The 72,089-nt window shown below is 37.3% G+C and overlaps 2 protein-coding genes, 1 long non-coding RNA gene and 1 other non-coding gene across 11 annotated transcripts; 2 read left to right on the top strand and 2 right to left on the bottom strand.

The window, feature by feature from the left end:
• The first annotated feature begins 44,336 nt into the window (after nt 1-44,336).
• Nucleotides 44,337-45,880, top strand: LOC104227282 (LOB domain-containing protein 16-like). Its single transcript, XM_009779504.2, has 2 exons — nt 44,337-44,704; nt 45,531-45,880. The coding sequence occupies exons 1-2, from the start codon at nt 44,423-44,425 to the stop codon at nt 45,816-45,818; spliced, it is 570 nt and encodes a 189-aa protein (XP_009777806.1). The 5' UTR covers nt 44,337-44,422; the 3' UTR covers nt 45,819-45,880.
• Nucleotides 45,881-46,157: 277 nt separating this feature from the next.
• On the bottom strand, nt 46,158-46,228 carry TRNAG-GCC (transfer RNA glycine (anticodon GCC)). The gene has a single exon. It is a non-coding gene; the product is annotated as a tRNA-Gly (tRNA).
• Nucleotides 46,229-46,627: 399 nt separating this feature from the next.
• Nucleotides 46,628-49,473, top strand: LOC104227283 (uncharacterized). The gene is made up of 2 exons (XR_011400335.1): nt 46,628-47,082; nt 49,073-49,473. It is a non-coding gene; the product is annotated as an uncharacterized lncRNA (long non-coding RNA).
• Nucleotides 49,474-50,902: 1,429 nt separating this feature from the next.
• Nucleotides 50,903-69,616, bottom strand: LOC104227284 (myosin-9-like). Of its 8 annotated transcripts, none has more exons than XM_070147689.1 (33): nt 69,297-69,616; nt 67,978-68,106; nt 67,229-67,372; nt 66,957-67,102; nt 66,715-66,871; nt 65,869-65,927; nt 65,597-65,756; nt 65,350-65,499; nt 65,138-65,274; nt 64,908-65,054; nt 64,722-64,823; nt 64,588-64,645; nt 64,402-64,503; nt 64,223-64,260; nt 63,958-64,084; nt 63,668-63,850; nt 62,566-62,697; nt 62,377-62,486; nt 62,139-62,199; nt 61,267-61,444; nt 59,466-59,671; nt 59,261-59,380; nt 58,086-58,184; nt 57,642-57,863; nt 57,338-57,477; nt 53,759-54,012; nt 53,269-53,477; nt 52,467-52,574; nt 52,017-52,385; nt 51,789-51,933; nt 51,524-51,715; nt 51,289-51,418; nt 50,903-51,176 (listed from the first exon to the last, which is right to left on the bottom strand). In XM_070147689.1, the coding sequence occupies exons 1-27, from the start codon at nt 69,297-69,299 to the stop codon at nt 53,425-53,427; spliced, it is 3,417 nt and encodes a 1,138-aa protein (XP_070003790.1). In that variant the 5' UTR covers nt 69,300-69,616; the 3' UTR covers nt 50,903-51,176; nt 51,289-51,418; nt 51,524-51,715; nt 51,789-51,933; nt 52,017-52,385; nt 52,467-52,574; nt 53,269-53,424. The 8 variants fall into 8 exon arrangements, with proteins under 8 accessions (XP_070003790.1, XP_070003793.1, XP_070003789.1 ...); XM_070147692.1 differs by having other exon boundaries at nt 69,541-69,595; XM_070147688.1 differs by lacking the exon at nt 69,297-69,616 and having other exon boundaries at nt 51,500-51,715; nt 67,978-68,112.
• Between the last annotated feature and the right edge of the window lie 2,473 nt (nt 69,617-72,089).

Below are 72,089 nucleotides of genomic sequence, written 5' to 3'. Positions count from 1 at the left end.
TAATGATATAGCTCTCTCATGGATTAGGAGATGTGTGTCGCAGGAACAGTTTCCAAGCATCGTCTATGTGCCAAATGCAGCAAAGGTCTGGTGTGAGTTCAAGGAGAGGTTTGGAAAATCTAATTTGACTAGATTCTATCATCTTTGAACTCAAATTGGAACCCTAACTCAAGGTACTAATTTTGCTACCACGTACTTTACTAAAATAAAAGTCTTATGGGATGAACAAGACATCTTAATACCAGGTAAAGGATGTAATTATAAGGAATCAGAACCATTTTTGAAATGTTCTATCAGCAACGTCTAGTGCAATTTCTAGTAGGATTAAATGATACATATGATCACGTTCGCAGCCAAATTTTGTTGAAAGTACTTGTGTTATCAGTAAATCAAGCATATACCTTAGTGATACCAGAAGAAAGCCAAAGGGCACTTGGTGTAATGGACATGAATAAAGAGTCATTGACCATGTTAGCTAGCAAGGGACAAATGATGAAAGGCAAAATTTTAGGTGTAATCTGTAAACATTGTGGGTATAAGAGGCATCAAAAGGAGAATGGCTACAAAATTATGGGATATCCACCTGATTTCAAGAGCAAAAGAAAGCTAATGCAGGGTGCTGGTGGCTTCAAGACTTATGGTAATAATGCAACAGTTGAAGGAAATAATGTTGCCGAAGGGAACAGTTCTACTGGGAGCCAGTCTCAAGGCCACTACTTCACAAAGGAGGAGTATAAGCAGTATGTGGACTTGTTGAACAAATATTCAGCTGGTGATTACAAAGTCAACATGGTAGGTATTGTTTCCATGTTGTCAAATGATTATCTCTTTGAATAGATCATTGACTTAGGGGCCTCTCATTATATCACTTCCTGCAAGGAGAAACTAGCCGACATCAACAAACTAGGAAGTTCGGAAAGTAAAAAAGTGCAGGTACCAACTGGAAACGGATCATAAATAACAGATGTAGGAAGTGCAATAATCCTAGAGGTACAGAGGATAAAAAATGTTCTACATGTGCCAGACTTCAAGTTCAACCTACTTTCAGTATCAAAACTGATCAAGGATCTTGTTTGCACTATTAAATTTTTTCCTGACTTGTGTCTTTTATGAGGTCTTTACAGTGGCAAGGAGATGGGGATTGGTAGAAAAATAGATGGTCTTTAAATCCTTATAGGAGTAATAAAACCAGTAGCAGCAGCAACAATGATAAAAGGAAACTATAACACAAAATTATAGTTTTGTGTTATAACACAAAATTCAAGATTAGGACATCTCTCCATGAAAGCAATGCAGCACATTCCTATCTTAAAAGGTTTAGCATATGGGCATAATCAACAGGGGTGTCAAATATGCCCAATGGCAAAGCAACACATGTCAACAGTCCTAGATAGCACAAGTAAAATAGACTGTAGTTTCCAGCTTATACACCTAGATGTTTGGGGTCTTTATAAGCAGTCTACATATGATAAAAAATTATTACTTTGTCACAATTGTTGACGACTATAGTAGATATACTTGATTATGTTTGATACAGTCCAAATGTCAAGTGATAATTGTATTGACAAATTTCTTTTCAATGATAAAAATCAGTTTGGCATGAATATTAAAGTACTGAGATATGACAGTGGTACAGAATTCTTCAATTCTAAATGTAGTGCTTTATTTTCTGCTTTTGGAATAGTTCATCAAAGTAGTTGCCTATACACTCCACAACAAAATGGTACTGTGAAAAGGAAACATAGACATATTTTGGAGGTTGCAAGAGATTTAAAAATTTAGAGTTTAGTCCCAATTAGATTTTGAGGAGAGTGCATTAGGACTACAGTTTACCTAATTAATAATCTCCCAACTGCAATCCTCAAAGGCAAGTCACCTTATGAAATACTTCATAGCAAAACACCAAAATTAAAACATTTGAGGGTGTTTGGATGTTTGTGTTATGCCAGTATCTTACCAAGAGAAGATAAATTTGCTATAAGAGCAAAAAGAACGGTATTTATGGGCTATTCAAAAACACAAAGGGGTATAGGTTGTATGACTTGGAGTCTAAGTCTTTTTTGGTAAGCAAAGATGTTTCCTTCACGGAAAGGAACTGTGGAGACAATGGAGATGTTGTCGTGTACCTGTTGGATCCATTTCCAACTGAGAGCATGGATCTTATGACACCAGAAGCAGGATCTCAAATTAACAACTCAGCTGATGAACATGACATAATGTCTGACACTTTTTCAGAAGGAACACATTTGGAAAACACAACAGATCTAGAGGAAAACCTTGACAATTCAGAGACAAATATCAATCACAATTGTAAGGATAGCATCTCAAATTCCAGTATACCAGCTGAGATGAACCAATAACAGGCTGTGACAAATGAACAAAATGCAGGTGAACAGTTTGTTGAACAAACTGCAGGTGAGCAACTTGAAGTGTTAGCTGTAGGGGATCAATTTGATAACCAAGAATCAAACAGAACTAGACTTAATAGAGTCTCTAAGCCTCCTATATGGATGAAAGACTATGTTACTGGGAAGAAGACTTCAGCCTTATGTCAGTATCCTATTACTGCTCATATATCTTACAATTATCTACCTGAATCCTATCTATCCTATGTTGGTCTTGTCTCAACTGTTGCAGAACCAAGAAGTTTTAAGGAAGCAGCTCAAGATAAGAAGTGGATAAAAGCCATGAGGCAGGAAATAACTGCCTTGGAGGACAACCACACTTGAAAAATTGTTGATCTCCCAGTAGGTAAACAAACTGTGGGATCTAAATGGATATATAGAATTAAGTACAAAGCCAATGGAAAAATAGACAAACACAAGGCCAGACTAGTGGTGTGATGGCCCGAAAGGTCATCTCTTATTTTAGAAGTCAAAACTATATTTCTAGGTCTTAAAACCTCTTTTTGCCTTACCTCGATTTCGGTGCGCAGTCCGGACGCATTTCCGGAAAAATTTTATGTGAAATTTAAGAAAAATAATGAATTTAGCCTTTAAAAATTGATTAAAGTTGACTTTGGTCAACATTCTTAGTAAACGGACACAGACCCATAATTAGACAGTCCCATAGGGTCCGTAGTAAAATATAGGACTTGGGCGTATGCTCGGAATTGAATTTTGAGGTCCCTAGCCCGAGAAAAGTATTTTTAAAGAAAATTATTTGCTGAAAAATGTTAAGTCTTTTAGAAGTGAAATGATGCGTGTTATTGATGGTATCAGGCCCGTATCTTGGTTCCGAAACTCGGTACATGTTTAAAATAATAATTAAATCGAATCAGTAAAATTTGGTAAGAATCGGAGTTCATTTAGTATAAATCGGACCTTTAGTTGAGAAAATGGAAATTTTAATGTTCTTAAAGAATTTCATAAATTTGAGGTTAAATTCGTAGTTGTTGATGTTATTTTGATGATTTGATCGCACGAGCAAGTTCGTATGATATTTTCAGACTTGCGTGCATGTTTGGTTTGGATCCCCGAGGGATCGGATCAGTTTTGGATAAAACACGGGGTGATTTGGACTTAGGAAAATTGCAGTTGTGCATCTGGTATTTTTACCTAGGCCTCGATCAGGCTTCGCAATTGCGAGATCAGGTTTTGCAATTGCGAGATGGTCAGGCTTAGCAAATGCGACCAAAGTGTCGCAATTGCGAACCAAGCCTGGGCAGGCCCTCATCGGAAATGCGACCTTTGGGCTGGGAATTGCGAAGCCCCTTCATCGCAAATGCGACATCCCCTTCGCAAATGCGAAGTCAGCATGTTTTTAAAGGGTTCGCAATTGCGACATCTGCGACCTGTTAAGAGGGATTTTAACAGGATTCTTCTTCATTTTATAACTTTTTCAAACCCTAAACTCCCATAGGCAATTTTCTTGAAGAGAGTTTTTCTCCAAATCATAGGTAAACGATTTCTAACTTATTTTCTTCAATCTATAACATCTTTTTACATGATTTCACTTCAAAATCTAGGGTTTTCATGGGAAAATTGGGTGTTTGGGGTAGAAATTAGGATTTTCAAAATTTGGGGATTTGGACCTAGATTTGAGGTCTGATTTCAAAACTAATTGCATATTTGAGTTCATGAGTGAATGGGTGATCGGGTTTTGACCAAGCGGGTCCGGATTAACTTTTTGGAGAAAACAATGAGAAATATATTTCCATGCATTAGAATTGGTTTATTTAGTATTTTTTATTGTTATTAAATAAATTATGACTAGATACAAGCGAATTGGAAGTGGAACCGAGAGGTAAAACGGTAGTCGAGGCTTAATCTTGTATGTGGATTTGAGGTAAGTGTTTGGTCAAACCTTAGCTTGAGGGAATAGGCGTTGTGGTCTTATTTGCTATGTGTTAGTATGAGTACGACGTATAGGTGTGGTGACGAGTATCTATACGTTGGTGTCAAGCATGCCCGTGGGTCTTATACCATGATTGTTATGACTCTATTATGCACTATCCATGCTTAAATTGATAATTATCGATAGTGAACAAAGCTTATGAAGCTTTCTTGGTAATTGACTATTGTTGAGTATTGACTCAAGTTGAATTTCATTTTGTGAAGTAATTATTGAAAACGAGATTGGTTATAGCTAAATCCCTTGCTGGGATATTATTGTTGATATTGTTGATTCCCTTGCCAGGACATATTGTTTCTATCGTTTGGGTTAGGAAGAGTGTAAAGCACGAAGGATAATGTCGTGCATGATATTGTGAGTGAGTGTAATGCACGAAGGGTGATGTCATGTCGATATTATGAGTGTTAATGCACAAAGGGTGATGTTGCATCATAATTTGAGAGTTAATGCACGAAGGGTGATGTCGTGCCGATATTGTGAGGAATAATTCACGAAGGGTTATCCCTTGCCATGATTATGAGAGGTAATGCACGAAGGGTGATGCCATGTCGTTTCTGTTATTTCATATGGTGAGGATGAGAGTAAAAGCACGTAGGGTGATGTCGTGCACGTGTTACTGTTTCATTGTTCGTGTTGATATAAATATGATGTTCATTATGCTTCTTTATTGATGCATCTTTATTGGTTAATTGTTAGAATCTGATATTCCCCACAGCATGTCCATTTCCTACCTTATTCTATTGATTCATATTACTATGTTTCTGTTTGTACATGATTTAGTTGCACATGTATATGTAATTGTTGCGTCCTAGCCTCGTCACTACTTCGCCAAGGTTAGGCTCGACACTTACTCAATACATGGGGTCGATTGTACTGATACTACACTCTGCACTCTTTTGTGCAGATTTTGGTACCAGACCCGGTGAGTAGCTGAGGTAACTACCTTCAGTCTAGGGAGACCAAGGTAGATCTGCTGGCGTTCCTAGAGCCTAAAGTCCCCCTTCCATGTTTTAGCTTTCTGATGTCTCTTTCATTCTGAGAACAGTTGTACTTTTTTTTTCAGACTTGTGTTTGTAGTAAAAATCTTAGTCGTTCATGAAATTATGACACCAGATTCATGGGTAGACATGTATTGGATTATTTGGATTTGTTATAACTCTTTCGTGCCTTTCATTTGTTTAGCTATAGTTGTTGTTTATATCTGTTTGGGTTGATTGCTAATGGGTTAAAACCTTAATAGTTGGCTTGCCTAGCTTTCACGAGTAGGCGACATTACGACTCCCGAGGGTGGGAAATCTGGGTCATGACAAGTTGGTATCAGAGATCTAGGTTGCTTTGGTCTCACAATTCACGAACAAGCTAGGTAGAGTCTAAGGGATCGGCACAGAGACGTCTGTGCTTATCCCCCAGAAGCTACAGAGCTTAGGAATAACTTCACATCTATTCTTCTTTGTCGTGCGATTTGACTTCTCAATACTAATTGAACTTCTACGATGTCCTTTCGCAGATGGCGAGAACACGTGTTTCTTCATCCGCTTATCAGCAACCCGAGCCCCCAGTAGCAGCTCCTACGAGGCACAGAGGACGAGGCCGAGGCCGTGCTAGAGGCCGAGGAAGGGGCAGGGCTCAGCCTAGAGCAGCAGCACCAGCGGCGGAGCCTCAAGTAGAGTTTGAGGAGGAGGCTCCAGCCCAAACCGTTCCAGCAGGGCCAGCTCAGGTCCCAGAGGGGTTCATCGCTACCCTGGTACTCCAGGATGCTCTGGTCCGTCTAGTGGGCCTTATGGAGAGTATCGCCCAGGAAGGCTTACTTCTTGTTGCACCAGCCATCTCTAAAGCTGTGGGAGGAGCACAGACTCCTGCTAGTCGCACTCCGGAGCAGATGGCTCCCCCGTTTCAGACTCCAGCAGCTTAGGCAGTTGGGGTAGTTCAGCTGGGTGTTGTGGCTCAGACCGAGGATAGAGCAGCTATGTCTGCTGATGCTTTGTGGAGGTTGGACAGGTTCACCAAGCTCTTCACTATTATTTATGGCGGTACATCTTCAGAGGATCCCAGGACTATTGGACAGCTATCATGAGGTTCTGCGGAACATGGGGATAGTGGAGGATTAGGGTCAACTTTGTTGCTTTTCGTCTATCAGGTTCTGCCAAGACTTGGTGGAGGGATTATTATTTGGCTAGACCAGCTGGGTTACCAGCTTTGACTTGGGTTCAGTTCTCTCAGCTATTTCTGGAGAAGTTTCTACCTATCGCTCAGAGGGAGGACAATTGGAGGCAGTTTGAGCATCTTTAGTAGGGTTCTATGACCTTCACTCAGTACGAGACCAGATCCATTGCCTTGGCTAGTCATGCTCTTATCATACTTCCCACCGAGAAAGAGAAGGTGAGGAGGTTCATTGAGGGACTCACTCAGCTGATTCGATTGCGGATCGCTAAGGAGATAGGGAGCGAGATTTCTTTTAAGGATGCGACCAATGTGGCTAGGAGAGTTGAGATGGTTCTATTATAGAGGAGTGGTCAGGGGTCTGAAAAGAGGCCCCGCCATTCTGGCAGGTTCAGTGGTGCCTCATTTGGAGGAAGGGATCATTTTGGTAGAGGCCATTCTTCCAGGCCGTTTCATTTAGCACTTCAGGCTTCTCATGGTGCTCCAGGTGGCTATGGTTCTCATATGCAGTATTCTGATCAGTTTCCCTACAGTACACTACCAGCTCCTTTCAGTGCACCGCCACTCCAGAGTTTTCAGGGTGGTTACTCAAGTTGTCAGGGTCAGTAGTCCCAGCAGCCGAGGGCAGGTTACATTTGTGGCAATACGAGGCATATTGCTAGATTTTGCCCTCGAGCACTGAGCAGCTCAGAATCAAGGTTCCCATACCGTGGTTCAGGCACTAAGTGTTCCACTGTCCGCACAGATAGCTAGATGTTGGGGTCGAGGTGTTAGAGGTGGAGGTCAGGCCGTTAGAGGTGGAGGTCAGGCAGCTAGAGGTGGAGGCCAGCTAAGAGGAGGCCATCCTTGGGATGTAGTTCAGAGTGGTGGGGCCTAGCCCTGATGTTATGCTATTCCAGCCAGACCTGAGGCTGAGGCATCCGATGCAGTTATCACAGGTACGGTTTTAGTTTGCAATAGAGATTCTTCAGTTCTGTTTGATCCGGGGTCTACATATTCCTATGTGTCATCTTATTTTGCCCCTTATCTGGTTATGCCTCATGATTCTTTGAGTGCACCTATATATGTGTCTACACCGGTAGGTGATTCTATTATTGTATATCGAGTCTATCGCTCGTGTGTGGCTATTATTGGGGGTCTTGAGACCCGCATAGATCTCTTACTTCTAGATATGGTTGATTTTGATATCATATTGGGGATGGATTGGTTATCCCCTTATCATGCTATACTAGACTGTCATGCCAAGATTGTGACCTTAGCCTTGCCGGGTTTGCCTCAATTGGAGTGGAGAGGGACTCCCAGTCATTTTGTCAGTAGGGTTGTTTCTTATATAAAGGCTCGACGTATGGTTGAAAAGGGTGTTTGGCTTATTTGGCGTATGTTCATGATTCTAGTGCTGAGGTTCCTTCTATGGATTCTGTGCCCGTTGTTCGTGAGTTTCCAGAAGTATTTCCTTCAGACCCGCGGGGATGCCACCAGATAGGGATATTGAATTTTGCATTGATTTGTCTCAGGGCACTCAGCCCATTTCTATCCCACCATATCGTATGGCCCCGCCAGAATTGAAAGAACAGTTGCAAGACTTGCTCGATAAAAGGCTTTATTAGGCCTAGCGTCTCGCATTGGGGTGCGTCTGTGTTGTTTGTTAAAAGAAGGATGGATCAATTGTCGCGCCCACTTTTTCCTCGCAGAATCCGGGTTTCGACATTCCTTTGGGACAACTCATTTCCTTTTGGGAATTGGGTTTGGAATTTGAAGAGTCGCCACCTAATGGATTTAAGGTGCGTTAGGACACCTAAAGCAAATAACTCATAAACCAGATGTGTTAAGGGGTCCTAGGTTTTTTAGCCTATACGATCACTTCTGTGCAATATTTAGTAATCGACCACAAGTTGGGGTGATACACATAGCACTAGCACACATGTCATCATATCTTTTACTATCCAATTACCCTCTCCTTAGTGGTTATATAAGCGATTCTAACTAAACGTACCTTATGTGTGCATTACCCGTCCCTTACTTATGGTCCTCGAGGTGTTTAGGACTTCTAGTTAAGGTGAATCTAGACCCTCCTATAGTGTTTAAATGCAAAAAATCTAAGCGACAAGCAAAACGAATAGGACTGTTAGATAAATGAACAATTAAAGGCTCACATTTTACCTCCACAAATAAGCAGGCAATTGCACGTCTCAAACAACAGTATTTCAGACACTTTTGAAGTCTTATAGTAGGATATCTAGGTGAGCACAAAGCAGAACATATGCAGTGTTTTATTAAAGCGAGGAAGAAGATACTTAATTAGTTGCCTACTGATTTAAGGACTAGCTGAATCTGGGCAATTCACGAACAGTTAAACAAAGCATAGTTTTATAATTTCAAGACTTTAATCGCCCTACAGGCTTGCCTAGGCATGGATCAAAGATGTCCTATGAACATGATATCTAATCGTTAATCAGAACTGTAATAGACCAGTAAACGTTTTAAGCAGGCGGTTTGGTTCATTAAGTGCTATAGGCATGTTGTCTAGGTGCTGAAAATAATCACAAATGTTACAAAACTAATTTTACATATATAAGCCTGATATCTAGGTGCTAGGATTGCTTTTATACTTATTTCCTATAGGCATAATTGCTACTAAGGAAACTGATTTTTATACGATTTGATTGTAGGCGTGATATCAAGGTGAGTGCAATAAAAAGTCCTAGAACATGGTTTCTAATGCACGTAGGAGAATGTATGAACATTATTGTTAAGGCTGAATTAACAACAACCTAGAGATAGGATTTCTAGCACGGATATGAATACGCATAAATAGAAAGTTTGAGCAAATACATGATGAACCTATAGGCATATTTTCTAATGCAAGTAGATAATCATAACAGTCCTAAGAGCATGATTTCTACCCGATTTCCCCACAAGACATATATAAAAGTCCCTCCCATTTTACTAATATCCCTAATATCTATTTTATAAGAATTATTATTACAGACCCAAAATGAATGAATGAATTACAGAAATGAAACTACTAAACTATAGGGAGCCTGAATAGGCCTAGATAGTAAACCTGAAAAGCCAGGCCTTCATCCAAGTATGAACATGCCAATATTCTCATAGTGCACCCAATGGTATCCTGGTGTGTCAAAGTTCCCAAGGGCCTCAGGGACCCCGAGAAATGCTCACACCAGAAAAACCTTTTAAAGAAACCTCTTATGAGCAAGTTTTGGAGAGCCAGCCCCAGTGTGTCAAAGTTTAGAGGAGTCTCATGGACTCCTAGGCAATGCTCACACTGGAGGGGCAGGACCCTAGATGTTCTAAGAGTAGGAGTTGAAAACATGAGATAGTTTTGAGAAAATAGTTTTGGATTTTCAGGAGGAAGGAGCAAACAGAGTCATTCAACACTTAGAAAATTCTAGCAATCCAACAATTAGGGATGGGCATTGGTCGGTTCGGTTCGGTTATGAATATTATCGGTTTTGCCTATCGTTTATTAGTTTACAAATATCATAACCCGATAACCAAACCGATAAGATATTGGTTATCGGTTATCGATTAATCGGTTATCGATCATTATTGATTCGGCTATCGGTTTACCCGATAAGATAAAACAACTAAAACAGTTTCACAATGTATAAAACTGTTTCGCAATGTATAAAACAGTTTCGGTATAAAATTGTTTTGCTAAAATAGTTTTATAAGATTTACAATGTATAGAACAGTTTCGGTAAAATCAGTGTTCTTAAGATATTCTTTGTTCAAACGACTAGCAATAACTCTTTGTACATTGATATCTACTTTTTTACTCTAGTACAAAATTATGTATATAGATTAAAAAATTTATTAGTTATGAAATACAAATTTTATAACAACTGACACAAGATAACTTTGTAACAGCTCAACAATTAAAGCACAAAACAAATCTCACTTCAACTTTCAAACAAAGTAAGTAAAATCCAGAGCCAGAATGCTTTCAAACAAACTAAGAAAAAGATGAAGACGAAGCAACTAAAAACTTACAAGAAGAATGAAGATAAAGCTGAACGATGCAACTGAGAAATACGATTGAAGAGTGAAGTGAAGATGTGACTGAAGAATCTGATGGATCTGAGCAATGAAGTGAAGATGCGACTAAAGAGTGAAAGAAAGAAGCTGAGAAATGCGACAGACATCGGCCTGAGTCTTGACGAGTTGACTAGTGAGGGCGTGAGGCGGAGAAACTGAGAAAGGTAGGGAAATCAAAGAGTGAACTATGAATTATGAAACCCTAGTATGTATATAATTAAGGGTAGACTATTAAATTAGTTAATCCTTATTGGGTTATCGGTAAACATGCTTATTAGGAACAATAAACATAAAGTACATGGATCTAATGAAATAAAAGTAGACATGTTGCTAACAAGAAACACATATTTTAATTGAATAACAGTAAACATGTTGATAATAGGGAACACATAGTTTAATTGAATAGCAGTAAACATGCTGATTAGGGAAATATCACTTAAATTAGGGAGAATCTCATACAAAATCAGTCAACATGCGGGATTGAAGTTAAATAAGGTAAGCAATAAGTCTAAAGACCATAGATTAGACTAATTAATCTAAATAAGGCAAGTAGTGCCAATTAAAAGTCATAAATGAGAAAAATAGGTAAACTTACGGGGAAGTACTAATTTTAACAGGAAAAATATAATTTTAACCCCAAGTAAAATCGGTCAATCTATTTTGATTGACAGAGATAAACAATAACGGGAAAAAAATTGAAGCGAATAGTGAGACAATTGAACAAACAAAGGACTAGAACATAGGCATGAAAAAGTCAGTAGAACTAGTAAAGATAATCAGATTCAAACACTTAGAAACTTTAGAAAAGTTTTGCAAAAACAAGAAGAAATGAAACCTTAGTTTTAGAGAACATTAGGATCGATTAACAATAGGGGAAAATAGAAAATCTTTAAAAAAAATGTTGTAGGAATTCGAAATCTTTTCTGATTCAAAGAGATTTGAACAACAAATAACAAGGAAGCAAAACCCTAATATAGAGGGATACTGAAATTGATTAACAACAAAGAGAACAAGACTTTTTTTAAAAGAAGAACACTGGATAAACTAAAAATCACTCCAGATCTACAAAGATCTGAAAAGATCCATGTTGAAAAGATGAGGGTTTTGAGAAAAGGGGCGGGGTAAAGAAAAAATCTAACCACAACCACAGAACCAACGATACTCACAAATGTTTGATGAACACAAGGCGGTGTTCATAAAGAAACAAAAAACCTGGGTCGACTCTAAGTCGAACCTCTTCGAAGTTCCTTCAGAAAACAATGAGAATCCAGCAACCAGCAGAAGTAATAGGTTAGAAAGGGTAGCAAAACACCAAAACTTCATATCTAGTCGGGGATCGAAGGGGTTTGGGAGATTTAAGGGGTGAAGACGCTAGTGTTAGGAATGGTTTCAGAGAGAACGGAGAAGAAGCGGGATTCAAGGGCGGCGTGTTATAACAAATGATTAGGGTTAGGGGGTTGTTTGGGTTAAAAAGGGAAAGGGGAATTGTGGACCGTTGATCTCAAAGATCAACGGCCATGACTAGGGGAAATTTGGGTTAGGTAGGGGCTATTTTAAGTTGGGCTGGGGCGTATTGGGTTTAATTGGGCTAAGGGGTCTGAATTCAAACTTAATAAAATGGCTATTTGTTAAATACCCAATTAATTAATAAAATAATTTATAAAAATATCTAATTAAATGATAAAAATATTTTTTATGCATGAAGGTCATTTAAAATAATTACTTAACATTATAAAAATATAAAAAATCATTTTTTGTGTAGATAAAGTAGTTATATGTATGTGCCATTATTGCAAAATATGCACTTATAGTCTTAAAAAATACAAATGTAATTTTAAAAATTTGAACACTCATATGAGTATAAATGATGAATTTAGATGAATAAATCATTGTAAAGTAATATGAGAGATAATTATTGAATATTTATATAATTAAAAATACATAAACAAATTGATTTAGGGCCTTTAAAAATTATAGAAAAATTGTAAAAACATTTGTGCATGTTTGTAAATGCATGTACAATATTTTAAAAGTATGCATGCATATTTTAAAATATATGAGGGAACAATTGGGTATCAACAGCTGTCCATCTTTACCCAGGAAGGATGAATGAGTTTCCGAGTAAAGAAATGATGACCGATTTTGACCGAATGGGTGTTTTGAAAAAATAAAGGCCGAAACCTGGTCTCTAAGTTGCCTACATATCCCTATTTTTACATGAATCAGACCACATGTAGTTTTGGACCCAACGCTGAATGAAACCGATGGAAAAGGTTCTTTTGTGAAGAGTAATGTCGGATAGAGTTATGATTGTGAGTCTGGGGTGTAACCGATGTATTATAGGGCAGATACCTGAATGGTCACAGAGTAAGGTGGGTAATTGATGGGAATCGGTTATAATGGCAAAGTGAAAATGGTATGAGCAGAAGCCGGAGCGGAGGTTGCTCCTGTTTGAAGAATGGTTACCTCCTGGATTACCTGCAAAACTCAAAATATGATGAATGCAAGTATATAAGTTACTGTGAGAATTTAAACGTGATGTAAATTCCCTTTGGACCATGAAAGATTGTCTTTGGACAATGCAGATGATGTCCTCAGACTATGATGTCCTGGGCTATGAATTATGAGATAGGAGATTCCCAGGCCATGAAATGATGTTCTCGGGCTATGAGAATGGTGCCTCTGAACCATGAGGCCTTTGAATAATGATGTGCAAGTATTGAGAGATCCTCAGGCCATGACATGATGTCTTCAGGCTATGAGGATGATGCCTTTGGACTATGACGCCTTTGGATAGGTTGGCTATATGTCAGCCCATGAAGTGTAGAGATATGATACCGAAAGTGATAGCAGGACAAAGGTTAGTCTTGTGCGGATTTGGCGGCAGAGCTTAGACCGAGGGAAGAAGATAGTGCCAAGTTTAGAATAGAGCAACATTATTGGAGGGGGGACAATGCTTAGTCCCGTGAGAAGATAGTGCTTAGCCTTATGCAAAAGGCGACAGGGCGTAGCCTCATGCAAGATTTGAGACAGGGCTTAGTCTCATACAAGGAGAAGGCAATACTTAGCCTTATGCAAAAGGAGGCGGGGCTTAGCCTCATGCAAGATTTGAGATAGGGCTTGGTCTCATGCAAGGAGAAGGTAATGCTTAACCTTATGCAAATGTGGAGGCAGGGCTTAGCCTCATGCAAGATTTGAGATAAAGCTTGGTCTCATGAGAGGAGAAGGCAATTCTTAGCCTTATGTAAATGTGGAGGTAGGCTTAGCCTCATGAAAGATTTGAGACAGGGCTTAATCTCATGCAAGGAGAAGGCAATGCTTAGCCTTATGAAAATATAGAGGCAGGGCTTAGCCTCATGCAAGATTTGAGACAAGGATTGGTCTTATGCAAGGTGAAGGAAATGTTTAGGCTTATGCAGTAAACAAGTAGCAAATAGGAGTAGAATGTGTCTTAGTTGGAGATATATTTGTGTCTGGTGGCCCGATTGATAGTGATTTTGCTGCGTGTATATTTGCGAAGGCTCCTGTTATGTCCAATGTGCCTGCACCCAAAGGAAAGTCAAAAGTTTTGTAAAGGGATGTTGGTTCGTGCCTTTGTCTGCTAGCTGTGAGTTCGGCTTCTTGTATGATCCTCAAAGAAATAATTTCTACCTCAACTGGAATGATAACTTCGATACCATAAACCAATAAATAGGGAGTTGCCCCAGTTGATGTGCAGACCGTAGTGCAGTACCCCAATAGGGCAAAGGGTAACTTCTTGTGCCATTGTTTGTGATTTTCTACCATCTTCCTTAGTATCTTTTTGATATTCTTGTTGGCAGCTTCCACGGCTCTATTCATTTGAGGCTTGTATGATGTAGAGTTTTTGTGCTTGATTTTGAAGGTTTCACACATGGCTTTCATCAGGTCACTATTGAGATTGGTGGTATTATCAGTAATAATGGACTCGGGAACTCCGAACCGGCAAATAATACGATCCTTGACAAAATCTGTGATGACTTTCTTGGTTACAGCTTTGTAGGATGCAGCCTCTACCCATTTTGTGAAGTAGTCAATGTCCACTAAAATGAACCTATGCTCGTTTGAAGTAGTGGGCTCGATTGGACCGATGGCATCCATTACCCAAGCAGCAAAAGGCCAAGGTGCACTTGTTGCATTGAGCTCGCTTGGTAGTACCTTTATCATGTTTGCATGTACCTGGAAATGGTGGCATTTCTGTATGTACCGGATGCAATCCGTTTCCATGGTCATCTAAAAATATCCAGCACAGAGTATCTTCTTGGCTAGAACAAAACCATTCATATGTGGTCTACAAGTTCCGGCATGTATCTCCTCGAGGAATCTGGAAGCTTCCTTTGCGTCAACACACCTTAACAGCCCCAGATCAAGAGTTCTTCTATACAGGGACTGTCCGCTTTGGAAGAAGTGATTGGATAGCCTCCGCAGAGTGCATTTCTGAATATGGTTTGCCTACTCTGGATATTCTCCTCTCGCCAAATATTCTTTGATGTCGTGGAACCAAGGTTTTCCATCTGTTTCTTCTTCAACATGAGCACAGTAAGTCAACTGGTTATGGATTTTCACCGTGATGGGATCGATGAAACTCTAGTATGGATATTGTATCATTGATTATAAGGTGTCCAGTGCGTCTGCGAACTTATATTGAATTCTGGGCACATGTTTGAATTCTATCTTTGTGAATCTCTTCGTCAACTCCTGCACATGATACATGTATGGCAGTATCTTGGTGTTCTTCGTAGCCGATTCTCCTTGAACCTGGTGTACCAGAAAATCGGAGTCACCAATTACCAGCAGCTCTTACATATTCATATCGATGGCTAGATTGAGCCCCATGATACAAGCTTCTTATTCTGCCATGTAGTTGGTGCATGGAAACCTAAGCTTCGCAGATATAGGGTAATGTTGACCTATTTTTTGATACCAAAGCTGCTTCGATGCCCACTCATTTAAAGTTTGCAGCTCCATCGAAGAACATTCTCCAACCGCCGTAAGCTTCAGCAATGTCCTCTCCTACGAATGATACTTCTTCATTAGGAAAATACGTTTTCATGGGTTCGTATTCTCCTCTCATGGGATTTTCAGCAAGATGGTCTGCCAATACTTGTCCTTTGACCGCCTTCTGAGTTACATAGACGATATCAAACTCAATTACCAGTATCTGCCACTTGGCTAACTTCCCGGTTGGCATGGGCTTCTGAAAGATGTAGTTCAGAGGGTCCATCCTGGATATGAGGTAGGTGGTGTAGGCACAAAAGTAACGCCTCAATTTCTGGGTTGTCCAGGTTAAAGCACAGCAAGTGCGTTCTAGCAGAGAATATCATGCTTCATAAGGTATGAACTTCTTACTCAAGTAGTATATGGCTTGCTCCTTTCTTCATGTCTCATCATGTTGTCCCAAAACACATCCGAAAGCTCCATCTAATACGGACAGATAAAGTAGCAAAGATCTCCCAGGTTCCGGCGGGACTAAGACTGGTGGAATGGACAGGTATTCCCTGATTTTTTCAAAGGCCTTCTGACAATCTTCAGTCCAACTCGTTTCAGCATCTTTCCTCAACATTTTGAAGATGGTCTCACATATAACTGTGGATTGTGCTGTGAAGCGGCTGATGTAGTTAAGGTGCCCTAGGAAGCTCATCACGTCCTTTTTGCTCTTTGGTGGTGGTAACTCTTGGATAGCCTTAACTTTGGATGGGTCCAACTCGATTCCCCAGCGGATGACAATGAATCCCAGCAGCTTTCCTGCGGGAACCCCGAATGCACATTTTGCGGGCTTCAATTTTAGATTGTAACTCTTTAGCCTATCAAAGAACTTTCTCAAATCCGTTATGTGATTTGCGTCCCTCTTGGACTTGATGATGATGTCGTCAATATACACCTCTATTTCCTTGTGTATCATATCATGGAAGATGGTTGTCATTGCTCACATATAAGTAGCCCCAGCATTCTTTAGACTGAATGGCATCATCTTGTAGCAGTATACTCCCCACGGTGTAATAAAAGCTATTTTCTCTGCGTCTTCTTCGTCCATCCAGATCTGGTGATAACCCGCGAAGCAATCTACAAAGGAATAGAGTTCATGCTTTGCGCAATTGTCGATTAGGATTTGTATATTCGGTAGTGGAAAGTCACCCTTGGGACTTGCTCTGTTTAAATCTCGATAGTCAACACACACCCTGACTTTCCCATCTTTATTCGGAACTGGTACAATGTTGGTTAGATAGGTTGGGTACTCAACTACCCTAAGAACCTTAGCTTTGATTTGCTCAGTGACTTCCTCCTTGATTTTCAGGCTCATGTCTGGCTTGAATTTTTTGAGTTTCTGCTTTACTGGCAGACACATTGGATTGGTAGGCAACTTGTGAGCCACTAAGGATGTGCTCAGACCGGTCATGTCATCATATGACCATGCAAAGATATCATCATATTCCTTCAAGAAGCGAATGTAATATTCCTTCTCTGACGGTGATAAATGAATGCTTACGCGAGTTTCTTTGATGGTTTTAGTGTCTCCCAAATTTATTGCTTCGGTCTCGTCCAGTTGGACTTAGGTTTATTCTCAAAGTTCTCAACCTCCCTGACAATTTTCTCAGGTATTTCAACCTCTTCTTTTGAGTCGCTATCCTTATGTGGCGTTGTCTCATTACATGTCACAATCATCGGTTCATTAGGAAAAGTAATAATAACGCTGTAGAAAGAAAATGTGAAAGATAATAATGAATAATAAATAGCAATCCATTGATTAAATTTTGAAAATATCCAAAACAAGTATGACACGATGAATCGAGCAATTATTTTGAAACAAAATGCGTCTTTAAAACAAAATTACTGAAAACATCTGAAATGCCTAGCATGGCTATAGAAATAAATTAGGCTAAATGCCAAGCTATCCAGGGACTCAGTGGGCTCGAGATGGTGTGGCAGTCCAATTCCTAAGAACAACTCCATTCTTCACAGTCTAAATGGTAAGGCCTTCCTTCTTTTCCTCCTCAATTATCGCACTGCAATCCATATTCTAGCCGTCTAGGAACAAATTCCTCAGCCCAGCTAAAACTTCTTTCTCTACAGTTCCCCATATTGTATCTTCCTGATAAAAAGTCTGACCCAGATGTAGCACGGGTTGCTTGAGAGGGTAATAGGGGCCATGCCATAGCGACGACCAATCATTGTACTTTTGCCAGGTGTATGGGTATCCCAGCCCGAACGTTGTGCCATGACGTTTCAACTGTATCGGCTTGGTAATGCCCTGGATCTTCTTCCCAAGCCTTTTGACGGTTCATACCCAGACCAAGCTAGTATACTTTTTATTTTGTTACTCCACCATTTGTCTTTCTCAACTGCATTGACATGTTCAATGTGGTGATAAATTTTCCCTCCTAGCCTTCTTCTATTCTCGATAACCAGGACAGATTGACTGGTGTAAATGGGGTTACTTCCATCTCCGTGAATGATCACCTCCTGATGGTTCCATTCGAACTTCACGGCCTGGTGTAGTGTGGAAACCCCAGCCCAACAACATGTATCCAAGGTCAACCCAACAGAAGATTATTTGTAGCTAATATGTCAAGCACTTGGAATTCAACATCGAACCAAGTTGGCCCCATCTGCAGACAAAGGTTAGTTTCCCCGATTATGGCACTTTGAGATCCATTAAAGTCTTTCACGTTCATACTTCCCGCCCGTATTTCGTGGAAATCTTTGCCCAATATTTTCAGAGTAGTCAATGGACAAATATTGAGGCTTGAACCCAAATCTATTAAGACCCTGGCAATGATTTTTTCTTCAAATTGTACCATGATATGCAGTGACCGGTTGTGACTTAACCCTTCAAGCGGTAATTCAACCTCATGGAAGGTGATCTTGTGACTTTCCAGCACTTGCCCTACCATGTTGGCCATTTTGCCACAGGTGATATTGTTAGGCACATAAGCTTCATTTAACACCTTCATTAAAGCATTCTTATGCGCCTCCGAATTTTGCAATAGTGACAGGATGGAGATCTAGGTGGGGGTCTTGTTCAAATGATCGACGACGGAGTATTCCCTCGCCTGTACTTTCCTCCAAAGATCATCCAGTCCTGTTTCAATGGCAGGTTGCTTGGTAGTAGCCTCCTTGCTCGATCCTCCCAAATGTTCGGGTGTATAGATCCTTCTTGTTCTGGTCATTCCTTGTGTAGCACTAGATTATTCCATTTTTGCTTTTCCCTTTCGCCTAGCTTTGGATCCCAAGGTATGGCGTTGGAGTTGAAAGGAGGTGTGGTTGCTACCGTCACTGTGAAAGGTGTGGCCACTTCTACCTCAAATTAATAGGTGTGGCTATAGGTGGAGCTACCTCTACCTCTAATGGAATCGATGTGGTTACCTCAACTTCGACTGACGACTATATCTATACCACAATAGGAGTGAGTGTGACTGTGGGTCTAAAGTCATCGCCTTCCCGAATAAGCCTGATTGACCCCTCAGGATCCCATTTTTCATCTGTCTCTATCACATGTATCCCATCACCCCTATGATCTAGAAGAGGATTGTTGTGAACGTTGGGCATAGCTTCTTTGGACTGTATGACCTTGTTATCGATCAATGTCTAGATCTTATCTTTCAATGTTCGGCACTCGTCAATGGTGTGCCCCTTCATACCATAATGATATACACAGGTTTTGTTTGGGTTGACCCATTGAGATGAATTCTCTATTTCCACCGCGGGAATAGGGGTGACATAACCAGCAGGCTTAAATCTTTCGTACAGCTGGTCGATGGGTTCAGCAATGGCAGTGTATTATCTAGGTGATTTGCGATCAAAGTTAGGTCAGGGTTTCTGGGAATTTGGATGAGTTAGGGGTGAATGATAGTAGGCTGGCTGGGTGTTATAAGTGTGATAGGCGGTGGCGGTTGAGAATATCTGGGAGATGAGGGTTGGTATGTGGGTGGAGGTGTTTGGTATGTGGATGGAGGTTTTTGGTATGTAAGCAGAGATTTTGGGCCTTGAGCCACCATTACTTCCCCCACTTCTTTCTTCTTTGATATGCCACCTGATTGCAATGCTTTGTTCGTGGCCCGTAGTGCCTCGAAATTTGTCACCATCCCACTTTTGATACCCTCTTTAATCCTTTCTCCGAGTTTGATAATATCGGAGAACTTGTGATTCTCAATGACCATTAGCCTTTCATAATACTGTGGGTCTTGTGCCCTGAAAAGGAACTTGTTCATTTATTCTTCTTCTAGTATTAGTCTGACCTTGGCTGCTTCCAACCTCCACCGAGTAGCATACTTGCGGAAAGTCTCGGTTGGTTTCTTCTTTAAGTTCTGGATATAGAAGACAAATGGTGTATTTTCCGTATTGAACCTAAACCGGTCCATAAATTTTGATGTCATGCTCACCCAATTGGACCACTTCTTAGGGTTCTAGCTTATGTACCAAGATAGGGCACCTCCGATAAGACTTCTCATGAAAAGCTTCATTTGAATACTTTCATCTTTTCTGACTCCATGAGCTTGTCACAGTAAGTTCTCAGATGAATCTTGGGATCACCCATTCCGTCAAATATTTCGAACTTGGGAGGTTTGTAAACTTCAGGCAGTTCCACGTCTGGTTGTATGCACAGATCCTCATAATTCATACCTTTTATCCCTTTACCTCCTTCAACACCCTGAACTCAACTTGTTAATTTCTTGAGTTCCTCGGTTATGTTCTTGATGAGCAGGTCCTTCTCAGCGAATTCTGATGTATAAGAGATTAGTTGAGTGGAGTGAGGTAAGATTTCCACATATATGGGGTTGTTTTGGTAAGTGTCAGGGACTTGGGTGTAGTGATGGTCGTTGGTTGAGTTTTGAGGATCGAGAATAGGTTGTGGTGTGTTCTGAGGAGTATGATAGGTAGTGGTTTGTGGGTACTGGGTTGGTTGATGATGGTGTTGTGGAGGAGTTGGTATCGATAAAGGATTGGGGTTTTGAGGTGGAGCTGCATATTGATGGGGTGCGGGGGATTTTGTGGATGGTGGTTTGGCGTATTTTGAGGAGGTGCTGGGTTTGAGCATTTTCTGGTTAACGTCTGGGACGTTCAGAGTAAGGGAGAGGTTTGCTAAGTTGCGGACCTGCTCAAGTTCTCCTTGTAATTCCAATATCTTTTGTTCCAATCGCAAAACCAAGTCATTTTGTGTCGGAGTACTCCGACCGTTTGAAGTTTCTACATTCTCAACATTTTCTTTTCGAATACCACTCAAGTCATCCATCTTAGCTTTTCCTCTGCTTTTCATATTACTTGGAGGAGGAGGAGGAGGAGGAGGTGGAGGGCCTCTAGATCTGGTGTGATATGCTGATGATGCCAATATGTGTGAACCAACCCTGGGGGATAGGAATAATAATGAAAAATAAAGAAAAACAAAAGGTAAACAAGTTAGTAAGGATTCTGAAAGGTTTGCAGTATTTAAACATATATTGCGGGAATGTAAATTCGTGTCCTAATTTGGGAGCCTCGTTGTGCCCGAGGTAGGCCTAGCGACAAATAGATTTGGAGAAATTCAGTGCCAATAATTGACTCATTTCATTAATATAAGATAGACGACCCAAAATGACACTAAATAAGATAAGTCACTAATGGCACTTCGCCTTATTACATGTAAAAAGCAAGTAAACCTAATCTACTTGGTTCTAGAAGGACCTTCTTCAGGCTGGATGCTCTAGTCGATCAGATCCCCCAATCCGCGCAGGTTCAACAGTAAGAATGCCCTTGGCAAATGTCCTCCTTCATTTCCCTCAGTGTTCTCGTAATCGGTGACTCTCTTCCTCATTTTCCCTTCCAATTCCATCAAACTGTACTCTAGATATTCCATCCTTTTGCTGGATTTAACAGCCCTCTCTTTCCACTCATTAATCATCTCCATATCGGCCTTATATTGCTCCATATGCTCGGCTTCAGACTCGCAAATTCTTTTGCGCAATTTGTTATACTTCACCTATGCTTCGACAACTTTACCTATGACCTTGTTTCCTGGACCAACCCTTAGCTCGAATATTCCTGCTATTTTATCCTCTAACCATGATGGGTAAAAGTACACATGACCAGCATGATATCGATCTGGCTCGATGGTATCCTTTTCCCCGATAATTTTCAAATGCCACATGTGCTGAGCTTCACATTTGTATGGGACGTTGTCATCCTGAAAATATGCCACGTAGTGACTCATTTTAGCAACTCACGGTATGACCTGCCTCCTGTCTGCCTGTCTCATAACCCTGAGGGGAACATAGGGGTATATGCCCTTTAACCCAATCAATATCAAGTGTGGAACATCCCTAGATCTGATGATGAACTCGTCGGTAGGGAACCACTCGAACATCCATTGAACCTGGTCCTCAGTCAAATTGTTGAAAAACTACACCCATCCTATAACATCCTCTGGTTGAGCAAACCTGTCTGGGATATAGGTCATTTTATTGGGATGATGGAAGGCTATATGATCATTTCACAGCCTTCACGAAAACTCCTGACGGTACTGACCCTTTTGGAGATGTTCTAACAGCCAAACTTGCAGTAGCAAATTGCAACCCTCGAAGTATCTTAACCCCTTCTGACAGCGCTTCAAGGCCTGGTACATATCTATAATGATCATATGGACAATGGTATATGTCTGCCCCTCGATCTCGTCCATCAAAGTTTTGGCCACCATGGCCAGCCTGGTGTGGATTATATCCCCTTGGATCGGGAACACTAGAATACCCAAGAAACACACGATGAACACAAAGACCCTGCGGTGAATCCAACCCAATGAGGTGATGGAAAACTCATCATCAAAAATACGGTAAGACCTATTGTGACCGTATTGTTCATAGAGGAAGTCGAAGGGTATGTAGGAGTTTTTCAGGCACTCCAAGTCATCGTTCTTCTTTAACCCCATCATCTTAAGAAATTCCCTAGTGGTGCAATTTTCAGTTACCAATAAACCAGTGCTATCCCAAGGCAACCTAGCGAATCCTACTATTTCTTCCAAGAGATGGGTCATTTCTATGTTTCCGAAGTGGAACACAACCCTTTCTTTGTCCCAGAACATAGTGGCAACCTCGATCAACATTTTGTTTGGTTGCAGGTCCAACAAAGAAGGAAAACTTCCTAAGACCCTTTTCACACGATTTTGGTCACTTGATAGAAGATCCCTCCACCAATCTAGCAATAGTGATAGTATGTTACTGACTATGCCTAAACTTGGGACTTCGTGCCTCATTTTCTGCAAAACAAAATATGGTTAGGCCCTTTTCCCCCTCCAGGTTTGTCTATTTATCCAATAATAATTAGCATATTGGCACTTATTTCTCCAAAATTAATGTACACAATCGTGGTTGCGCCCGTTGGGATTATGGAAAACCCGATGGACTTTTGGACGAGGCTTGTCTTAAAGGGTTATTATGTGGACAACATAGTAAACTGGATAAGTTTGAGCATGATGCATGTACAATTATTCAGAGTAAGGTTTCTATAGAGGTCTAGACTGGTACCCTCAAGCGGACAACTTGAAGGGAAAAGGCACAGAACTGTCGATTGCACCGCTGATCGACTAGTTTTATCGTAAATACGCCTTTCTAAATTTAAAGGTTTATATATAGGAAGATCGCAAACACTCATCAAGTGTTGCTATACGATTGATTGCGCATGAGTGAAATATAATGTTGAGCATGGTTTATGCAGAAATAAATAGCATGTTATCACGTATTTGCACGTTAAAAATGATAAATGTGGTATAAAAATAATTGAAAGATAGTTAAGAAAGAAAACAAGGAGACAAGTCAGTTTTCAGGAAATGAAAGAAATCATGAATGCTTAAGAAATAGGAAATTAAATCCAAATAAGGGGGAAGGGGAAAGGGTGCACATGTATTAACAGAATAAAGCATGCTTAGGACTAATTCACAAAAACAAGTTCATTGTGGTAAGAGCCTAAAATATCTCCAGCAGAGTCGCCATGCTGCCGCGCCCCCTTTTTCCTCGCGAAATCCGGGTTTCGACATTCCTTTGGGACAACTCATTTCCTTTTGGAATTGGGTATGGAATTTGAAGAGTCGCCACCTAACGGATTTAATGTGCGTTAGGCACCTAAAGCAAATAACTCATAAATCGGTTTGTGTTACCATAGATTGGATAAGTGCTCAAAATATGTGTTAGACACCCCTCGAGGTCCACAACGGTGGGTCCCGACCAAACTCAAATTAGGTGAATTAGTCTTATAAGCAAACAAAGCAATTTAGATAAATAGATATTTTGTTTAAAACAAGGAGTAAAGGGGGTCCTAGGTTTTTTAGCCTGTAGGATCACTTCTGTGCAATACCTGGTAATCATCCCCAAGTTGGGGTGCTACACATAGCATTAGCGCACAGGTCATCATATCCTTTACTACCCAATTACCCTCCCCTTAGTGGTTATATAAGCGATTCTAACTAAACATACTTTATGTGTGCATTACTCGTCCCTTACTTATGGTCCTGGAGGTGTTTAGGACTTCTAGTTAAGGTGGATCTAAGGGGAAAATCTAAGCAACAAGCAAAATGAATAGGACTGTCAGATAAAGGAACAATTAAAAGGTCACATTTTACCTCCACAAATAAGCAGGCAATTGCACGTCTCAAACAACAGTATTTTAGACACTTTTGAAGTCCTATAGCAGGATATCTAGGTGAGAACAAAGCAGAACATATGCAGTGTTTTATTAAAGCGAGGCAGAAGGTACTTAATCAGTTGCGTACTGATTTTAGGACTAGTGGAATCTGGGCAATTCAGGAACAGTTAAACAAAGCATAGTTTTATAATTTCAAGACTTTAATCGCCCTACAGGCTTGCCTAGGCATGGATCAAAGATGTCCTATGAACATGATATCTAATCGTTAATCAGAACCGCAATAGACCGGTAAACAATTTTAAGCAGGCAGTTTGGTTTATTATGTCCTATAGGCATGTTGTCTAGGTGTTGAAAATAATCACAAATGTTACAGAACTAATTTTTTATATATAGCCTGATATCTAGGTGTTAGGATTGCTTTTATACTTATTTCCCACAGGCATGATTGCTACTGAGGAAACTGATTTTTATATGATTTGACTGCAGGCATGATATCAAGGTGAGTGCAATAAAAAGTCCTAGAACATGGTTTCTAATGCACATAGGAGAATGTATGAACATAATTGTTAAGGCTGAATTAACATCAACCTAGAGACATGATTTCCAGTGCGGATATGAATACACATAAATAGAAATTTAGAGCAAATACATGATAAACCTATAGGCATGTTTTCTAATGCAAGTAGATAACCATAACAGTCCTAAGAGCATGATTTCTACCCGATTTTCCCACAAGACATATATAAAGTCCCTCCCATTTTACTAATATCCCCAATATATGTTTTATATGAATTATTATAACAAACCCAAAATGAATGAATGAATTACAGAAATGAGACTGCTAAACTATTGGGAGCCTGAATAGGCCTAGACAGTAAACCTGAAAAGTCAGGTCTTCAACCAAGTATGAACATGCCAATATTCTCATAGTGCACCCAATGGCATCCTGGTGTGTCAAAGTTCCCAAGGGCCTCAGGGACCCCAGGAAATGCTCACACCCGAAAACATTTTAAAGAAACCTCTTATGAGCAAGTTTTGGAGATCCAACCCCAATGTGTCAAAGTTCAGAGGAGTCTCATGGACTCCAAGGCAATGCTCACACTAGAGGGGCAGGACCCTAGATGTTCTAAGAGTAGGAGTTGAAAATAGTAGATAGTTTTGAGAAAATAGTTTTGGATTTTCAGGAGGAAGGAGCAAACAGAGTCATTCAACACTTAGAAAATTCCAGCAATCCAACAGTAGACAGAAATAGGATCACTTCAAGCAAAGTTTCAACTTAGTTCACTAGTTGTTACTAGGTGAGTATATGGACAGACACTAAATAAAGACATGGCATGTTGGGATCAATGAGATAGTCATATACAAAGGGGTAGCAGGGATTGGGAGCAATGTTAGTCAGATGTCTGTGAGAGATGAACACTTAAAACAAGATAGAAAGAACATGCTAGTAGAGAAGTAAACAGACATAGGTCTAATTTAGATATGAGCAAGCATGCAGACATGCTAAAAGCAGAAGCACATAGGTCTAGTTAAAACAGAAGTAAACAGGCTGAAAGCAGGACACACATAGGTTTAATTAAACAGAAGTAGACACGCTGATTGCAGGAAACACATAGGTTAAACAGAAGTAGACATGTTGACTACAAGGAAACACATAGGTTTAATTGAATAGCAGTAAACATGTTGATTAGGAACAATAAATATAAAGCACATGGATCTAATGAAATAATAGTAGACATGCTGCTAATAGGAAACACATAGTTTAATTGAATAGCAGTAAACATACTGATAACAGGAAACACATAGTTTAATTGAATAGTAGTAAACATGCTAATTAGGGAAACACATAGTTTAATTGAATAGCAGTAAACATGCTGATTAGGGAAACACATAGTTTTAATTGAATAGCAGTAGTGGAGGCATACCAGTTAAGAGATAGCAATAGAAGAGTGAAGCAAATAGGGTCCAAAGGTCTAGCCTTGGCTTTCAGCCTGCTAGACAGTGCAACAAACAAAGAGTAGAAGATTGTGATGGAGGAAGAGAGCAAGAACTTTGTATGTATTTCTATGTCTGTGTGTGAGTAAGTGTGTAAGTGATTTTGTGTAGATGTTTTTTCTGTGTCTTAAAATCAGAATGGTGGAAGGTTTATATAGCATTCAAAAGAGTAAACAAATAAGGCAAGAAAAATTAATGGCACATAAATAAAGTATGCAAATCAATTAACTAGTCAGTTAGGGCTAAACCTAATCAATTAATAAGACAGAATCGGGGAAATATCACTTAAATTAGGGAGAATCTCATACGAAATCAGTCAGCATGTGGGATCGAAGTGAAATAAGGTAAGCAATAGGTCTAAAGACCATATATTAGATTAATTAATCTAAATAAGGCAAGTAGTGCCAATTAAAAGTCATCAATGAGGAAAATAGGTAAAATCACGGGGAAGTTCTAATTTTAACAGAAAAAATATAATTCGAACCCTAAGTAAAATCCTTCAATCTATTTTGATTGACATAGATAAACAATAACGGGAAAAAGATTAAAGTGAACAGTGAGACAATTGAACAAACAAATGACTAGAACATAGGCATGAAAGAGTTAGTAGAACTAGTAAAGATAATCAGATCCAAACACTTAGAAACTTTAGAAAAGTTTTGCAGAAACAAGAAGAAGTGAAACCCTAGTTTTAGAGAATATTAGGATCGATTAACAATAGGGGAACATAGAAAATCTTTAAGGAAAAATGTTGTAGGAATTCGAAATCTTTTCTGATTCAAAGAGATTTGAACATCAAATAACAGGGAAGCAAAACCCTAATATAGAGGGATACTGAAATCGATTAACAATAAAGAGAACAAGAGTTTTTTTAAAAGAAGACCACTGGATAAACTCAAATCACTCTAGATCTACAAAGATTTGAAAAGATCCATGTTGAAAAGATGAGGGTTTTGAGAAAAGGGGCGGGGTAAAGAAAAAATCTAACCATAGCCATACAACCAACGATACTCACAAACGTTCGATGAACACAAGGCGGTGTTCATAAAGAAACAAAAAGCCTCGATCGACTCTTAGTCGAACCTCTTCGAAGTTCCGTCAAACAACAACGAGAATCGAGTAACCAGCAGAAGTAATAGGTTAGATAGGGTAGCAAAACACCAAATAACTCCATATCTAGTCGGGGATCGAAGGGGTTTGGGAGATTTAGGGGGTGACGGTGCTAGGGTTAGGGATGGTTTCAGAGAGAATGAAGAAAAATAGGGATTCAAGGGTGGCGTGTTGTAACAAATGACCAGGGTTAGGGGTCGTTTGGGTTAAAAATGGAAAGGAAAATTGTGGACCGTTGATCTCAAAGATCAACGGCCACGATTAGGGGAAATTTAGGTTGGGTAGAGGTTATTTTAAGTTGGGCTAGGGCGTATTGGGTTTAATTGGGCTAAGGGGGTCCGAATTCAAACCTAATAAAAGGGCTATTTGTTAAATACCCAATTAATTAATAAAATAATTTATAAAAATAGCTAATTAAATGATAAAAATACTTTTTATGCATTAAGGTGATTTAAAATAATTACTTAACATTATAAAAATATAAAAAAATCATTTTTTATGCAGATAAAGTAGTTTTGCATATGTGTGGGCCATTATTGCAAAATATGCACTTATAGTCTAAAAAATGCAAATGTAATTATAAAAATGCAATTAAAATATTTGAACACTCATATAAGCATAAATGATGAATTTAGATGAATAAATAATTGTAAAGTAATATGAGGGATAATTATTGAATATTTATATAATTAAAAATACATAAACAAATTGATTTAGGGCCTTTAAAATTATAGAAAAATTGTAAAAATACTTGTGCATATTTGTAAATGCATGTACAATATTTTGAAAGTATGCATTTAAAATATATGAGGGAAAAATTGTATATCAACACCGATGAGGATGTGCATAGACTATCGGCAGTTGAACAAGGTCACAATCAAGAATAAGTATCCATTGCCGAGGATTAATGATTTGTTTGATCAGCTTCAGGGTACCAAATTATTTTCGAAGATTGATTTGAGATCTGGCTACCATCAATTAAGGATTAGGGCGTCTGATGTCCCTAAGATAGCCTTTCGCACCCGGTGCGGGCATTATGAGTTCTTAGTGATGTCATTTGGGTTGACAAATGCCCTAGCAGCTTTCATGGATTTGATGAACCGAGTGTTCAAGCCTCATTTGGATTCCTTCGTGATTGTCTTCATTGATGATATTTTGATCTATTCCCGCAGCTGGGAGGAGCATGAGCAGCATCTTCGAGTCGTTCTCCAGACTCTGAGGGACAGTCAGTTATATGCTAAGTTTTCAAAATGTGAGTTTTGGTTGAGTTCAATTGCATTCTTGGGTCATGTTGTATCAGTAGGGGGTATTCAGGTAGATCCTAAGAAGATTGCGGCAGTCAGGGAGTGGCCTAGACCCACATCAGCTATAGAGATCCGGAGTTTCTTGGGTTTGGCAAGCTATTACCGTCGGTTTGTGGAGGGGTTTTCATCTATTGCAGCCCTGATGACCAGGTTGACCCAGAAGGGTGCCCAGTTCAGGTGGTCGGACGAGTGTGAGGCGAGCTTTCAGAAGCTCAAGACAGTTTTGACTACGGCGCCGGTGTTGGTATTGCCTACAGGTTCAGGGCCATATATAGTGTATTGTGATGCATATCGTATTGGACTTGGTGTGGTGTTGATGCAGAATGTCAAGGTTATTGCATATGTTTTGCGACATTTGAAGATCCACGAGAAGAATTATCCAGTTCATGATTTGGAGCTAGCCCCCATTGTTCACGCGCTGAAGATTTGGAGGCATTATTTATATGGCGTGTCATGTGAGGTGTTCACGGATCACAAGAGTTTGCAATATTTGTTCAAGCAGAAGGAGCTGAATTTGAGGCAGATGAGGTGGTTGGAGCTATTGAAAGACTACGATATCACCATCTTATATCACCCTGGGAAAGCCAATGTAGTGGCCGATGCTTTGAGTAGGAAGTCAGCCAGTATAGGCAGCCTTGCATATATTCTAGTAGGTGAGAGATCGCTTGCTTTGGATGTTCAGGCTTTAGCCAATCAGTTCATGAGGTTGGATGTTTCTGAGCCCAGCCGTGTGCTACCTTGCATAGTCGCTCGTTCTTCATTATTTGAGCGTATCTGAGATTGGCAGTATGATGATCCTCATTTGCTTGTCCTTAGGGACACGGTGCGGCACGGGGGTGCCAAGCAGGTTACAGTTGGAGATGATAGAGTTTTGAGGATGCAGGGTCGTATTTGTATGCCTAATGTGGATGGACTTCGTGAGTTGACTCTAGAGGAGGCCCATAGTTCCCGGTATTTCATTCATCTGGGCGTCGCTAAGATGTATCAGGACTTGCGGCAGCATTATTGGTGGAGGAGGATAAAGAAGGACATTGTTGCGTATGTAGCTCGGTGTTTGAATTTTTAGTAGGTAAAGTATGAGCATCATAGACCTGGTGGTTTGTTCCAAAAAATTGAGATTCCTGAGTGGAAGTGGGAGTGTATGAATATGGACTTCATTGTTGAACTCCCACGGACTCAAAGGAAGTTCGACTCAGTGTGGGTTATTGTGGATACACTGACAAAGTTAGCGCATTTCATTCCCGTGGCAGTTTCCTATTCTTCTGAGCAGTTGGCAGAGATTTATATCTGGGAGATCGTTAGACTTCATGGTGTGCCCGTGTCTATCATTTCTGATTGAGGTACGCAGTTCACCTCGCATTTCTAGAGGGTAGTCAGCGTGAGTTGGGTACTCGGGTCAATTTGAGCATAGCATTTCATCCTCAAACGGACGGACAGTCCGAGCGTACTATTCAGATTTTGGAGGATATGATCTGAGTATGTGTTATTGACTTTGGAGGTTCGTGGGATCAGTTCTTGCCATTAGCAGAGTTTGCCTACAAGAATAGCTACTAGTCGAGCATCTAGATGGCTCCCTATAAGGCTTTATATGGTAGGCAGTGTCGGCCGCCGGTTGGATGGTTTGAGTCGGGAGAGGCTCGGTTGTTGGGTACAGATCTAGTGCAGGATGCCTTGGATAAGGTTAAGATCATTCAGGATAGGCTTCGTACAGCTCAGTCCAGGCAAAAGGTTTATGCTGACCGCAAGGTTTGCGATGTGGCATTCATGGTCGTGGAGCGAGTATTGCTTCGGGTGTCGCCCATGAAGGGAGTGATGAGATTTGGGAAGAAGGGCAAGCTAAGCCCTAGATTTATTGGTCCTTTTGAAATTCTTGATCGAGTGGGAGAGGTGGCTTACAGACTTGCGTTGTCGCCGAGTTTATCAGCTGTGCACCCAGTATTTCATATGTCCATGCTTCGGAAGTATCACAGCGATCCATCCCACGTGTTAGACTTCAGCACTGTCCAGTTGGACAAGGACTTGACCTATGAGGAAGAGCCGGTAGCTATTCTAGAACAACAGGTTTGTCAGTTGAGATCGAAGAATTTTCCTTCAGGTTTGTCCGAGTCCGATATGCAGAGTCGTTATCCTCATCTTTTCACGGACTCACGTACTTTTTTATGTTCGTTCGATGATGAAAAATTATTTTAGAGCTGGAGAATGTGATGGCCTGAAAGGTCATCTCTTGTTTTAGAAGTCAAAACTGTATTTTGAGGCCTTAAAAACCTCTTTTGGTCTCACCTCAATTTGCGTGCGCAGTCCGGGTGCGTTTTTAGAAAGCTTTTATGTGAAATTTAAGGAAAATAATAAATTTGGCCTTTAAAAATTGATTGAAGTTGACTTTGGTCAACATTCTTAGTAAACAGACCCGGACTTGTGATTTGACGGCCCAGTAGGATCCGTAGTAAAATATGGGACTTGGGCGTATGCCCGGAATCGAATTTCGAGGTCCATAGCCCGAGAAAAGAATTTTTAAAGAAAATTATTTGCTAGAAAATGTGAAGGTATTTAGAAGTGAAATGATGCATGTTCTTGATGGTATCGGGCCCGTATCTTGGTTCCAGAACCCGGTACAGGTTTAAAATAATAATTAAGTCGAATCTGTGAAATTTGGTAAGAATTTGAGTTGATTTGGGATAAATCGGACCTTTAGTTGAGAAAATAAAAATTTCAATGTTCTTAAAGTATTTCATGAATTTGAGGTTAAATTCGTAGTTGTTGATGCTTTTTTTGATGATTTGATCACACGAGCAAGTCCGTATGATGTTTTTAGACTTGCGTGCATGTTTGGTTTGGAGCTTTGAGGGCTCGGCTGAGTTTTGGATAGGCCACGGGGTGATTTGGACTTAGGAAAATTGCAGCTGTGCATCTGGTATTTTTACCCAGGCCTCTGATCTCGCAAATTGTGAGATCAGGTTTCGCAATTGCGAAGTGGTCAGGCTTAGGAAATGCGACCAAAGTGTGGCAATTGCGAACCAAGTCTGGGTAGGCCCTCATCGCAATGCGACCTCTGGGCTGGGAATTGCGAAGCCTCTTCATTGCAAATGTGACGTCCCCTTCGCAAATGCGAAGTCAGTAGGTTTTCAAAGGGTTCGCAATTGCGACATCTGCGACCTGTTAAGTGGGATTTTGACAGGATTCTTCTTTATTTTACAACCTTTTCAAACCTTAAACTCCCATAGGTGATTTTCTTGAAGAGAGTTCTTCCCCAAATCGTAGGGAAACGATTTCTAACTTATTTTCTTCAATCTATAACATCTTTTTACATGATTTCCCTTCAAAATCTAGGGTTTTACGGGAAAATTGGGTGGTTTTGGGTAGAAATTAGGATTTTCAAATTTTGGAGATTTGGACCTCGATTTGAGGTCCGATTTCAAAACTAATTGCATATTTGAGTTCGTGAGTGAATGGGTGATCAGGTTTTGGTTCGAACTTCAGGTTTTGACCAAGCGGGCCCGGGATCGATTTTTGACTTTTTGGGGAAAATAATGGGAAATCTATTTTCATGCATTAGAATTGGTTTATTTAGCATTTATTAATATTATTAAGTAAATTATGACTAGATACAAGCGAATTGGAAGTGGAACTGAGAGGTAAAGCGGTAGTTGAGGCTTAATCTTGTCCGTGGATTCGAGGTTAGTGTTTGGCCTAACCTTAGCTTGAGGGAATATAAGTTGTAGTCTTATTTGCTATGTGTTAGTATGAGTACGACGTATAGGTGTGGTGACGAGTATATATAGGTTGGTATCAAGCATGCATGTGGGTCTTATACCATGATTGTTATGACTCTATTATGTAGTGTCCATGCTTAAATTGATAATTATCGATGTTGAACAATGTAATTGACTATTGTTGAGTATTGACTCAAGTTGAATTTCATTTTGTGAAGTAATTGTTGAAAACGAGATGATTATAGTTGAATCCCTTGTCGGGATGTTATTGTTGATATTGTTGATTCCCTTGATGGGATGTATTGTTCTATTGTTTGGGTAAGGAAGAGTGTAAAGCACGAAGGGTGATGTCGTGTATGATATTGTGAGTGAGTGTAATGTACGAAGGGTGATACAGTATCGATATTATGAGTGTTAATGCACGAAGGGTGATGTCGTATCATGATTTGAGAGTTAATGCACGAAGGGTGATTCCGTGCCAATATTGTAAGGAATAATGCACGAAGGGTAATGCCATGTCATGATTATGAGAGGTAATGCACGAAGAGTGATGTCGTGCCGTTTATGTTGTTTCATATGGTGAGGACGAGAGTAAAAGCACGAAGGGTGATGTCATGCACGTGTTATTGTTTCATTGTTCTTGTTGATATGGATATGATGTTCATTATGCTTCTTTATTGATGCCTCTTTGTTGGTTAATTATTAGAATCTGATATTCCCTGCAGCATGTCCTCTTCCCACCTTATTCTGCTGATTCATGTTACTATGTTTCTGTTTGTACATGATTTAACTGCACAGGTATATGTGATTGTTGCATCCTAGCCTCGTGACTACTTCGCCGAGGTTAGGATCGACACTTACTCAGTACATGGGGTCAGTTGTACTGATACTACACTCTGCACTCTTTTGTGTAGATTTCGGTACCGGACCTAGTGATTAGCTGAGGTAGTTGTCTTCATTCCAGGGAGACCAAGGTAGATCTGTTGGCATCCGTAGAGCCTAAAGTCCTCTTTCCCTGTTTTAGCTTTATGTTGTCTCTTTCATTCCGAGAACAGTTGTACTTTCTTTTCAGACTTGTGTTTGTAGTAAAAATCTTAGTCATTCGTGAAATTGTGACACCAGATTCATGGGTAGAAATGTATTGGATTATTTGAATTTGTTATAACTCTTCCGCGCCTTTCATTTGTTTAGCTATAGTTATTGTTTATATCTGTTTGGGTTGATTGTTAATGGGTTAAAACCTTAATAGTTGGCTTGCCTAGCTTTTACGAGTAGGCACCATCACGACTCATGAGGATGGGAAATCCGGGTCGTGACAAGTGGCAAAAGGGTACATACAGCAAGAAAGTTTAGACTACATGAAACATTCTCACCAGTTGACAAGATGGTAACTCTGAGAACAGTGATAGCTATTGCAGCCTCAAGAGATTGGGATCTTTCACAATGTTTTCCTGCAATGAGATTTGTTTGAAGAAGTATACATGAATTTGTCTCAAAGCTTTCACAAACAAGGGGAGTATAAGGTATGCAGACTACTTAAGTCATCCTATGGCTTAAAACAAGCTTCTCGACAATGGAATATCAAGCTCATTGATGCCCTGGTAGAAGCAAGCTACAAGAAAAGTTCTTATGATCATTCTCTATTCACAAAGTGGGCTGGAGATGATATTGTCATAATCTTGGTGTATGTGGATGATATTCTCATCACAGGGAGCAACAAGAAGCCGATTGAAGAAGCTAAAGGCACCCTTCATAACGGGTTAAAGTAAAGGACTTAGGAAAGTTGAGATATTTCTTGGGCAATGAAGTTTTATGATCTACGTCTGGGATTCTGCTTAATCAAAGAAAATATGCTTTAGAATTGCTTGAAGACATTGAGTGGGTCGAAACCTGTTATGAGTCAGTTCATACAGCATCCAAAATTATCACATTGGAATGCATCTTTGAGATTGGTAAGGTACATTAATAGGTCACCTAGACACGGTATGCTTTTAAAAAGAGGAGCTGATATAGAGCAGTTAGCAGCTTCTGTGATTCAAACTGGGTTGCTTACCCAAATACAAGAAGATCAGTAGTAGGCCATGCAATCAAATTAGGGGAGCCTTTGATATCTTGGAAATCCAAGAAGCAACAAACCATAAGCAGAAGCTCAGCTGAAGCTGAATGCAGAAGTATGGCAGTAGCAGTAGCTAAAGTAGTTTGGTTAGAAAGTTTGTTAAAAGAATTGAGTGTTGACATATCAACACTAGTAAAGTTGTTCAGTGACAGTAAAGCAGCAATGCAGATTGTAGTTAATCCAATATATCATGAGAGAATAAAACATATCGAGATTGACTGTCATTTCATTAGGGAGAAGATCGAGAAGGGATTGATTCGACTAGAATATTTGGGAAGCAAACATCAAATAGCTGATCTTTTCACAAAAGGGTTGGGTGCAGCTAGTACTGTATTCTAGGTCGGGCCCGGGCCTTCGTGGGCCAAACGGGTCGGGCTTCGGGGGCCTGGGTTTCGTGAGCCTGGGCTCGGCGGTCCCGGGCTTCGTGGGCTCAACGGGTGGAACCGGCCCGTGACGGGCCTAAGCCCATGTGGTCCTGGGCTAAACGGGCCGGGCTCGTGGGCCTAGCGGGGGTTTTTTTTTTTGTAAGGCAATTTCTTGTAGTATCATGGCTATATTAAAAATATATATGTAGTATATATGTAGAAATCTAATTATTAAAGTGTTTGACGAAAAAGAAAAATAACAAAACAATAGTAAAACACTAAATTGTCATGCATAATAAATTAATAACAAAGTACAACATGAAGCATATTAATATATATATATATATATATATATATATATATATATATATATATATATATATATATATAGTATACTAGTATAGAATGTTATGTATATATATTTCATTGTATATTGTCTTGTAGTATATATTGTATGTTATGTATATATATATCCCCTTATATATTTTCTTGTAGTATATATTATATGTTATGTATATATATTCTCTTATATATTTTATTGTAGTATATATATTGTATCTTATGTATATATATTATAACTTATTACTTCTATATTTTCTTGTAGTATATATTGTATGTTATGTATATATATTCTCTTGTATATTGTCTTGTAGTATATATTGTATGTTATGTATATATATATCCTCTTATATATTTTCTTGTAGTATATATTGTATGTTATGTATATATATTCTCTTATATATTTTCTTGTAGTATATATATTGTATCTTATGTATATATATTATAACTTATTACTTATATATTTTCTTGTAGTATATATTGTATGTTATGTATATATATTCTCTTGTATATTGTCTTGTAGTATATATTGTATGTTATGTATATATATATCATCTTATATATTTTCTTGTAGTATATATTGTATGTTATGTATATATATTCTCTTATATATTTTCTTGTAGTATATATATTGTATCTTATGTATATATACTATAACTTATTACTTATATATTTTCTTGTAGTATATATTGTATGTTATGTGTATATATTACCTATATATTTTCTTGTGGTATATATTGTATGTTATGTGTATATATTACTTTATATATTTTCTTGTGGTATATATTGTATGTTATGCGTATATATTACTTTATATATTTTCTTGTAGTATATATTGTATGTTATGTGTATATATTACCTTATATATTTTCTTGTAGTATATATTGTATGTTATGTGTATATATTATAGCTTATAAATAATTGCAAGTTAAAGACCCAAAAAATATTGCAAAAAGATATTCAAGGGCTTGTCTTATAATTTTTATTACCAAAAATGGCATATCTTTCTTAGTCTTCCTTCCCCCAATGGAATGAGCACAATAAGGTACTAATACCACCACTAAAAGGGAAAAAAAAACTAAAAGAAGATATGCCAAAGTACAAGGTACACCATAATCTACATTGTATCTCTAACAAATTTCATAAATCTTTCAAGGTTCGGAGGAGGTTGCGTTGGTGGTGGTGGAAAAGAAGCTTGTTCATCACCACTTCCGGGCGAAGCAACATCCTCCGCAATTTCCGCCATCATTTCTTCATAAGCTTCATCTATCGCCGGTTGTGATTCTGCAATTCCAAAGTTCCTTCTTTCCGAGCGGATCCAATCTCTAAACAGTACAGATTTTTCCAAGCTCTCCCTCATTGACGCTCTATGATCACCTATTTGCAGTCTTTCTTGAATGAAAGCGCTCTCTGATGCAACAGTTGAAGCTTGAATTGATAAAATATCCCGAGCCATCCTTGCAAGAACCGGAAAATATTTTTCCCTTGCCTTCCACCATTCCAAAAGATCAAAAGAGCCGTCTGGATTCTCCTTTTCAAGTCCCTGAGACAAATAAACTTGAAGCTCATTTAGATGTGAAGTTTCATCATAATTATCACCTTGAGAACCCCTGAACTCCGTCCAAGATTTAAGAGCTTTTAAGCCCGCAACTCTTTTAGACGATTGTGAGCTAGACGAAGTAGGGGTTGGAATAGTTGGCCTAGCATGCTCTAAGGCAAGTTGATAAGCATTATAAACTGTTTGAGCATTAATTTTAATTGAGGCTTTTGCATCTGCAAGTGTAGCAACTTCCTCATTTGAAAGATCTAAAGCCTTATAAATATTTGAATACCAAAAATGAGGACCTCCCAATTTCATTGTAGGATTTAACATTGCAGCAAGACCATAAATAGGAGGGATAGGAAAAAAATATTTTTTAAACTTTTGTTTCATTTCATTTATAGCAAGTTCATAAATGTCCCCACCCTCACCAAATTCAACAAACAAATCAGATAGTGCTGCAATATAAACTAAACAGTTTGAAATAGTAGGATAATATTGCCCAGAAAATGCATTTGTAGCAATTTGAAAATGTTCTAAAAAATCTAAAAGAATTTTAACATTCGTCCAATCTTGAGTAGTAAGCATTTCATCATCATCCTCACCACCTACCCGAGAATTAAACGTTGCATTAATTGGGTTTCTATATTCATATGCAACTACTAAACTTTCGTACATACAATTCCATCTAGTCGGGCAAGGTTTAGGAACCTTTCTTTCTCTAAGGCCATATTCATCACATTTTTTAAAATACTCTCTAAGTCTACTTCTACGGTTTGAATAAAAAAGCCAATTAAGAGCCATTCTAACCTTTTCAATTTCTATGTTTAAAATTCGCATACCATCACCGACAATTAAATGATAAATATGACAAATACATCTAACATGGAAAATATTAGTAAATGCAGGATTTAGTGTTGTTGTAAGCATGCCTATAGCACTAGTGTTACTAGAAGCATTATCCATAGAAATTGCCATTATTTTATCGCTAAAGCAAAAATATCTACAAATATCTGCAACAGTGTTAGCTATAAACTTACCTGTGTGCGTGAATTAATTATTCTATACGCAATTATGCGTTTTTGCATTGTCCATTCCTCATCTATCCAATGACTTGTAACAGTTAGATAATCACAATCATTACCACTTCTACCAATATCAGTAGTAATAGAAATCCGATTAGGTATATGAGTAAATAAATACCGCAAATATTGTTCATATTCATGTTTGAATTTATAAATATCACTCTTAACTGTTGCGCGAGGCCAACCTTTATAAGTAGGATTAAAAACTCTTCTAATATAATGAACCCAATTAGGATTAGAAGCAAAAGTATAAGGTAAGCACATAACAGTAATCATCTTTGCTAATTCTTCACGATCTCTATTTGGATCGTAATATAAAATACCTCCGGTGACAGTGTTAATTCCTGGTTGAACTAGATTTGAACCTGTACTAGGGTTAACCGCAGAATCTACACTTGTCCCCTCTAGCTGCGCTTTCATTTGAAAAAATCTAGCCTTATCTCTAGGGTGTGTTTTTATGTGCCTAGTCAAACTACCTGTGCCGCTACGGTCTCCAGTATATTTATGCGACATTAATTTCCCACAAGTTTTACACTTAGCCTGATTTTGTTCTCTTACTTGAGTAAAAAAATTCCAAACTAATGATGTTTCTAGGCGTTTAGCAGATTCTTTATTAAAAGTAGGAGTTTCTATAGGTGGGTCGGCCGGTGCATCAGTTGGGTTATTAAGAGGACTAGTAGGTGTATCATCTAAATCCGGTGCTTGAGTTTCATCATCATCCTCATTTTCCTCATTATTTTCTAAGATGGTTTCATTAGGATAAAGAGCATTCATAATTTCATCATCTAATCTATCACCTGGTGCAACATTATGATAAAATTCACTATCGGTAAATTGAAAACAAGGGTGATCACTATCAAGAATTACGGAAGGAGGAGGACGTCTAGGTTGGCGACTACTTTCAACTTGCTTATCTTTTCTAGGTCGGGGAGCCGGGGGAAGGGTAGTTGGTTGGCCACTACTTTCACCGGTTTTATCTTTTCCTTTACAAAATATTTTTTTCAAAGAAAATGCCATATTAATTATAATTATGCAATCTAAACCACACAAAAATATATTCTTAAAACGTAAGAGTTTAAACGAGTTTACCGGATTGCCGAACAACTTCTTGAAAATTGAAAATCGTTGAACACTTGAAAACTTCAATTCAACTTCACAATTTTTCACGAAATTTCAACAATAAATTAAGTAATTGTAGTAGAGAGATTGAGAGATATTGATGAATTGGTGAATAAAAATGAAAGAATGAGGGGTATTTATAGTTGAGAAATGGGGAAAAGTGTAACTATATAAAGTTTGGGGGCCAAATGACTATTTTAGAAACTACCAAACGGTCAAAAAAAGCCCCAAACGGCTACTTTTTAAATATGGCCGTTGGGCTATTTTTTTTTTTTTTTAAAAAAAAGTTTTTAAATTATAGTCGTTAGGCCCGCTGGCCCGGATCAGGCCCGTCAGCCGGTCCCGGGCTAAACGGTCCCGGGCTCGTGGGCTTAACAAAGAAGACCAGCCCGCCGCGGGCTTTAAGGGGCCGCTAGGACCGGCCCACCAAGCCCGTGAGGCCCATTAAGACCGCGGGCCCGGCCCGATCCGGTTCAGGACCGGCCCACAGTGCAGCACTAGGTGCAGCACAACACCATTATTTGTTATCCAAGCTAGGGGTGTTAGATGTATACCACCCTCCAGCTTGGGGTGGGAGAGGGGTATTGAAGTCAAGCGTCTCAGGTGACCCTTTTGTAATAGGTCAGTTAATTAGTTAGTTAGAGGCAGTGCTCGTGTGTGTTGTATATATGTGTACAGTGCTCATGCATTGAAGAAGAGATACAGAATCAGATTTTCATTTTCTCATCCTCATTTCTTCTGTTCTTCACCTTAGCTTCTAGATTCTTCTAACATTCTTCTTTTTCTTGGTCATTGTTTTACCTTTTGGTGAGAGCTTGCCTTCTTGAAATTGATTCCCATCAACAAAAACCCCCACCCATAATGCACTTATTTAATTAATGGCTTCAACAAATAATTACTTTTTTAGTTCAATTAGTGGAGTATATTATACTAAACAACTTACCAAAATCTCTTTTCATCATCTCTCAATTTTTTAATGCCGAAAGAAGTTTCAAAGTTGCTACTTGCCGCTCGACTAAATTAGCTCTTTTGCTTTCTATGCATTTTGTCATGAGCTCGAAGTATACCTGATTTAACGAAGGCGAACAGTGTCGGAGGTATGGTTTTCACCAAGAAAATTTAAAAAAGAAGAAGGTAACTACACAAAGAAGCAAAAAAAGTTCTAACTTCTAGTATATATACATAAAAAAAGATACCTTATATACACAATATAACTTTTCAGCGAAAGGGTTCGCCGATCCTTTTAGCTCCGTTATTGGGATATTAATTACTACCTCAATCACCTACAACTAAAAAAAATTATGTTCACCCTTCTTCCTAAAGTAATTAAACCTCCAAAACATGTGACATCTAAAGCTAGAAAAGTAAAGTGAGGGGGATATAATTTCTTGAGATTGGTACCAAGAATCTTTTTGGTGAAATAGAGCTTTGCTTCTTGGAACTTTTATTTCAAAATGTATTCTATTTTAATGGTTGGTCGACACTTAGTTTGAGCAGGTAATTATTGAAAAAAATTGGCCATAAGAAATAAATGATTGTATTATAAAAGAGGAAATTTGTAAATGACAATAAAGAAATAATTCTCTACTTCTTATCACCCCATAAAAATTATTGGAATATTTTGGCCACAAGAATTGATAAAAATGATTCACAATTTTTATTCAATCTACTTGCCGTTAAGTGCACAAGGGAATAGCAAGGTGATCAAGTATAATTTTATATATTTAATCATGTATAGACTAAAAGGTAGTTAACCATAATTAAATACTAATAATTGTATTTAAATATAGTGATAGATGCTATTTATTTATTTGCTTGGTGTAAATATCTGGTAAGTTTTTTCCCTTTTTGATTGTTTATTCTTCTTGGAAAGGTAGGTCACTGCCTATTCTTTAGCCTTTTTATTTTTCCCCAACCGTCTAATCTTTGATAACTAAAATTTATTTATATGAGTTTCAAAAAGTATAATTAGTCTCAAGCATAGACAAAAGGGAGAATTGTACTAGGTTAATAGATAGATAAATATACTAAAATGAATACTTTAACTGAATATAAATTATTCATCTAGCCTGACTCCAAACTATTGTATATATTATCTTGTCCACTTTCTAAGCATGTTTTAAAAAACTTAATTTGTATTAAGAAGATGTTTGGTAGGAAAAAACGAAATTTTATGTTTCAAGTGAAAAAAAAAAGAATGTATATATAATTTGCTCGAGAACGGAAGATTAGTTTGACCTACGCGAGCTAGAGGAAATAAAATTTGTTGATCATTAATTAGCATAGTTGCAGTCAATCAAGGGGACATTTTGTCTGAGAATTAGATTACAAGCAAGGGTTTATGATTACGGGGTATTAAAATTATAAATTGTGCTTAACGGTAGGTAAACCTACTTAATTAATGACAATTTTCACCCTAGATAATTAAGTAGAAACATTTGATTTAGTAGACACTTGTCACCTCCAACGTGTGCCTACTTTCAACACTAATGATATCTACTCGTTTTTTTAGCAGTTCTTTGCCCAACCATATGATTAGGGGTGTACAAAGGAAACCGAAAAATCGCACCAAACCGATAATTCGAGTCAAATCGGAAAAAAAATTCAATTATGGTTTGGTTTGATTTGGTTTGGTGTTAGAAAAGAAAACCCGACCATAATCGGTTTGGTTTGGTTTTAACTAAAAAAAGTCAAACCGAAACCAAACCAACCCTACATTACATGTATACAAATTTTAAAATATTTTATACATAAAAATAATAATTATAATGTAATTTATAAATATTTTTAACCTTTTTCATAGTTCTCTATTTTAATGTATTATTTCAAGCTTTGACTTAGAACTTTTGAATGGTCAAATATGTTTTATAGCCCATAAAAGTTAGTGATTCAAATAAATTCCAAAGCAAAATCAAATCAATTAAAATGCTAACAAAAAAAAAATCAATTCAATACTAGGAATGATAATAGTATTGGATATTTATTTTCTTAGTTTTTCATTACGTAGATAGTGAAAATACATAACATACTTTTAATATTATTTAGTCATGTAATTAATACTTCGTACTTATTAGTAGTACTTATTTAACATGATTTAGTACTTTTAGATTGTATTTATTTTTATTATGGCTTATTAATTAACAATATTTATTTATACGATTTGTTGACTGTTTTAGTATAATTATGACTCATCTCACAATATTTTGTATTATTTTATTGGGTAACATCTTATATGGTTTTATCCTACTAGGACCTAAGAAATATTAGAGCACAAATTATAAAATTTATGCTATGAAGATTTGGTCGAGAAAACCGAAAAATTCGAGAAAAACCGAGATTGAAAAACCCGACTTTTGTTGGTTTGGTTAATAGATTTAAAAATCCGAGATAATTAGTTTGGTTTGGTAATTGGAAAACTCGAACCAACCCGGTTCATGTACACCCCTACATATGATTGTGCTGAAAAGTGGCTAATCCACGTTATTGTTACTCCTTTCGGTTCATTTTAATTTTTTTTATGGTCTATAATATTTGATATTTCAGAATTTAGATATCAAGAAGAAATTAATTTCTTGTTTTCAAAGTTGTCCTTGGAGTAAAGAGCCTAGGGATATTTATTATATTTTTAATAAATAAATTAAGGTTAATATGATCATTTTATTATTAATTAATGCTAAAAGATGGATTCCTTAATATGTATAAAAATAGCTAAAAAATCATTTAAAGTGGATCGAAGGGAGTATATATTATTGCAGTTCCTATTAAATTAGTAAAGATCCAACCGAAAAACGAAGAGCTTAACTTATTCAGACAATTGTAATTTTAATTACTATTAGATGAAGATAACCTACAAAATATATAATTATTCACAATAACCTTATCAATAAATCACTTAATCTTTATCTTGTTAAAATAGATAAATAATGAAAAATTAACTTTGCTGTCAATATATACACATAACGGAGGTAGTAAAGAGTCAAACAAAGCTGTGACTAAAAAAAAAGTCAAAAAAAGCTGTCGGCAAAGCTTCATCTCCACGTGAGAAGAAAATAAAATTGGAGAAAGTAACAAAAAAGAAGCAGCAGTTCCCAGGTGCGGCGATCGGCGGGAAAATACTTAAACAAATAAACATGCACAATTATTTTCTGCTATTAAAAAATAAAACGTAACCGTTCAATTAAATAACATGACAAATGACTACGGCCCCGCCAACCGTGTCACTATATGTTATTCTTTTCCTACTATAGAAAAAATGACTTTTCTTCTTCAATTGGAACTAATAAACTAATCGAAAAATTCCATTCTAAGTCTAAGAACATATAGCTCCGGGAGTTAGAGGCGGACCCAGAATTTGAAGGTTAGGAATATAGTTTTGGATTCAATCAAAATTTACTTGCATAAATTAAGGGTATCCATTACTAATATATTACTATTTTCTAAAGATATGTACATAGAGTTTTTATCGAACTTTACGGGTACCAGTCACTCCTTTCGGTATAGCATAGGTCTGCCTTGTTGGGAATTTGTCCTGATTTTCTTACCTTATTCTTTTACTTGAAGGAAGTGTATACTATTAACCATAATTGTAACACCCAGACTTCCATAAGAGGGGTGATTGTAACAACCCAGACTTTAGAGAGTGTTCCACATCAGCAAAATACAAGAGAGTTTTAGGTATATAAGTTAACAACTCTTAGACCCTAGTAACACATTTTAAAGTCGTGCGGACCTAGGCCCAAAGCGAATAATACCACTAGTGGGTTGGGTTGTTACAAAAACTGTTTTATTTTTCCTTAAAGGAAAATATAGATCTCTCCCATAGTTGACATATTTCTTTCCCGAAGGAAAATATGTGGCCTCACTGAATATTTTTAAAATATATATTTTTATATTAGTATTATCATGTATAAATCAATTGACCAAACCCATATCATATAATAAAGTATTTTTATAGCTCTTTTATCGTCTGATTTATCGTCATTGAAGATTTGTAATTGTAAGCTTCCGCATGACGCCTTGTTATTTTCGAACCCAACATATCTCTACCTAGGGTGCAGTTTAGATCGTCAATAGAGTGAGTTGATAATCATGAGGTTTCACGTGCAAATTCGAGCGGAAGCGTAAAAAAGGTGATTTCATCCCATCTGTTTAGGCATTGGTAAATAGAATTGCTCAGTATTTATGTTAGTGGAAGGTTACAAGTACTCTAAAATTAGTTGAGATGTGCACAAACTATACATCACCGTCAAAATAAGCTTAAGAAGCAATCATATAGTATAAAAATGGAATAATAAAAACTAGCTAGGATAACAAATTCTTATTGACTATTGCATAAGCCATTAATAATTGTCCCCTTAGAACCCAACACACAGACCTTTTATGTCCCTACTTTCAGACTTATAAGACTTCTCCAAATCCACCATTTAGCCCCACTTTACATTTCACCATCTCCATCATTTCCTATTGTGCTCGTGCGCCCCATTTCTCTTTTTTCTACCTTCTTTTCTCTTTTGCTTTCTGAATAAATTTTGGGCTATATTGGCAATGGCAACTGGGACAGGATCACCTTGTGGTGCATGCAAATTTCTACGGCGAAAATGTGCTGTTGATTGTATTTTTGCACCTTATTTTTGTACAGAAGAAGGTCCTGCTAAATTTGCTGCAATTCACAAAGTGTTTGGAGCAAGTAATGTGTCTAAATTGTTGTTGCATGTTCCTGTTGCTGATCGTTGTGATGCTGTTGTCACCATTGCTTATGAAGCTCAAGCTAGGATCAAAGATCCTGTTTATGGTTGTGTTGCCAACATCTTCTCTTTACAACAGCAGGTAACTCAACATCTTGCCAGTAATTTTAGTATTATTCTTGTATTTTTATTATTACATGTTGTTTCTCCGAGGATCTATCGAAAATAACATGTTTATTTTCTCAAGGGAGTGGTAAGGTTGCATACGTACACTATTCTCTAGACTCCATTTTTAGGATTACACTGCGTTTGTTGTTGTTGATCCGCCTCTACCCTTTCTCATTTGCTTTCGATTGTAATATATATCTCATCAGATTCTTAGCTGTGTTCCTTAAATCTTTGAAGCATGAAATCAGATATTTGCAAAAGACATAAATTCCACTCAACCAACTTGTTGTTAATGGCAAAATCTCTTTTCAACTTGCTAAGTATGATTAGTAAGTGATTTCTTTCTTAAGTTAGCTAGTTTTAATGGCTAGAAATTAACTATCAGTAATACATTCTTGTGTTGCATCGAATGTCATCATGTTTGACGTCTCAAAACTACTTATTCAGATCAAAGATCAAAAAGCAGAGATATTCGATCAAGTGCTGTAAAAATAAAAAATAAAAACCAAAATATATTCCTGTCCACAAAATAAAAATTTAATTTCACGTATGAATACCACTGGACTTCATAAAGTCATAAATCTAAATTTCATCGCATTAATGTAAGTGACTTTATTCAGTATAATAATAAAGTTCAGCTATTTTAATATATTGTGACTTTACTGTTATAATTGGTAAGGTTCAATGACCGTGAAATTAACCCTTATATTAAAACAAATAGTCGTAATATTTTTGCCCTAGTAGTAATTTCTCAAAGCCTTGTTCCGGAAATTGATTTCTTCTTGTTATGTATATTTCAGGTAGCATATTTGCAGGCTCAACTAATGCAAGTGAAGGCTGAGCTAGCTCAAAGCTTTATCAATTCAAGTAATCCTCAATGGAGCAACAATAATATGGAGTCAATTAGTGGATTAATGACATCGTCCTTTCCAGCTAATTATTATAATTATTTTAAGTCCAGCTCATCACCACAAAGCTCATTGGAGTCTTCTGATAATTGCAGTGATATTGGGATGAATATGCAAGACATGCAAAGCCTAGACCAACTCTTGTATCAAACATATACTAGTAGGAATATTGGCTTTTAGGATTATGCAAAACTGAGTCCTCCTTTGTTTTAAATTTGATGGACAAAATTACTAGGTACTTATGTTATTATTAGATATTGTGTAGCTTGTATTTGGTGAAATATAGTCGAAAAAGAAATCCTTTATCCCATCTCATATTCTCATGTTATTACCAAAACCAAGGCATTTTTCCATTTTCTTAATTTTATTTGATACCTAAGTTAATTGAGCTAATGGAAAAAATATGTATGTTTCCAGTTCTTAAGACAACTGATTAACTATGCACCAGAGCTTCTAGAGTATCTAACCATTAAGGAGATCGAAAAGAAGGTCAAAATGACAAAAAAAGGTAAAATATTTTGCACCAGCCGGGAATCGAACCCGGGTCTGTACCGTGGCAGGGTACTATTCTACCACTAGACCACTGGTGCTCACTGATACTTCATAGTTCCATAAAAATATAAACCATCAAAATCATATTTATACTGCCCCGTCTCTATGGAGGTGGGTGGAGATCAAGAGAAGCCAGGCATGTCATACTCTTCAAAGGTTGTGTCACATCAATTTTTATAGTAAATTTCTTGTGTATTCACTCTGAAAGAGAGAACTTGAATCGGTGAAAAAAGAGCATCAGAATATAATTATTTAATTCGGTGCTTTGCCCCAACTAACAAGAATAGAAAGATTTACTTAGATGTATTCTTTCATGTTTAGGGTCATGTACTTTGTTACTAATGATGGTTATTGAACCAGAAACATAGAATGGACGTCGATAGCTAAACACCAAAGATAAGTTTAACATATTATCAAACAAAGGCATAGCAAGACAAGCCTGGGTCTTTTTGGTCAAGTCATGATATTATATCGGCCAAAGATATAAAAGTGCAAAGAACTTAAATCCAATTGTATAATACTTGTTAGATATATGCATACTGGTTAAACATAAGCAAGAAACAAGATCTGGCCAGTTCATTTGACATGGAGCTGGCTAAAGTGATGAATTTCACCAAATCCATTGCTGCTGTGGTTAACGGAACTTTTGGGGAAGTGACTAAAAATGTACAGCTTTAGCAAACATTAAGGGCTATTAGTGCTCTAGATGAAAGAACGTGGATCATTTTGAGTCCAAACCCAAAGATAGTGGACTATTTTGTGTCTTTTCTCTTTATTTGGCCAGAACCCTTATTTTTTCATCCTCCCCCCTTCCTCTCCAATCTCTCTTTCGGCAGCAAGCGGCGAACGGCACAGCAGCAGGCGGCGTACGGCTGATCTGCGCATCTTCTAGGTTAGTTTCTATCTCTATTTTTCTCTTTCTTATTAATCCCTCCGTTCCAATTTATGTGAACATATTTGATTGAGCAGTTTAACAAAAAATAAATTTTTTTTGAAATTTGTAGTCTTAAACAAGTCAAAAGGGTCCAGAGTATTTGTGTGGCTTGTAAAAGCTTCTATTGAAAATTTAAGTTAAATTATTTCTAAATTTAGAAAGGGGTCATTCTTTTCTTAACAGATCAAATAGGAAATAGATTCATATAATTGGAAAGGAGGGAGTAACTCTTTGTGATTTGTGAGTTTCGATGACACTTACTGACCATTAAGTATGTTTAGTATGTAAGCAAGAGGATATACTCTAATCTGCGAATCATCACTGCAAATTGCACTTCTCAGTAAAAAAAATTGTTGGCAACACAAGATATTAGGGTAAGGGCTTGACGACTAAGCTTTGCCTGGTTTTCCGATGTAGAAATATCATATCTAAACTACATTTGTGTGTGTGAAATTCATATATTTATATACAACATATTATTTGGACATAAACAAAACCTTGATTTGGGGAGAGTGGTTAGCTTCTAGGAGAGAACAATGTCCTCTGAAGAATATCTGAAGGCTTTTTGTATATTTGTCTAGCCCAAAGGAAAATGATATCTAAGTATATCAATTGTCAAAGAAACAAACATGAACTACTTATGCAGTCTCACACTTACTATAACACGAGTTGGTTAGAACCTTTTTATAGTGAAATTCTTGAACTGGGAAATTTCTAAGCAAGACTAGATAGTGGATGATTGCGGAGAAGCATGCTTTTTTGTTGTTGCGTTTGATATTCTTTCTTATACTAGTAGTGATACTGTGGAAGGATGCAAAAAGAATACATCTAATAGGATGTAGGACCCATCTCAGCCTGATTATGATGAAATGAGAAGAAGAAACCTTCCCAGGGGGTTTTCCTGAAGGCACTCATATAATATTCGTATTTGGAGAAGTGAATGGGCTTGTCAAAAGGAAAAAAAAAGGATTGAATGGTGTTTTAGTCATGCAATTTCACTACTACTTTTTTGCTTTTTAAAATTGTTGGCTTATTATTAATGATATATAAGTTGGTTGGGTGGAAAGGGGTGGTTGGGTTGAGGTTCTGAATTTCATGTTGAAGATGTTGTTTACATAGCCTAAGTTGACATAAGCTTTGTTGTCTTTCAAAAAGAAAAAAAAATTGAAATAAAGGAAAGACATCTGAGTTGAATACTATAACCGTTATGTCTCGAGTGAACTATAAAGATTGTCCTTATCATGAGAACTGCTAATTTTCTGTTTTTGTTAGTCAATATGATGGTAAAAGGATATAAGTTTCCATCTTCCTTATCTTCGTCCTTATCTTCGTAAGCAAGTATTCTGTCTTTTGTTTCTTCGTCATTACACTTGAAAAGTAAGCTTGGATCAAGGCCAGAACAAGCTATACAGGCAATCCTTATTGAACTTGAATCTAGCTCAAACTTTTTCCCTTCCAATTTGACCTGCTGAGTTTGTGCGCCTAGTGCTCATATGCCTATATATACATTAAGGAGTTCTTGCTACCGAGATTTAGTGTTGATGAACCATGGCATTTAAGTCAAAACAAGGACCAAGCAAACCAAAAGCAAAGAAAGACAAACTCATTTTGGACCAGCAAACAGTTTTGGTATAATGCTGGTTTTGTTTTGTTGTTTGGGTTATGGTATAGAAGAAAAGTTTTCAAACATGTTTTTGTGCAAGTTCGGATGTAGGCTCACAGATTTTTGGAATGAAAATCAAATGATTTGCCGAACTCTAAAATTTCTCTGTCCATCAGACTTGATTAGCTCCTTCAAACCATTGCCAACCTACTAACCTAAAAATTATGTTCCACTATCTGAAGTTTTCTTTTAGCTTGTCTTTTGATTATTGGTGGGTTTTCAACTATTTAGTTCTGCACATCTTTGGAAGACCAAATTTTCATCTGTTTTGGTTGTCTCTACCAGATAAGTAATGGGTGATAAGAAGAAGGCTGGAGCTCTATTCGTGAGGCTCGTTTCAGCTGCTGGAACTGGGTTTTTCTATGTAAAGAAGAAGACCAAAAAGCTTCAAACGAGTCAAACGAAACTTGAATTTAGAAAGTTTGATCCTCGTGTGAATTGTCATGTTTTGTTCAAGGAAGAAAAGATGAAGTGATACAAATGCCAAACTTGTACCAGACCCTTTTCACACTTGGTTTTCGTTTGTAGCAACCAGACGTGAATTTAGATAAAGAAACTTGTAGCACAACAATACGGTTGGTTTTTTTAGTTCAATCTACGTATTGTAATTCTCTGAGTTCGTTCGTGATCATGTAGCACTACAATTCGGTTGGTTTGTTTAGTTCAATGTATGGTTGGTTGGTTTGGCTGTGGACCAACGATTAATTTTGTTTACTGCAATAACATTTGCTCTCACATTACAGAATTAGCTGAAAGAACCTTCCATAGCCCTTGAACTATGATGTTTTTGAGTCTTTGAGTTCCAACTAAAAATTGGAAATGAACAAAACGGGACATGTAATACCTATGAAATTAATCAAATGACACTACCATAAACTAATAAAGAACCTTTTCTAGGCATTGCTCCATGAAGTTTTTAAGTCATTTAGTTATAATTACAATGGAATAAAGCTGCAAATATGGAACTATGTGGGAAATATCAATATCTATCAACATAACCAAATATATATTAGATTAAGCGCTAACTTTATCATGGCCAGCTTCTGCCTCTTATAATAGCTGAATCCAGTAAGGTTTCATGTAAGGTGTAAAGGAAAAAAGTTTACTATTATTAGGTGTTTGCATTAAAATGGAAGTCTAATTGTAAAGCACCATGTGCCAATGTGAGCAAATCGATTTAAATCGATCATTAGCCTCAAACATGTCTAGCTTTTATTTTACGTTTTAATTAACAATAATATTTGCTTATATATGTATTGTTATTTCATATTACACTAGGTATAGACAAATAAATAACTTTACCATATAAGTAAGGCTAATGTTATTGATTCGGAAACTGAAAATGACAACTTTCTCAGCTGTCTTTAAATCATAGGTGTGACTGGCAAGAAAATTGTCACTAACTCACAAAGTGAGATAGTACTATTTCATCTCTGAACTTAATTAGTGATTCCTTACATGCTGTAAAGGGGTACAGTTACAAAAACACCCTTGCCATTTTCATTGCCAAACATTTCCCTTTTCCTTTTTCATTTTTGGCATAAACATTTCTCTTTTCCTTGATTATAATTTATAACCATGCTATTATATAAAAGATAATTAAATACTTACATGAATTAACTGGTTGCAAGTACCTCATGACTAGTCCTGGAAGGCTATCATAAAAAGATAGATTAGCAAAAGAAGAACTTTAAGGAAAGTGAAGATGATTGTTTTGTTCTTTTGATACCCTAACCCCTTTTGTAATGAATTACTACTATGTTGCAGACTTAAAAGGGATGGACTCGTTTCACTAGAAAAGTTCCCCTATGTAATATGATGCATTAAAATATATATATATATATATATATATATACTTTGAAGAATAATTAGAGCCCATTTGGATTGTTTTAAAAAAGTGGCGTTTCAGTAGAAATAGTTTTTAAGCCAAAAAGCAATAAGTTGGGGTTGCCCAGCTTATTGCTTTTGGCTTGTTTTAAGCAGTTTTTAACTTATTTTAAGTACTTTTTAACTTTATCAAACACTGAAAAAAATTAAAAAGTGCTTAAAAGCTGATTTAACCAACTTAAAAGTCAGTCCAAACACCCTCATTACCTCATATAGTAGGTTGATAGCTAGCGTAAAAATAATTAAGTTATGAAGAATCATATACAGATGATTTATATAATTTAATTCAACTAGTTTTGGATACAAATCTAGTCGATTGATTGTTTATTGAACTCTTGATTCTGCTGCAAAATTGTGCTCAGAGTGTAACTATTACTACTGCATAATTCTGTAGCAAAATTTTGTTTGGTGTCTCTCTCTTAATCTACAGGCATTCCAGGTTTTACACATGTTTGTTGGCACACCTGCTCTCTCCCCAGTTCGCCACCAGTCAGCTATAAACCTGAAAAGAATTTGGGGCAACAAACAGGGAATTCTTATGAAGCCAGAGAAGAGAAAAGGAAAGAAAAGAAAGGAGTGTGGAAGAAGAACAAATTTATGGATGCAGCTTTTACATGATTGGATTTTTAGAAAGACAACTACTCTCGACACGTCAGCAGTGAGCACCAAAATTTTCCTGAGTAGCAGCATTGGCGAGTGTACTGCTGTCTCATTGAGTATTCCTGGTCTGGATAAGCTTGAAGCCTAAATCAGTTATAGAAATACATCACAAGGGCATCAGGTAAACACCACATATTATGTCCTCTTTTATATTTGTATAATTACACTGAGAAATGTTACATTCTGAACCTTGATGCAGAATCCAAAAGGCAGAATCATCGCAGATTAGTCCATAAATCTTCTCCACTTATGCTGTTTAGCTGCTACTTAAACAGCAAAGCAGGATATTTGCCTTCAACCTGGCTCAGGGTGTCCACTACACCAGCTGAATCATCATTAATGAGAGAAAGATGAACTCCTTGAGGGGGTTCTATGACAGCTCTAGGAAAATGTTTATCGTCAAGTGGAGTCAACTGCTAAATGATAACAACCAAACAAAATAATCAAATTTTACCTGTGTCATTCTACGGAAGAGTAGCCAATGTGACTGCTTGTGGGGTATTACCCAGCAGTATACCAACTTCTAATTGTGTTGCAGCAGCACAAACAGAGTGGATGTCTCGGCTAGCCAATAGGCTTTAATTCAGAATAACTACCTTCTACGTGGAAAAAAAGAACCTGCATTTATTTAATTGAATAGAAGCTTTGCACATAACAACATTCTAACAACATTAATTCGTACCTCAATAGCTTGCCTATCCATTGTATTATGCTGTCAAAGATACTGGTCCACTCAACATCAAATGGCCGCCACTGCTTAAGGCACTTGTAGATAATGCAAGCAGCAACAGCTCTTTCCTTGAAGAAGTCAAGGTGCAGTGCAATACATTGGATGAGCAAGTCTTGGCACTCTTGTTTTTTCTCATTAAGTTATTTTTGTGGTCTTCACTCAACCTTTGAATTAACGCTTGAATTCAATGATGTGCTATGCCAGATCCTATTTCAAATTCCAGCTCTTACTCAACCGATAGAAGAGGTAAGCAAAATACTGGAAGGACAACAAATCTGCAAGCCTTTGACTAACTATGTTTCAGTTTCTGCTTCAGGTCCTCTGTAAATATCACATAAATGCGTTAAACAGTATGAAAGATAAAAACTCTATTGTCCAAGAGGAACATTTGCCCAGGATTACCTGAATCATTGATCTGGAGTACAGCGTCACATATTTTGAGCCAGTGACAGAACCAGCTGACATAGATTTTTGTTTTCCGAATCTAAGTTGGTCAGCTTTTTGTCAAGCCTATTGAAAAAGGACAAGTACTTTAATAAAATAAATCCCGCAATGTTCAACTATTCCAAGATGGATATCAATAACAGACATGATCTTGGTCCATTGACAATTTTTTATTGGAGACCATCAGGAGGCCTAGTTAGAGAAGGGGATAAAAACAGAGTAGGAAGAAAATGATAGGAACATAGACAAGAAAGCCTACAAATGGGAGTTGGCTGAAGCACAACTATCTTAGAGAAGGTTTTAAGTGACAAAGGATGAAAACCTGAGACAAGATAATGAGACAATGCTGCTATATGCAGTGCCCGCACTGGTACTGATGGGGAGGGGTGTAGAGTCTTTATTCAGTGAAGATTCCAGAAAAAGCAGGAGCAAATGAAAAGTTGAGTGCCCGCACTGGTACTGATGGGGAGGGGTGTATAGCTTTATTCAGTGAAGATTCCAGAAAAAGCAGGAGCAAATGAAAAGTTGGAGTAATGCACACACAGGATATTCAAGAGCTTTGCATACAGATGGAGTGGATCTAACTCATGGAGAGCACTATAGATGTATTAAAAGTGGATCGACAGCTCTTGCAAGTCTACATTCAATTGACTATTGTACTTCAGTTACCTACTCATTCACACATATATTCAGGACATACAAAAGAAGTTTATAGAAAAATCTTAATACCAAAACGAAACCTTTGCTCGAGAAACTGTACCTGAACATTAACTGTCTGGGATTCTACTGTGCAAAGTAGTTGTCAAGATCTGGTTGAGATGCCTAGTATAAGCTCAAGTAGGCTATTCATCTAGTAAAGTGCTAGCATCTCTGTAGTGTGTATAGAGAGACACAACAAATTGAAGAGCAATTTCCATCAGAAGAAGTCATCGAATACCCCCTCCCGGTCATTTTCCCAGTTTCCAGAACCTGCACAACACAACCAACCAAGAGAAAAAAGGATATATAATATAGTTTCTTGTAGCAGGTTCAGTTTAACAAAAAACAAAAAGAATTATGCAGCTGTAACTAAACTATCATTGTCTAACGGATGAAAGGGAGACTTCTACTAAATGGAAAGAATATCATTCCCCCCAATGAGAATAAGTGGAATTTAGCGTCCTGATTTTGCTCGTGGAGAACAAGTGAATGGTGCCGTACTTTAGGACTAGTAAAAGTGTTCAAGCCACCCTAAGGGACACTAGACTGACCTGAGATTTCAGCTGCTGCAAGATCCTGAACTATAAGCTGGAAAGCATGAGGATCGGGGGAAGATAAATGTGGTGGAGTTGAACCCGGAGCTTGAAATGTGAAGTCAGAGTCAGCAGACGTAGCATCAGCTGAAGCAGATGTAGCATCATCTGGGTAACCTCTAGAAGTGAGTCCTGAAGCTGAACTCTGGCTGGAGGAGGGACGTAATATCTTTTTCAGCTCTGAGAATTGGTCTGATATGCTGTAAATCATCCTGAGGCACACTAGATCATAGCTAGTATTAGTCATATGGCACAAGAGATTCTAATGTTAAAAGGAAGCTATAAGATTTAACTCCTCCTACTTATAGTAAAAATCTTAGTCTTCCGAGGGATGTTGAAAGCTTAATGGACACAACCTATCTTTACTTATACTTACTCCCGTTTGTTTAGTACAATACCTTACCCTGTTTTCTTTCCAGTTTCTTTTCCAGATACATCTTAGAAGTCACTAAATAAAAGATTTAGGTGATTATATCTCATTTCACCAAAGAGTCAAAAGTGCCTTCTCCATAAAAAACATTCATGTATGGGTCCCAGAATAATTCAAGAAAAAGCAAGAAAAGGATATCACTTGGGAAAAATTGGAAACTTCATAAGAAAAGGAGCTAACAGATACCACTATGCTGGCAAAGTATTTTACGTAGAGCTTAAAGAGGAAACGTCTTTCACAAGCTAAACAGTTCTGTCCTTTCCTTAGTAGGAGAGCAAATGCTAGTTGACAATGGAGCAGAAAGCTTTTTAAACATCACCAACCAAACAAAAACACAACCTTTTATAAAAAGGATGCAAAAAAGGGAGATTTAACATGCCAAAAATATAGTTACATTATACTAATCCATTCTGCTCTGAATCAAGACCTGAAGTGAAGTCTTCCTCTTTATGACTAAGAAAGTGGATAAAAGTGAGGGTACAAAGAGTTCTTTTTATGCTTGTCTTTTGCTGGGAGGTTGCAAGACAACAGAAAAGACCAGCTTGCGCTGTTAATGATCTGAGGTAGTCTGATCCATTAAATTCTACGATAAAGATCAATAACATCAAAGGTAATTCTAACATGCAGTTCCATGGATGCCTTTGTGCCAATGAATTGCAAGAAAGCTTCATATAACTCAACAAACTAATAAACATCAACATTATCGAGTGCATGTTGAACTCTAGATTCAGTTTCACTGTAAAGAATCAGCATACATCTTCCTTATTAAGATTATTTGCCAATAAAAATATTCAAAATCATATGTTGCCAGAATAATCAACATATGGATGCCGGACTTCACTGTGATCTAAAATCTTCAAAGTTATATGATTAACACAAAAGTACTGAAATGCAAACTTTTGTTTCATTTACAGAAGGAAGATGCAACACAGAGACTTCGCAAGGGGTCACCCACCATATTCTACTCTCACTCAAGAATGCTTAGTTTTGGAGTTCTGATGGGATCAAATGTGAAACTATGATCATATCCAATGATCCAAACTTTCAGTGACAATAAACGGAACAAATCGAAGGAGATCCCAATTCAAGTATAGAAGGTTATAGAGGATTTCCAGCATGTGTGGATAATAACTAAAAGACACATTGCACCGCTTGACACATTTGTTACGTTGGCACCTTTCAGTGCCAACCTTGACTCACAACACCATAGATATGAGTGATAGCAAAGGAATCATCTATAAGGCATACTTTGCTAGATACATGATGCTTCACATATGACTTATCGGTTTTTACCACATACTAAAGCTTATGAATCTAATGCAACAGTATCAGGAAAAATGACAGGAGAAATAACTCTTCATGTGAACAAACATCCATTTCAAGCGTTTCCAAGATATCACCTGCATCTGCCACTTCGTAGAATTTCCAGCAGACCTACCAGGAGAACTTGACAAATTCTAGAAAATTTCTCCACGTATATGTCATTGTACACTCCCTTTAGATAACCCCAGCCTGACCTTACAAATCAGGAAGTTGATCATGTTTAAAGTATCATTTCCATCTAGTAGTGCACAATGATTCTACCAGTTCTATATGACCAATTCAGTTCGTCAAAAGATAATCGTCCAAGCTGAGGTGGTTCAGTAATTCTTTTTTCTCTCTTTTGTTTGATAAATCAAATAAATCATTTTATTAATATGCACCAAGGCCGAAGTTACAAGACTTTAGAAGGTTTTCCAAAATGCCATTCCATCGTCTATACATAATGGAATGCTTTCTTTACACCAAATGTATAGATACAATAAGCTTTTGATCTTCCTTGTGATATTCGACTCCTTCTAGCATCCCCGTTTCCCTTATCCTCATATTTACCAAAAGATGTACAAGGTTGCTAACCTCCGTATTTCCTCCTCTCTCTCCCCACTCTCATCCTCGAAGATGCTATTTCTGCATTAGTTCGAGGGAGTACCCAAGAGATGCTTGAACAAAGAATACACCATACTCCGAAGTTCTGTGGCATAGTTGGAGTGATGGAGCAAATGATTGGTGTCTTCTCAATTCTTCCTGCACCTACAACACCGGATATAGTGATGTATCCCTCTTCCTCAGGTTATGCGCCGTGAGTATAGCATCCCAAGCAGCACTCCTTGTAAAAGATATCTAGAAAATATGATATTAAGACTAATTTGTTTATGATTTCTTATATGTGTATATTAGAAGCTAATATGAATATATGCCAATTATTTGTCTTGGCTGAGCATTTTGCCATGATGAGAAGTTCCAATGCAAAGGAAATTAAGCAATCTGAAGCGTCTGAACTGGTTACAAAAATCTATCAATGATCGAACTCAAATAGCATCATGTCTTTTAGAATCAAAGTCAATCATTGAACTCAAATAGCATGCTTTCTTTCAGAATCAAACTAGTAACTAGATCTTTTATATAAAGCAAATTTTCAAGAAAAAAACTATATTGTCCGAATATTTTTTACAGTTTTGAACTTAGGAAATTGCCTACATGTGTAAAGATTCCCTAGATTTTTCTAATTGGAACCCCAACCTTTGGATTCCTTTGTATACACTTTGATACCGCTTTATCCTTTTCTTTTTGTCAAATATATATTTCTTTGCAGAAGATCTGCAATTCCAATAAGGTATTTTATTTAATGTTATTTTGAAGGGCACGTATCACATTGCTTCAGAGGGACCACTAACTTAAGGGCCCTTTCAAGCACATTTTGATCAATATACCTATTAATCAGGTGACAAATTTCATATGAGATTTGGACAATTAAAAGCAAAACGTGATGTCAGAACTTGGTAAAAGAGTCCTGATTAATTCTTGCAGTTAATTGCTGAAATCCAGTCCTCCCTCACATGAAATGGGTAGAAAGAACAACCGATAACTTCATTCAGAAATATAACTCTCAAGTTTGGTTTCAATTGCTAAATGGTTCAAAAAGAAAGAGAAAAAGGGATATTCCCCCACCCCCGTATGTTTTAAAAGGTATTATCAGAGTTTATATTTTTGCCGACTCAACCTTGGTGATCCATGTTCTTATAAGATGAAAAGACTAAATCTGGTACCAATTATTCGAGTAATGCTACCTGTTAAGCGAGTCCTGGAGTTGTTGAACTTTTCTTTCGGTCTCTTCTAACTTCCGGCACTTCTCCTTACTTGATTCCTGAGCTTCAGCACATTTCCTTTCAGAATCATCAGCACGTTGCTTTTCTTTTCTAAATAACACCTATCAATAGGTATAAGCATGAGACATCAACCATATGTAACTGGAAAAAGATGAATGCTTTCACCTATTTTTCTCTATCTTCTCTCCTCAGTTTTAGGCCTTTAGGGTGGAGGAATGTGAAGGGGAAAAGGTGTGTGGATCACTCTATGAATTGACTGTCATACCTTTAAGTTTTCCACTTCTGCAGTTAAAGCTTCAACTGTTTCTGCATGCTCAACTGGGACCGTTTTCTTTTCAACTGTTGAAGAGTCTCCTTCAATAGCTTTTTGAGCAGCCTCATGTTCCTTGATGGGCAATGTATTTGTTTCATTCTGTTTGCTTTGCATGCCCCGCAATGAATTCTGCAATTTTGCTATTTCCTGGTCCTTTGCCTCTTCCAAGTCCATCTGAAAAGAGATTTTCCTATTTGTGATTTGTCGAATGCTTCAAATAGTTCAACTTTCTCAAAATGGAAAGCTCATAGTAACCCACAAGCCCTAGAATCCCAGATTGTTTGGACTTTCAAGTAATATCTTATCTACCAATGCTATCCAAATAAAATCCCCAATGTGCTATACATACTGCGCAGGGAAAAAAGAAAGATTATCTGCTTAGTACAAGTATATCACCCTTAGACGTTTCTCCAACTGCAACTGCAATTTAAGTTCTTCAACCTGTTTTTCAAGCTTAACCTTTGCCTCTTTCAGTGCGCCTGTTTCTCTTGAAGCCTGAAGACATTGAAATGTATATTATCTATCCATAGATGTTAGGGAATATTTGTAACTTCAATAGATTAACCTATCAAATTTGCAAGCAACAATTCTGATTCACTCTTCTGTATTTCACGTGGAAAAGGGCAATTCCACAGCAGGAAATTTAGGGGAATCCTGTTACCGCAAATGAAATCAAAATGAAACTAATGGAGGGAGAGATGCACTATGACTAACGACTTACACCTGATTCCTTTTTATAGGCATACTTTACAATGTATATATCTGTGTTTACCTGATGTCCAAATTTACAATAATAACTATTTGAGCTTAAATATCTCTTGTTAGCGTGTGACTTTGTATTCTCAAAGTAAGTGACATGTACATATGTACTTTCAAATGGTACAGTTCCTATATTAAAAGGATATGAATACTTTCGATCTGTTTTTGATATGAATTCATGCATTTTAACCACTTGTCTACAAGGTTTACTGACAGGAAGCTTCCTAGACGCTCAACACTTTCCACTAAAAGCTTCAGAGAAGTATTTTTTCCCGATAAGATAACGGATTTCATATAAGGCATCAAGAAGATGCAAAATGTACAATGCAGTAAAAACATTGTTAGTTCTATTACAAAAGGCCTAGTCTAAAGTTAAGGAGCTAACAAAGTCCAAAAAGGATTCTGGGGAATTTACAGGTGAAAGGTTACTCCAGCTACATAAACTTGCTAAACATCTAGCCTTAAGTATGTAATTTGGAGTAGAAATGCCCTCAAAACATCTTGTGTTTCTCTCAGTCCATATACACCAGAAGATACAAGCTGGGATCATATTCCAAACTTCCCTGATGGATTTTCTAACCTTCCATGAACTCCAGCTAATCAGAGAAGTATTTAAACAGCCTCTAATGTACTTCTATTATGCAAATAATAACAAACAAGTGAACCATGTATCACTTCAGTAATCAAGCCCTATCTAGCAGATAGATCATCCAGGTCATTCAAATCGTCAACCCATTAGGCCATTACTATGCTTAGGAAATTGGAAAACTATGAATACAGGTAATATAAGAGTATAGTAATCCAGAACGTACCATCTTTAGTTTCCGAAGCTCCCTCCTTGCAACTCTTCCCCTCCATCTGCATTGTGCTAGAATTGATGCCCATATGAGTTTCTTATAGTATGAAAAGACTTTGTGACGACGCTCATGGGTCTGCAAGTATATTATCTTGTCAGCACTAGACAACAAACTTAGCATGAACCCCGAATCAATAAATTAAAAAACCCACCAAACTAACCTGTATAATAATTGCTGCCCTGGTTTGTTTTTCATATCTGAACTTCTCTCTTGCAGCTGCCACTCGAATTCCAGTCTGAAGAGCGATGACTGAACATTTAAGTTTTGTGTAGGATTTTCTGGCCAAGTGTCCACGGAACTTTGTCTGAATTCTGAGAGAAGCAGCCTCTCTTTTCATGGTGACATACAATTTGAAAGCAAACCTTGCTGAAGAATATGAGAGAGCGAGCACATAAATGTATTGAATGCGGAAAAATAGGGCAGCCTATTGGAATAGTAGACCAAGCTGAAAAGCTTGTTCTAAAGTGGATGCAGTTCTAGAAGGGTGTGAAAATACAGCAATTATTTCCACAGTGCTCATTTTTACAAAACGGAACATGCATAAGTGATCTAACTTTTAGCAAACGAGGAGGATGTCAGGGTGACGGTATTACCATCATATACTTCAGACAATAAGCACAGATGAACTAACGGAGCACTTGTGTTACATCTTAAGCTGACAAATACGTTTTTTTTTTAATCTTGTTCTTTTTTTGGAATGCAGCAGCTTGTACATAAGAGACCTTAGATCATGGTGATGAAAGGAGATTATGGGGAATTAATTAATGGTTTGGAACTCTGTAAAGACAAAAACAATAAATATTCTGAGAACAAGAAGTATCTATCTAGAAAAGAAAGTCCTGTTGATTTTTTTATTAAACTTGTCTAAATAGCAGATATGAAAAAGCAAAAGTTGATTTGTTGTCCTGGCCTTTTATATCTGTAATAAGACAATTAACATACATCAATATATGGAATGGCATATTAATAACCACCCCACCCCACCACCCACCGTCTGGCCCCTTCCAAATAGAAGAGATGCTCTATTTTTTTCTCAGATGTAAATCTTACAAAATATGACTCCCATTATTTTCTTGAAAGTTCTCATTTCCACTTTCTCCAAACCTTTGCCCTATTACTTTTTAAAATAAGCAAAAAATGCTGACAAATTTATATGGGATACAATTCCAGCATGTATTTGGTGGGTGGTGTGCAAAGAAAGGAACCATAAGTAGTTTGAAGGAGAAACAGAGAATATACAACACTAAGTCTCAGTACTAAGCTATTTAAGGTTGGCTATATGAATCCTCATTATCCATTTTGCTCTACTTAGACTCATCTTGTTCCAATATTTCCTAGAAGTTCTCAATATTTTCTACTGATCTACAAATCATCTGACACAACAACAACAACAACAACAAAAAACCCAGTGCAATCCCACTACAAATCACCTGACAAGATTAAAAAAACAACTAGCAAATATTGGACTAATGTGAGCGTACTAACAAGACAAGACCTTAATCTCAACTAGTTGGCTTCGCCTATATGGATATGTTCTTCTCCATAGTACCCTATTTTTCGCCAAGTCTGCATGGATCTCAACTAGTTGGCTTTGCCTGTATGGATTATTTCTTCCATTATACTCTTTTCTTTTTTTTTGTTGCTACGTCTGGATTTCCATGGATTGCTTTAAGACAATTTTGTTTTAAGAGAATATACTTAGATTAAAATAAAAATGTATTTTCTTGTTAGATTTACGTTGCAACCTGATCAATGTTCAATAGGAAGACTCACTACTGGAATTGCTCACTTATCTAACTGTAAAAGAATTGAGGTAGTAACAGATTACATGAGTGAAGTAAGCTACCAAAATGCCCCAGTAAGTGGCAAAATGAAACTTAGTAAATGGGTAAAACATCTAACATTCAAAACAAAGTCCACAATGTGAGAGAGACAAGCCAAACAGATAATGATAGACAAACCTCGACACAAGGATTGTAAGCAAATTGCAGCCTTCTGCAAGGAAACATAATTTTTCCATGCAATATGAGATCTAGTTTCCTTTTGTATTGTCTTAACTGCAGTGGTTAGCTTTATAGCTCTGTGTGCATCTAGCTCGGCCATCTGCCCTGCTCTCAGAAAAACCTTTGTTTTTCCAATCTGCAAACAATATTAGCAACCCTGTCTGAAGTGTAACTTGATTCATAAATTTGGGAAGTCAATTTAAATGAAAGAAGAAGAATGATCAAGCTTAAAATGATCCTTGGAACATGTACATGAAAATATTGTGGATTAACTTTTCCACGCATTCAATCAAGTATATTACAGATATCAGCAGCACCTAGTAACAGGAGGAAAGCTCTCAGTGCCTCAGATTAGCAAATTCTACTATGCAAGTATATGCAACTATCTATCAGCAAAGATATACAATCATTGCAAGTAAAAGACAAAGTATCAATAGTCTAGAAATTGAGAGCAACTTAACCAACATGCTCAAAGTGCAAGAGAATGATTCCTTTTTGAGCAAAAAAAAAAAAGGAACCTTTTATTAGAAAATTCCAAACCTGCTGCATGAAAGATAAGACTTGTTAACTTAGGCAGGTCGCAAGGTAGGTAAAAATGATATTAGTATCATGAATTGGGCTACATTTTCGAAAATAATGGTGAAGGAAATATTGATTACTCCTACACTACAAAGAGGCAGTGGATGAAATGACACATACATACATACATACATACATACATATTTCTTTCGTGTGTGTAAGCATAGAAGTGAATAATTTGATAGTATTGATCTCGACATTTAAGAAATAGAAATCAGTTCACAAAGATAGCAAGGCAAGCATCAAATAACCTGATAACCAGCAAGCCCTGTCTTTTCTAATATCTTTTCGCATGCAACTTTTTCATCAACGCTGCCCACAAACAAGTTAAAGAAAGATAGTATATCAGCTGATAATCAACAGGTCAAACTGCTAATGATCAAAAGTTTTTAGGAAACCACAAATATCCTTTTTTGTCTTTTTTTTTGTGCGTGTGTGTATTGGGGGGGGGGGGGGGGGTTGATGAACAGGAACAAGACCAGTACTTACTGCTCTTCCAAGACCTCTGGAGCAAGAAGACCAAATCGATTCAGAAACTCAGAAAATGTCTTATGCGTAGGATAGCCAGCACAACTAATTCGAATTGCCTCTAGAACACCCTTCGAACAACAAAATATAAGCACATAATTCAATAATTAAAAAGGAATTTCTTCATATGAAAATGTGAAATTTACTTACACCACAACGTAGCTGCTGCATAATGTTAACATTCTCAAATATTGCAGGTTTCAAAAGACTGTTAGGCTTCACACATCTGATATAATGAGGTTCTGTAGAATTCAGGGTTTCCATCAATGATTGGAGTTGTAACTGCAACAGTAAATTGGCCATTAGATTCTATCACCTATTTAAAGTAAGGACTTGGAACTAGGCTGTTAGTTCTTTGTTAAAAATATTCTTAGATCACAAAAATCCAAGAGGACATAACAGATAAAGTAATAGATAGAATCAAAACTTAAAGGTCAAAATGGAGGAGTGGATATGATAGTCATGTGCGACAGGGTGATACCTACCACATATAAGGAAAGTTTTATATTAAGGTCATTAATTAGCAATATTAATGAGAGTAAATGTTGGACCTATGAAGCATAACACATCCATGAGATGAGTGTCATAATTCGCAGAATTAAGATGGATTTGAAATGATCTAAGAATAGACAAGATTAGAACGACCATATCCCCGCAATTTGATACCTGATATTCCTTAATGAGTAGATACTTAAATAGGAGAATGCAAGTGGCACACAAAGGGATAAAATAATAGAATGTTGTCAGAGATGGTCTGGTCATGTCCAACATAGGCCTTCCCATGCACTTGTCGCAAGTGTGATACTATGATGATTGAATGTATTAAAAGTGGATGGTAGACCTAAAATCACACAAGGGAAAGTTGCCTCAAAAGACCTACAACCTCTCAAAATTCATGAGGATTTAGCTTAGAGCATAACACAATGGGAATAAACAATTCACATATGCAATACCTATTAGTTGCGATTAAGGCTCAGTTGTCATTTTTGCACTTGCACTAGGTCTTTAGTTTATCAAGAGTCTTTTTAGTTTGTTTAAAGATTTGTACATCATGTAGAGATAAGTGTTGAGATTTTAGAGAACCCCTAGTTTACAAATGCTGATTTGGATTAAACTACAAAGTATTAAGCATAAAAGGAATGAAACTGAGAGGATATATAAATTCATATAGCCAATCAAACTGAATTTCTATTGATAATTAGTATACTATTGATCTCCAAAATTCATCAGAAGTATATAAGTTAGTAACTACCTTGAAACGAGAACCAATGGATGAGAACTTGGATGATTTGGATGAAGATTTAGTTGACTCCTCAGCAACAGGAGGGAAAAGGCCCACAACAAATGGGCATTTAGAAGCACTTAACAAATCCTGATGTTCAGGAACAACATAGTCTTTGTTCTTATCCAAAAATTGATCAGATTGATATTGAACCTGGTGGGGAAAAAAGGAAACATTTTAAGCAAGTAGTAAATAATGCCCCATATCCAACCGTAGAAGCAATTGACAAGACTTCTAAGAAAAAACAAATATCATATTACCTCTCCAGCATAATGAGCAATGGTAAACTCAGTGCGGGACAATTTTGGTTTGATAAAGCGTTTGTTGGCCTTGAATATCTGATAAAGCTTTTGTGAGAATGTTTCGTGAGTTGACTTGGGGAACATACTGGAAAAATTATTCATGGAAAACGTCGATCAGAAGATCCCTCTCTCCCACAGAAGCTCATATAAAGAAATTAGATGCTAAATGAGGGGACACACAGCAGTATAATGCCCATAGTAGATGAGCTATTACATATCTTACCAGGCTTCATCAAGAAGAGCAATGATACCTCCAGGTTTCTGTAAACAGCAATACAAATCAATTCATGATATGCCATTTTCACATAAGTGGTTTATACTGAACGATGACTATAATGTGCAAACAGATATATTTGTATATTTGAAGCCAAAAGGTTTCGCTATAAACCAAAACGATGGAACCTTTTCAATAAGATCTAGGGCATCCTGGTTGTCCACAAATTCTATATAGCTCCAATTTATCTCTTCCTTAGAGTATTCCTCCTGCTCCATCTTGAACATGTGCTGAAAAAAGATGTATTTCACAGTAGTTGAGGTGTGCTTACCAAAAATGAACAGAACTGCTTCTATAGAACTTAACTACCATACCTGGTTAAAATGTTGCTGCAGCTTCTCATTTGTATAATTAATGCAGAATTGTTCAAAACTGGGAATAAAAGTTAGAAAAGTCAAATGCAAGACATCACATTTACTACTCATTTTGTTTGTCCACCAGTGCCTACCTATTACTTTTGAAACTTTCAAAACCATAAATGTCAAGAACACCAATTAGAGATTTGGAGTTAGGATCTTGCCCAATCGAGTTATTAATTTTGTCCACCAACCTGTGAACAGTAGACATAATTTTCCATAGTGTCAATCTAACAGATAAGAACCACACTGATCTGGCTGTGATAGTAGAATCATACCAGTCGAATAAGCGAGAATATATTGTTTTAGCTAACCCATCTCTGCTTACTGCTGCAGCTTCAGGATCAAGACTTCTCTTTATAACTTCTTCAGGAGTGACCATTACACGTCTCAGTAGGGCATCCTCCAATAAAGTAACATCACACCTGATAGAAGAATTGAATCAAATCAAAAATTCATGCAGGAAAGAGCAAAGGAAGAGTAGTGAAATATGAAGGGCAGAACATACATCAGAAGCTCTGCAGTAGTTTGAAGATGAAACCTAGATTTGTCATCTTTCAGAACAGATGAGTCAGTTTCATTGCCCTTTGCAAATTCTATATTACCAAGATGAAGAACAGAAGCCACAACTCTAAAAATTGCCTCCTGAAGAAGACACAGAGTAGCTTATTAAAATCAGAAAGGAGAGTTGCAGGACAGAAAAAGCAATTAGGGCATTACCTGCTCTTTCTCGCTAATTCCAACGATATCCATTGCCCTCCTTATCTCAAGATAGTCATGAGCATCGCTAACGCCTACCAGTTCATAGCAATTTGATTGATTGAGATAGTGAAATGATTTGGGATCCCCCAACTTATACCTTTTGATCTCCTATTATGATTAGGAAAATGTCAAAAGGTTATTGTGACAATCAAATTAACTCAGGGTCATGAAAGACGTAAAAAGGAATATCATTGCTGCAGATTACCTCCTGCGGTGCTGCACAGAGAAGGTAGAAACAATGATAGTTCCGTTCAGGGTCTGAAACTTGGCAAACTCGAGATCTTTCAAGCAGATAAGTTCTAATAGCTGCACCAGATATTCTTCCATTCTTGTCAAACTGAATCTCCACAAACTTACCGAAACGGCTGTAAACAACAGTGTCTAAGTAGCTTTCAGAAGCAAAAAGTTTCAACTGATTGTTGAAGCAATCATGAGACAACTTTTTTATTGGAAACATGCGTAGAGCCAGTATCTCACCTTGAATTGTTATTTCTAACTGTTTTGGCATTGCCAAATGCTTCAAGTACTGGATTTGACTGGAGATATAACAACCATGAGTTAAAGGAATGAGATAACCAATAGAGAAGGCTTTAAGAGAAATAGAACAACTACCTATCGGTTTGAAGCCCTGTCCTCATGATTTAGACTGTTTAGACATGAAAAGAGCCTCTTGGAAATTATTTAATTCAAATGGATGTGAAAATTTTCAAAATACTGACAGTTTCACATACACATTGACCCCTCTACAAACTTTCAATTAAGGAAACTACTATCAAATTCATTACATATATATATATATATATATATATATATATATATAATGACTGTATTGGAAAAGAATTTGTGAAGTTTATTATAAGATAGACTGAAGTTTCTGAAACTTCATCATTTTCTTAGGTTTAATCCTATCTTAAGCTCCACTTTTTATGTGAATATGATAATTCATTTCTTTTCCATGCATTCATATCTCCAAAAATCAATCAATCAATCGACCCAAACTAGTTGGGGTTAGTCGTACAAATCCTCTATATCTATCCACTCTATTTGGAAATTTCATTCCATAACTGACGTTCACATTACTAACTCCGCCAGAACATGCCCTGTTTCTTTTGTGTTTGGTAAGGAAAGCATGATGTTGCATATTCATATATATTCTTCTTACTTGTGATTAGACAATGCACTCGCGCCATGCAATAAGTTGTCTATATAGCTGAAATTATGCAGAATTTAAGCCTCAAAGGAAAGTACAAGTTCCTAACTACCTGCCCTTGTAATTTTAAGAAGTAAAAGAGTTTAAAACAGTAATCCGAGCATTTAGCTTACCTCCAGTACTTGCTGTTCCACAGTCCGCCTTTGAGTGCCTTTATGGCCGCCCAAATAGGCAAGATAGCGCATAAGCATTTTAGTAGTTTCAGTCTTACCAGCACCACTTTCTCCACTAACCAATATAGAATTGCTTTTACCCTCATTGATCATTGCCCTAATTCATTTTCAAGATTTCAATTACAATAGCATTATTTTTCATGAGAAAATTTATGTGGAGTTGAAGTTGTACACAGGAGTACCTGTAAGCAGCATCAGCAATAGCAAAGACATGAGGACTTAGTTTACCAAGTGGTACTCCTTTATATTTTTTCATCATGTGGCCGTCATATAAATGAGGCAGTTTTTGAAACGGATTAATTGCTATAAGAATACTTCCAGTATAAGTCTGCAATAATGTCAGAATATGATATAATAATATAAGAAAGTCATCTGTGGCTGCAGTTTCAATCCTTTCTTTAACCAAATTGAACATAAAGTAAATAAAATTTTGAGCATTGGACTATAAACTTACATAGATTTCGTGGAGTTGATATCTTGTTGCCAAATTATGTAAGACTCCAGGCTCATGCAAATATGAAAGTTCAGTCATGTCATCAACTCCTCCATCAGGAGCATCTTCATCCTTGGGGTAAGTTTTTGATAAATTTGCTACAACCTAGATGAAATCAAAGGAAAATATGCAACAGTAAAAATCAGGTCATTGCCAGGTTAGAGATGTGCATTGTCAATTGGGAATTGTGTCAATGTGGCTTAGCAGAAAACTAGAGAGTTAAATAGCAGTAAATTAGAACAACTGCAGTGGATCTTTCCTTTACCACTAAAATATAATAAAACAGTTAAGCTAATGTGCCAATATTTGTGGAAAGAAGGGTAAAATGAAAATACAGTTCAAGTACAGATGGAAGAAACGGATACATATGGGTATGGAAGCCGCGAAAGCCTTACAGTTGCAAACTACGGCAGGTTGCACCAAACAAGACTGTAGTCGTATATATAAAAACCAACAATCAAAGAAGACTAGTGAATTAGATCCTCTGTCGCAGTATTAAAAGACATTATAATTCCATCATCAGAATATTGTATTATTTTCAAGTCGATTTAGTTAATTTAATCAATTAGGCTATAGGATAACCAGATTTTCAAGTAAGTTAGAGTTGGTCACACAATTGAGTCCAGAGTACACACTAAACTTCTATGGAAAAACAAATAAAGCAACAGTAATTTCATGAATGAATACTACTCAATGTAAAAGAGATATACCGTCCTCCCATCAGATGTCTGAACCTGAATTTCCTGTCCATTAACCTCTGATACTTGTCCATCAATCCAAGCAACTGATGGATCCTCGATCCACACATGAGAACCTACAGTAATATTTACTGGAATGCCCTGCATAAATGACTAAGATTCTTTTGGACTGTAGTAATTGTTTTACATAAAGATTCAGGAGAGGCGAAGGAAATTGTTATCACACGATCTATGGATATACCAAGAGGATACATTCAGACATAGAATCATTAAGTGTTGTAAAATGCCTTTATTGATGCTAAAATGCTAATGGTTCAAGTACCATCTTTGCATCACCAGAATGCTTCAATTTATGCTCGTACATATAAAGCAACAGGACAGCAAACTTTACAATAGCTTTGGTAAATGTTCACTTGCATCATAAACACATAAAGTCTAAAAAGCACAAGAAGAATGTAGGATGTGTAATACATCCATAAGGACAACGTGACACTAGATTTCCTGCTTTAACGTCCGGAGATGCAATTTAGCAAAAGCCTGAGAACCTTCTCGCCCCTTACTCAACATAGCCCCCCCCCCCCCCCCAAATCAAAGAGAACTTCACTGGTTAAAAGTACTCCATCAATTTTTTAGGTTAATATTTTTTTACGTTAAACATGTCAAAATTACTCTTCATGTAGTATAATTGTTCTTTTGATCAGTCACCACTTTGATGCTACTGCAGCATTCTAACATGATGTCAATATGTCATCATTAGTTTCCTAGACTAACATGGAGTTTGAACAGTTCTGAATGCTGGAGTATTTGAAGCAGGTCTGAATGCTTATTCCACTTAGATTGGTTTTCTCCTCCCTCCTAAGCAGCTACAGGAACACCGCTGATTTTTAACTCAACTTCTCACTTCTTTGCAGCAATGATATCGACCTCAAAAAATGGAAGTAAAATTCAAGAACTATAAGGCTTCCAACTATGTCAAATATCAATTTAAGTTGGTGTTCAAGCACAAAATCACAGTAGCCTGTTGCCAAACAACTACTACTACGCCTTAACAATACGGAGTAACAAATTATGCACTTAATCTGAACTCATATAGTCCAACTGCCTTTTCTTAGGCTTTGGACCATACTATTTCTCCAAACATTAATACACTATTAATGGATATATCTATTCGATAGAAAAGAATAAATTCTCCAATGCTGAATTAATGCAATTACTACATCTTAATGTGTCCCTATATTCTCTAATTGCATTACTATTGCACGAAAAAGAAACAAAAACATTTTTTTTCTAAAAGGAACAAATGCAGTTCAAGTATCGAAAGAATGACGCACCATTTATATCCAAAGAAAAAGTTCATGTACATTTAATCAATTTTTCGTCTGACATTGAGAAACCTAGCTGATCGCATTGTGAATTCCAGATATCAAAAATGGCAAATGCACCGCCGTAACAGAGATGTAATAAATTGATCGCCGTTGATACATAGAAGTATTGTCGGTAATTGATAGGCCGGGTTGCAGAGAGATTGATTGTTGATGAATGGAATGCGATAATTTTCGTGTCGAGAAAGCGTACGCTGCGAAATAGGAGTTTTCGAAATCTTCGCCGATTTTCTTGAGCTTCGTGTGGCTCTCTTCGCCCCTCTTCTCTGTGTGCATGGCTGTCCACTCCAATGGTTCCAACGGCTTCAAAATCTTACTTTCCATATGTATATAGAAGTACTATATATAATACCCTGTACTAGTACTACTCCCTATCAAATAGTATTGTCATTTTATAATGCATTGTTAAAAGTAAAATAATGTTATAAATATATTATATTATGGATGTTCATTTAGTACTCCGTTGTAAATAATCTTCCTGAAAAAGCTTATCCATATGGGACTTCACCGTAAATATGTTTATCTATTTAGTACATCAATTCGGTACCCGATTATGGATAAACATTACCCTAGGTAGAAGATTATCCATACCGGGTATAATAAGCTTATCCATTCAGTACTCCGTTATGGATAAACATTGCTCTCAGTAGAAGATTATCCATATCTGGTATAGTAGCAGCTTACACAGCAGCTTGCAGTAGCAGCTTACACAGCAACTTGCAGTAGCAGCTTACACAGCAGCTTGCGTAGCAGCTTACACATCAGCTTGTAATAGCAGCTTACACAACAGTTTGCGTAGCAACTTACACATCAGCTTCCTTTCTTCTATAAATAGAAGAGATTTCAGTTCATTATGTACATTAGTTTGAATTCGAATAATATATCAGTTTCTCTCTATACTTGTCTTTACTTTATAGTCTTTATTTTATAACACGTTATCAGCACGAGACTCTGCCATCTCGAGCAAATATTTTGAAAGTATCTGAGGTAAGAACTTTCTTTTCCTAAATAATGTCAAATCTTTCTAAACTTGAATTTGTAGCCCTGGATATATCGGGCAAAAGCTACATGTCTTGGGTGCTTGATGCTGAAATTCATCTTGATGCGATGGGTCTGGCAGACACCATCAAAGACAAAAATCAGGCATCAAACCAAGACCGTGCCAAAGCAATGATATTCCTACGCCATCACCTTGATGAGGGCCTGAAAATGGAATATCTTACTGTTAAAGATCCAGTCATACTGTGGAATAATTTGAAAGATAGATATGACCACCTGAAGATGGTCGTTCTTCCACAGGCACGATATGATTGGACTCATCTAAGGCTACAAGATTTTAAATCTATCAGTGAGTATAATTCTGCTATGTTCAGAATTATTTCCCAATTGAAGTTATGTGGTGATAATATTACTGATCATGATATGTTGGAGAAAACTTTCACCACTTTTCATGCCTCGAATATGCTCCTGCAGCAGCAATATCGAGAGATGGGATTTAAAAAGTATTCTGAACTTATCTCACATCTTCTTATAGCAGAGCAACATAATGGGCTATTAATGAAAAATCATGAAAGCCGACCTACTGGTTCTTGTCCATTCCCTAAAGTGAATGAGACGAACTTCCACCAGGCTAAACGTGAAAAAGGTCGTGGCCCCAGTCGTGGTCATGGTCGTGGTCGGGAAAGAAACTCTAATCATGGTAATAATAATGCACCAAAGAACACTCCTCACCACCAGCAGTGGAAAAGGAAGGAACAAAAGCATGAAGCGGTGCAAGCACCAAATGCAGAAAATGCATGCTATAGATGTGGAGAAAAAGGGCACTGGTCACGTACCTGTCGTACGCCAAAGCACCTGGTTGAGCTTTATCAAGCCTCCCTAAAGAAGACAGAGAAAAATGCTGAAGCAAATTTTATTTCTGAAGATAATTTAGACTTCATGCATTTGGATGTAGCTGATTACTTTGCACTCCCAGAAGGAGAAACAAGTCATGTAATCGGTGGTGAATCTGTAGAAATGTAAATATTTTAATTTTTGTTATTTGTAATAGATAGTATGGTTATGTAATTGTTGTACATAAAGAAAAATTATGATTTGATAATGATGTTTACTATAATATATCTTGTTTATGTCATTTTGAAGAATATGGATAACATTATTAGATCAACTTAAACTCTAGCAGAGTTTGCAAGAAATATACAACCACAAGAAGTGGTTATATTTCGTATATCTCATTGTAATTATATTTTGTTAACCACCAGAAGTGGTATATGTCTATGATCACCAGAAGTGATAATTTAAGCTTTCTATGGTTACAATTGAAGATAAGCTACATAAATATTCTCTATATTAAATGCACGCCTCAATTTGCTCCTGAAGTAGTAAATATTTTAAAAGAGATTGAGGCATCACAATTTGATGTGACTAATGCGCATTCAGATAATTATGTTCAATTTCCTGAAGGATGAGAACTTTGGATAATATTAATCCATTCCCTGAAGTGAATGTGACAATATTAATAAATCGGGTAAATATGAACGCACGCTTGATGTGAATATATCACAATTCACCTTCTGAAGAGGTAATATAATTGAGAGAATATATACTCAATATTTCGTATTTTAAATTTGCTCCTGAAGAAGTAACACAATTGAAATTGCCTCCTAAAGTAGGAAAATATTATGAAGAAGAGTTTTCTTGTGCTTAAACAATTGTTTTACATTGTTTATTTGATTGTGATTT

This window comes from Nicotiana sylvestris, chromosome 6, assembly GCF_000393655.2.
Source record: "Nicotiana sylvestris chromosome 6, ASM39365v2, whole genome shotgun sequence".
In the NCBI taxonomy this organism is placed as follows: Eukaryota; Viridiplantae; Streptophyta; class Magnoliopsida; order Solanales; family Solanaceae; genus Nicotiana; species Nicotiana sylvestris.
Note: the sequence above shows the minus strand (reverse complement) of the source record. Positions and strands in the feature narration are given on the sequence as shown.

What these genes read in the sequence shown, in the direction of transcription:
- LOC104227282 (XM_009779504.2), top strand. Translation starts at nt 44,423, where the DNA reads ATGGCAACTGGGACAGGATCACCTTGTGGTGCATGCAAATTTCTACGG. An exon ending in TCTTCTCTTTACAACAGCAG is followed by an intron (nt 44,705 to 45,530) that starts GTAACTCAACAT and finishes TGTATATTTCAG; the next exon opens with GTAGCATATTTGCAGGCTCA.
- LOC104227284 (XM_070147688.1), bottom strand. Translation starts at nt 68,112, where the DNA reads ATGCAGGGCATTCCAGTAAATATTACTGTAGGTTCTCATGTGTGGATC. An exon ending in TGGAACAGCAAGTACTGGAG is followed by an intron (nt 65,928 to 66,714) that starts GTAAGCTAAATG and finishes TTATATCTCCAG; the next exon opens with TCAAATCCAGTACTTGAAGC. An exon ending in GCTCTTCTTGATGAAGCCTG is followed by an intron (nt 64,085 to 64,222) that starts GTAAGATATGTA and finishes TAATTTTTCCAG; the next exon opens with TATGTTCCCCAAGTCAACTC.